The sequence below is a fragment of the Populus alba genome, chromosome 10 (assembly GCF_005239225.2).
Source record: "Populus alba chromosome 10, ASM523922v2, whole genome shotgun sequence".
Lineage (NCBI taxonomy): Eukaryota > Viridiplantae > Streptophyta > Magnoliopsida > Malpighiales > Salicaceae > Populus > Populus alba.
In genome coordinates, this window is record NC_133293.1 from 13,749,939 (window position 1) to 13,822,027 (window position 72,089).

Here is a 72,089-nt window from a genome sequence, read left to right on the forward strand (position 1 = left end):
TATTATATTTTTTTTAAAAATTAATTAAAAATTAAATTTCATAATTTATTTTGGTTTTTTTTGATGGGATCCTAATCTTATAATTTAAATCACAAATTTTACCGGATAACTTTTGGCCGACTATAGCTGAAATTTAATTTTAATATACCATTGAAATTTAGTTCCTTTGTGGAAAAAAGTTATAGAATGGCACCTTTTTTTTCATCAATTATTATCTACATGCACTTGACAAAAATATCAGCATCATTCCAAAGTGATGCCTCGTTAATCTCGTGTAGTATGCTTTAACTAGTCAACAGCTCACCACCCAGCAGTTAAGAATATCACGTGGCAACTCTTCATAAAGACACGTCATGCATAACGTAACACGCTGACGCCACCGATCACATCACCACCATCCTTCGGAGACGGGCAAACTTCTCCTAGCGCTTCTTATAACAAGAACAATACGTGGCCACAGCTAACACGAACCCCAAAAGGTTTTATTTCTTATGGAGGCAGAGAAGAGCAAACGAGAAGTTGACGGCAAAATGAACGGAAAGAGAGGGAAGGAAGAGGGAGGACTAAAGGGAAGTCAGCAGGAGGTGAAGGAGGAGGAGGTGGAAGAGTTTTTTGCTATATTGAGGAGGATACAGGTGGCTGTCAAGTACTTCGAGAAGACTGAAGGAAAGAGATGGAGGCCTTTGCTAGAGAGAGAGGAGTTCAAAAAACTTAAGGGCGATCTTGACACAGAGATGAAAGAGGGTAATTCTTTTTATGGGAATTCGGGTTTTGATCTGAATGTGGATCCAAATCCAAATGAATAAATTTTGTACGTGCGATATCGAGCTTCTTTTTAAAAGCTCGAATTAAGGTCTTAACAACACCCCTTTTTTTTTCATCGCTGGTTTTATATTCTAAAATTGATGTCATGGTTTTAACTATATTTATCTTGTTTCCGTAGGCAAAGTAATGTAGAAAACAAATATCACGTTACGGGATCCGTCTGGATGGATATTCAGGTGAATATAATTCAGCAAACAATGCCTATTTCTTCCTACCTTCCTTTTTTTTTCTCGTGTTTTTTTAGCAGGAGCATGCTGCAAAACATGGTTATTCTTTTTATGTGTTCTGTGTTGAAATCAAGGCCATTCTTTTAGCTGTCTTTCAAGCTTTCAAGCAAGCGCTCCTCTCCTTCTAGCATGCATTTATTTATTGATATATAAAATAATCACTGGTGTTTGAGGAGAGAGTTGTGAAGATCTGAGGAGATCGTTTCCTGGGAAATCCGTAACTGTATATGTGCAAGACATGATTTTTCATCGAAAAAGGCGAACTTAATTTCTTATAATTTAATAATAAAAGAGGACTCTAAATAAAATTCAATTGTTTTTTTTTTTAAAAAATTATTATCATTGAAGTTTTATCTTATTTTCGCGGACTTTTCAGTCGACTGCTTTGATATAATCCACTAGTTATTGCTGGTGGTAGATGTCGAGTTGCCATCTTTACGCGAACCGTGTATTTAACCAATTAAAAATAAATAAACAACAAAATTAGAAGGAAAAAAAAAGGGGTTGGTGTAGAAAAATTTACTGACATCCTATATGGTTATTTTAGTGAATTTATTTAAAAAAGAAAGACACGTGTAGGAGAAAAAAATAATTTTATGATCATCAAATTAAAATGATTATCATGTCCTTACTTATATTCTTTTATCTTTCCATACAAGCCCGTTAAAATTATCAATACATGTTTTAATTTTTTTGAAACTTACCTTTTAAAAACATGATAAATCTTTACATAAAAAAATGCTCCTAGTAGAAAGACATTTGTTTTTCAAGATAAGTAAAAATAAACAAGAAATTTGGGATTTTGACTGAAAAAATATATTTTTTCTCGTGAATATTTATTTTAATTACTTAAAGTTTTTATTGAAGAATTATATTGCTAATGAAAAAGACATGCCTCGTTAAAATATAAAAAAATGCATAAATACAAACTGAGGACTTTGACTAAAGAAATATCTTTTTTTTCCCTACAATTTAAATACTTTGAACTTGTTTCAAAATGATTATTTTAATTTCCATAGGATTAAATAAAAATTAACTTTGAAGATGTTCTCGTTCACCTCATCCTTCCCCCCAATTAGCAAATTTTATGATACTAGAAAATGCATCTATAAAGCCAATGTTTTCTTCTGTTGCATTAAAAATTAACTAGAAACTTTGTCCATGGTATAGCACATTCACGATAACTAATATTTGCTGTATGCACTGCTTTTTTTAAAAAATAATGTGTCTTTACTAGTTTTTCTTCTCTTTACATTTTCCTCTTGTCTTTTTTTTTTTTTTTTAAAAAAAAAAAAAAAGTACTGCGGTTATTATTCTTGGGTGGAGGCGGTGGGCCGTGGGGATGGCGGGCAAGGTGCTGGAGATTTGAAATGGGATCCTTGAAAAACTATTTAACGCCGAATGAGTTCGCAGCCCAGGGAAAAGCTTATAGTCATGGGCCACTTGGAAGGCCCAGTTTCCTTTATTTTCAACGGGTCTCTATTTGGGCCTGGAAGCAATGGAGTTGTAGTTCACGATACCTGCAACGGAACAAAGAGGACCCACAGAAACAGGCCTGTTTAGTTACAGATTCAGAGATCATGTTCCCCTGAATTTACAGTTTTTTCCTTCGTTTACTTCATTTTCCTTTTTAATAGACAATTTTTAGAACTACTCCTCTTTATGTACATGTATATATTTCCAATAAAAAATGAAATGATTATTTGTGATAACTGTTATTCAATAATATAAAACATGTATTAAAGCCTAATTTAATAGCTTGAGCTATTGGGTTTTATTGATTATTTAATATAATATTTGAACCTTGATAACTAGGTGATCATGGATTTAAATATTACCATCCCATTTTATTTGATAAGATTAGACATGAGATAATATGGGTTTGTATAAATTTCAAGTTTAAAGAGTTTTTGCTTGAGTGTACGTATTAAAAAATAATATAAAATATATCATAGAGTATTAACTAGAAGCTGTTTGGGAACACTTTTGGAATAGTATTTCTTGAATATTTGAATTTTTTTGTTTTAAAATTAGTTTTTTTATGTTTTAAAATTATTTTTATGTATTAATGTTAAAAATAATTTTTTTTAAAAAAATATATATTATTTTAATATATTTATGAGTGAAAAGCAATTATTACCACATCCTCAAACATCTTAAACTATTAAGTTGAATTAAACAGTAATCATCTAAATTTTACGATTTCTAACAATTTAGCTAAAATCTATTCATTTTTATAGTTTAATAAATTTTATCAGGTAAAATTATAGAATTTACCTACTTCTAAAATGATTTTTTAAAACTTATAAATATAACAAAAATCATGATATTAAATACATGTGAAAAAGAAAGAACCAAAAAAAGTGTGGCGTATATATGAGTGTAAAAATGAGAGGTTGTATTTTTCATAATTCTAGTTTATTTTTTTCTTGTCATAAGGAAATATTGAAGAACTTATAAAAAAGTTGTGAAAAACACAAAAACCGTTATTTCTAGCTCAGTATCGACTTGAAAAACCGAAAACTTGTTTCATTTCACTGGTCAATGTTGGATTTCAAAGGATATTTTTTTTATATGTTTTTCATAGAAGAAATTTTAGGAGAGAATTTCAAGTCTCCACAACCGAATATGCTTTGGGTGAATTTTAAGTTTCAAACGTGCAGATTCATTTGCTTATTAATAGAACGATGAGAATTAATTTCTCACGAAATTAATTTGAAGAATGATATGTGACCGGACAGACGTTCGGGAATGATCGAGGAGGCGAGGAGAAATTGTTTACATTCGGTTCAATTCATTCATGGAATTTGTATTAGCTTTCGTTTTCTTTGCAGTTTTGAAACAGGGGCTATGAAGTTCAAGTTGATTTTGAAGTTTTGAAAAAATATATATTTTTTTATTTGATTATTTTAATATGTTTAATATTAAAGTGTGGTTACGATTATTTTTTAAAGTGTTTTTTTTTTTATAAATATATTAATAATATTTTTTTATATTTTTAAAAAATTATTTTTGATATCAGCGCATCAAAATGATATAAAATTATCAAAAATATATTAATTTAAAATAAAAAAAAGTATAAAAAACTTTCAATTTTTTTAAAAATATTTTCAATATACAAATACAAACCGGTCATCACAAAAGGATGGAAGGTGTATAAACATAAAAGAAACTTGACAAATAAGAAAAGGTTCAATGACGTCTTGCTAATAATAGTCGACTAATAAACGGGTTCGGCGTGGAATGTTAATTACTGGATGGATCGGCAAGCTAACAATTCTTTTTTTTTTTTTCTTTTTTTATCTCCGAGATGAGTCAGATTAGAAAGCATCTCTTCTGTCAAGTGTTTCCAATATTTCTTGATGCTTGACAAATGACATTGTCGGTCTTCTCAGCGACCTATACCAAAGATTTTAGGGGAAAAGAGCGAGTACTAAACACCAGTTCAGAGAAATACGCAGAGGACAGACGAGTCACTTTTTGATCGCAAAGTACTCTTATGCATCGTTAAATAATAAATATTGCGGAACAACAAAGCAAACTCACCACATTGGTTAGCTATATGTGTTGCGTTGAACTTGTAGGTTAGCGGACTTCGCTAAAATCATCATAATTTTGTCAAGGAATCTGTCTTATCCCTCTTAAAAAAACTTCATTTTGGACTGCATAATAAAAATATCCACTTTGCAATACCATATAATACCATAACTAAGAGAGTTAAATAAATCTATAGGTTAAACCCGCTTATGTAGCTTGCTGGTAATTCTTAAAGATTGTTGACCTACTATTATTATTTTTTAGTTCTTATATAACCATAAAATATCTCGAGTTGTTATTTTAAAACTACATGCACATGAATTTATGCATTTACAAGAAATCATTTTCCTTGCAAAATCTCACTTGCAATGAGATTAAATTTCTAAGATTAGGTTTTAACCCCATAAAAAAAAAAAGGTGAAGCATAGATCTATGGCGAAGAGGATTCCACACCGACAAAATTTGTTAAGCTATACAGCTAAGCTTCTCGCCCTTTTTGTGTTTTCGATGGGAGCTAGCTTCTGCATTCCCGGCTACCCAACAAATTGGAATACGAATTTAAGCAGTCTAATTTTGTCTCACCGTGTGATGTGCCATGTGGTGGGGACTAGCAACTAGCAAGTGGCACTTGATGCTCGTGCCATGGCATGTTTATCTTTTAATATATGGCTTGGGTTTATCCTCCCTTTCTGGCCAGTCGGTGATGTCTATCAGAAACCTTTAATTGGGCTAAGTCTGTATGCTTTTTTAGGTTCCACGTCTATGTGACAAGCTCCTTGATGCCGACTATCAGCCTGTCTTTACAAGTATATGTAAGGGTAAGTAAAAAATTTAAAAAAAATTTAAAAAAATAATTAAAAAAATCAAACCATAAAAAAAAACCGATTAAACTGATTAAAATTTTAAAAAAACTAACTGGTTAGGTATCGGTTTTAAGAGCTTAAAACAAAAAAAAAAAACTAAAACCCGAGCCAAACCGGTTTTTTTGAACCGAAAGTTCGAACCAATCTTGGTTTTTTTTTTTTTAAAGTTTGGTTATTTTTTTTTATAAAAACCAAACCGAACCGAATTTGCTCACCCCTACATATATGTAAAAAAGAAACGGAAAAGTTGTAGAAACGTTTTTCCGTCAGGAAAATCTCAAAGCTACGAACTTGAAATTTACTGCCCGATAGTAAAAAGTTCTTTAAGAAACGGGAAAAGTGTGGAATTTAAATATGCATTTTTTAAAAAAAATCATTGAATTATATTTGCAGGCATGCATATATATATATATATATATATATATATATATATATATATATATATATATATATATATATATATCTCCTCCTACCCGGCTAGTATCAAGTTTCAGCTCCTTTTTTTTTTAAGTGAATATCTTTATTTCGCACACAAAATACCTGTGAGCACGATGCAAGCACTAATTTTAAAAAAAAATAAAAAATGGTGTGGAAACAATTAGATTGGTGAACTTGAAAAGAAAACCGGCCACGTCCAGCACTTATCGGTGGTCCTCGAAAATCAACAGGCTCTGCAACTTGGTCTTTTTTATGATTTTTTTTTTTCAATCCTTTTCAATCATATTTTTAATAGCAAATTAGTACGAAAAATGTGTGGTTGTGTGTGTGGATGTGATTAGGGAGAATATCAAGTTGTGAAATGTCTATTATATGGGTGTGTTTATATGACTAACATGGGTAAATTAATAATTCTTTTCCATTGATTTGGGCAAACTTATCTTTCATTCAGAAAAGCAACGATCGAGAAGAATAGTCATGGTACCATTGTCAAAACAAATAATCGATCTACGTGGACACTTCAATATAGGGACAGGCTCACATATTTTATCAGTGGAAAAATATACAGAAGAAATTTCTTTGATTTATGAATCTTCCCTGGCCGAAAATTTTCAAACCTTAGACAACCGTTGCCCACAAGCCAGTGATGATACCACTACTAAGCGATCGAGCATCTTCAAACTCAGTCGTGAACGGTGGAGGAGACAAGAAAAAGCAGCTGTGAGTTGTAATAAACAGAATTCAAATTTGCTTGGAAATTAAAGGATGCTGTTGGAGAGCTTTCATCTTAAAGAAAGATTAGGAAGCTTAAAGTCAATTCATCTAGAGGGATTAATTATACTAAAGGGAGAGACTAGAAGATGAGTGGGAAGACCGGTAAGAATAGCTTTCAAGGAATTTTCGTGATTCAAAAATGCTGAAAGGGGGCATGTTATGCCCCACCACGCAAACCCTATCCCGGCCACCACGCAAACCCTATCCCGGGCAATGTTTTCCAAGCTAGATGCGATCCTCATTTCTTTGAAAGCTAAGCAACTCATGCATAAAATGTGAATTCATGGACCTTTGGCCAGGTCTTCTCACTTGGAATAGTCAATGTGTATGAGCCAAGGTCGTCATCAAAAAGGAGAAGAGCTAAAACAGATTTTACCATTAATGGGGATTCAAAAATAAGCTTGTTATCTCCTCCCAGTAAAGTTCTTTTCTTTACAACGTAAGAGAGGGGTAGTGCTTGGAATCAAGCTATGCTTCCTTTGCAAAGATGGCAAATAAATCATCTATGATTCGCAACAGTACCGTTGATAATTGACTGGTTTGATTAGCTGTTTCAAACGTTAAATGTTCGTGATATCACAATTGATTTCACACACATACAAACATGAATTAATGACTAGATAAATCTTTTATAATCTTTAAATTTATAAAAATCAAATCAGTAATTTTTAGCAAACAAACTTAAAATTCATACTCCTCAGAATTTCCATGTTATCTTTTAAACACAGTGGATGAGGTGTGAAAGTATAAAGTCCGGTGGCTCATTTCTGCTGTCGCATCCCACTGTGTATGGCTCGGGTTAATTTAACATAAGGAAATGAAAAATGCATGTTTTGCATGCCATGCCCTAACAGCAAATGCTGACAAAACAAAAGAAACCTTCTGGAACGAATAAAATAAAGCTAGAAGACTACAAGATACGCAGCCCCGAGCAGAACATAGCCGGCCGAATCTGATGTCCACTGTGAGGATGGATTCTCCCTTGAACTGCCAACATCGCCGCCCCGAACCTCTCTATCTCTCTTTAATATTAATTTAGGATGTGTTTCATATGTGTACGGCATTTGAGTGCTGGGCCAAATTTGCCACGGTAATCACGAGGTGACTCGTGGTGCCTCACCTCATTAACAAACAAACGTCGATATTCAAAGTGAATTCTAGTTAATAAGTATATATGACTTTTATAAATAAAATATACAAATAAAAATCATCTATATAAAGTTTAGGCATGAAAAAAATTTAAAAATAAATTAAAATATTAAAAAAATGTTATGAAATTATAGGAACAATGCAAATATCATTTAATATTTTTTTAAATAAACTAAACAATTAAAAAATAAAAAAGAATGTTAATTAAAACATCCATTAACTTATGGTTATTATAATTTTATAGTTCTAGTTACAAGTTTAACAGGTTAATTAAAATTGACTTCGATTTATTTTTATTTATCTTTTATAAGATTATTTCATGATACATGTAATGAGTTTGACATATTAACTTGTATTAATAATTTTAATTTTTTTTTTATAATTTTATTGCTAAATTATTTAAATAATATAATTTAATCCTACCCACTACATCACATCTCACTGACAAGTAATATAGGAAAAACTAAATAAATTTCTTATTGACACTACTGTGTCGATGCACGGCACATAACAATAATTTAACTCTTGTTGCTAGAGTTCGGAACCGAACACCAAACCACGAGACGGAAGGAACACTGGCAACAAACTATTGTGCCAATTACTTTTGCAAATTTAATTATCTGTATTATCTACTTGCTTGACCCATTAAAATTGGTTAAAGTGAATACAAGTAATAAATGGTAAAAAAACTAAATAAATAGATATTATTAGTCTCATGAGGCTTTAGATTTTTTAAAAATCGCCTGACCAGTATAACTCATTTAGGTAATGAGTAACCTCAATACTTAGTATAAATATTTTGCTGTCCTTTTCTCTCTTGATTCATATTTTTTATCCCATGTTTCTTTATATCCTTTTTTTTATGTTTAGTACCGACTATTTTTAGAATCATAGATAAACTAGGGAATTTATATGCTAACCCTTTAGATATATGTAATATTCATATAAAAATTAGTTCAACCTGATATATCCAACCCATTTAGATTCAAATTTATTTTGTACGACCATGTTTATGAGCTATATAATATTAAAAGTTGAATTGAAAACAATTATGGGTACCAACTTGACCTGACCAACAATAAACACCCCTATAATCATTCATGAATTTAAAATTATTCTTGATGTTTTTAATTTTAAGCTCCATATATCTTGGTAGATTTAAAATCAAAATTTTCTGTTACTTTTTCAAGATTCTTTCCATAATTTGCAAACAAAATTAATGAAATAATTCAAATACACTTGACTTCAATACTTTCTAATTTAATTGATCGATTTTAAATTCTCTACGTGGAAAAATTTATATACTAAAAATAAGATTTAAGATTATGATTTTTCAATTATTTCTATGTAAATTTTGGTTTTAATTTTTAAAAAATTAAAAAAAAAAATGTCAAGGCTATTAGTGTTTTTTAAAGAGGAGGAAGAAAGTATACTTGGACTATTAGTTTTTTATAATGAAAACTATATTTTTTTATGGAGAGTTAAATTATGATATGAAATTTAAAATTATTTTTTATTTTAAATATAGTCAATTCTATCAATAAAAAAGTAACGATAATTAACTAGATAGAAGGTTATTGTAAAATATTTAAGTTATTTTATTAGTTTTACATGTGAAATATGAATAAAACCTTGGAAAATATTTAAGTTATTTTATTAAATTTACATGCAAACGTTCCTAGGAGATGGTTCATACTTGATCAGAAAACACATCTAGCTCAGAGAAAAATATGCAAGTCTTTTACAAAACAACGAGGCGTGCTTCTCTATTTTTAGTGGGTACTGGGTACTTTAACTTAACAACACCATTTAAAACTATACTGGCTAAATAACACGAGTAAAAAAAAATCAGTGAAGTAATGGAGTTTGATATGATGATTGAAAAACAAAATATTTAAAATTATCAAGATTATAACATATGAATTTTAAAGAAATTATTAAACAAGTTAGCATAAATTATAACAAGAAAATAGAGATATAAAAATAAAATAAAAAATCGTAAAAGCATGTCAAAGTTCTAATTATGATATCATTATAAATATATCAACAAAAAACATCAAGAAATGTCACCAACAATAATAGAGTGGATGACAAATATGACCCACTTTAACTACCATTGAAGACTTTTATAGATGTTGTTGAATTTATTGAATATAATATTTTTTTACGTAAAACAAATTTAATCTATATAAAATTAAAAAAAAAATCATAGATTAATCACACCAACCTCTTTAAAAATCAAACACACCGAATATCATCATATAATAATTAATATCTAAAAAATGCTGGATAGGCGAAAAAAACCACGCAGAAAAGTTTATTAATTAAAGCATAAAAAAAGAATTCTTAAAAAACATAGAAAATAAGACATTGATTAAAAAATTAAAAATAAATATTAGGGTAGGCATCGCCAAGCCCATCAAGCAACAAGTCTTATTTTATATAAGCTAATGAGGAGGATGACATGTTATTTATTGCAGTTATTTAAAAAAAAACACATGTCATATGTATTAATAGATGACTCGTCTTCTAGAAATTCCTAAGATTTGGACGTTGTGGTTGCCAAAAAAACAGGGTGTTGGATTCTTAGAAAAAAACTCACTTTCAACCCTTTTTTAAAATAAAAAATACATAGAAAACACGCCAAAAACTTTGTTAAACTAATCAATGACTTTCAAAACACAAAAGATTGACATAAAATCCAAAATCAACATAAAATAAAAAATATTCTCTAGCTTAAATATGTTTTTTAGACAATTTCAATGTCCTAAAATGCCTCTCAACCTGCTGGATTTGAGTAAAATAATATTTGATATCAAAATTATTTTTTAAAAAAAATTAAAGGGATCAATTACCTAACTAAAACAAGCTTTTATTACACTACCCATCTCACTTGTCTTTTTTATTTTAGTTCATTTCTTTCCATTCAACTCTCACCTCAAAAAAAAAAAAAAGTAATTGAATATTAATTCAGGCTAAAAAAATAAATTGTGTAAAATAAAAATAAAATTAATAAAACAATACCTGCTCTAATCTACAAAAGTTATGCGAGGATGTGAATACTAACACCAAAAACTGATGTCTTTTAATATACTGTATAATTTAATATTAGCGTTGGTGTCAATAACGTAGTATTGGTGTGCTTGGTGATTTTATTTTTATTTTCTTCCTCCTCTTTTTATTTTAATTTGTTCAGTTGTATTTAAATGGTTTTTTTTGGATAGAAATGTGGTTGATTTTTGTTTGTGGACCTATATAAAAATATGTATTTTTTATTTTTACGAAGTATTTGTATTTTAAGAGTATTATACGTTAAAAAAAAAAAAAACACCTCAAATGTTTTTAAAAAAATATTCCATTTCACGGCAACAACAAATGTCGCGTTTCTCAAATTATAACTTGTACTAAACTACGATATTTTTTATAAAACCTTTTCAAACTATGTGTTGTTTGTCATTTTGTATCAGTATTAATTTTTTTAAAAAGAAACCTTTTCAGTGAGTTGGCATATATTTGTGAATTAGTTTTAAAGAAAAAAAAGATATGCAAAGCCTTCACTGGAAAACAGTAGAATCTATTCAAAGCACTAGTGCTCGTGGCAACAGATCGCGTGAAAAAGGCCGACACCGCCCTGCCACTCCCCCATATGAAAAAGCAACAGTAGATAAAATATAAAAATCAATGGCTGACACGAAACAGAAGACAATAAATAAGCAACAAACAGCAACACCTAAAACACTGACAATCTGTAAATAGCGTGCAGAGTGCCTCCCTTGACCAATCCAAAAAGAAAAGGCCCACGGATCAATGTACACGATGCCTTTTCCCGCCAAAAGATAATGCCTCTCCTCTCCTCGGGAACTCCGGCAAGTGGATCTCATATCAATGTAAGGCTATTGGGCACGCAACTGTACTGCGACGGCATTTAAAATCAGTGCCCTCTTTACTTCTCAACCGCCCGATCTTCATAAATCTGGCCTTTTGCAATCCCCACGCTGCACCACTACAAGGACAGGTTAATCAGAGTGGGGACTCTCACTCGTGATCATTTCTCCGCCGTGCGATCTAAGATCTACTCGCATCAACAAAATCCTCGTGGAAAGGGACGCCCACGACAAAGAATGACAGCTTCCCTTGTATCATGTCATGTGATTACTTTTAAAATTACCCGTCCATCCATCCACATCCATGACTATGCATGTGGGTCCACTTTTCAATCTTTCTAGATACCCGTCATTTATTTTTTTAATTTTATAAATAATTAAGATTGGAAAAGAAAATTGAAAAGGAGAGAGTTTATTATTATTATTATTAAATAAAGAAAAGGAAAGTGCCACTTGATCTTTGAAGGGGTAAGTTGACAAAGTTGATTTTCGAGGAGGGGATGTGAGCTGACACGGCAGCTGCCAGACTACACCGTGAAGCAAGCGACACGGCAGCGGTAGACTTGGACGTGTCATTTGAATTGAAAACACCTACTAGTCTCATCCTATTATTCTAAAATTTTGTACACAATTGAATAGATTATATTTCTTTCAAGATCTATCCATCTATTATAACGTTAGTAATCGTGAAGCCATCATGAATCTTGAGGGAGCACATTTAAATATTATACAGAGTGTGATCGCATAATTTTATACATTTCGATCCCGCTTGCCTACGTGGCTGTATCATATTTTTCTTAAAATTTAAACTTTTTAAAATTTGGTAATATTAAAAATATTTTTTAAAAACCATTACCATAACAATACAAAACACTTCATTAATCCCCCATAATTAGTACCATAATAGACCATTGACCTACACTACACCATTGATTATATTATTTTTTTAATACAAAAAAATAGCTAAGCATTATTAATATATTTTTTAAAATAATCATGAATTAAAAATTAAATGCACTTTGGATGTTTTTTAAAATATTAAAATGATAATATATTAAATAATTTTAAAAATATATATTAAAAAACAACAAGTGAATTGACTCGAGTTAATCATCCAAACTCGCCAGTTATGAATTATCATTATTCTACATAAAAATTAAATCAAAATAAATTATAAAACTTAATTAAAGATAATATGAGATTATAAAATTACTATAAAAACAATTAATTAAAAACATAATAAAAAGACTTCCGAGTGAATTTTAGTTAGCTTATCAAATATGTTATTTGAATTATGCACCAAGCATGATTTAATAAATTTATATAAATAAAATTACTTATCATTTAATTATACAACAATTATGCACATGAGATTTTTTGTATCAAATAACAAATTTTTATCAAAAAAGAAAAGAAAAGAAAAATAGAATAGGCACTTGGAAGAGAAATAAAAGAAAGGGCTTATTTTTTGCCAAGTTAAATAATAAAATATTTTTTTTTAAAAAAAAGTTAACTAGGAAAACGAAACATTGAAACTTCAAAGGTTGAATTGTTGTTTTCTTTTTTTCAAGTTCAAGGAACTAAAAACGCATTAAAAAACAAATAGGTCAGGGGCATGGTACTGGAATAACAAAAGTATGCTTTGATTTTTTTTAAGTTGAGTAAAAGACACGTTTTTTAAAAAGGATGAAATTTTTTTCTCTTACTAGATAAGGAAAAAGTGCATTAAAGAAATAGGTACCAGTGAAGAAGACTTGGCTCGTCAAAGCTTAATTTTTCTCTCGGTAAATTGTGGACGACGTGTCGTTCACGATAAAAACTGAACTGTCTTTTTTTTTATGTTTTATGGTTTTTTTTTTTCTTGTTTTCAATTTTTTTTTATCAAAAAAAAATACAAGACCTAAGGGAACCTGTTTATGTCTTTAAATAGCTCAAAAATAAATTTTAAAAAAACTGAAACACAACAACATGTCGAAATATTTACTTTTTTGTGTAATTTCAAAGTAAAAAACATTTTAATAAAACTCCTTTTATTTAATAAAACTTTGATATTAAAATTGATCATATTTTGGTTGTTAGAATTGATGTTCAAATGATATTTTTTTTTTATCTGTCTCTGAAATCTAGCAATTTTCTTATCTTTTTCAAATTAAAAATTAAAAAATAAATAAAATAAACTTTTAGACTGTAGCTTGGTTTGAAGAATTATAGGGACCTGAAAAATTATAAATGAGAAGGTATGATGGTCAAAATTAATCTTTAAAATTATAAATAGGAAGGTATGGTGATCAAAATTAATCTTTTGGAAGTTGACGCAAGTTTTTCTAGGAAATGAGAGGGAAAGTAAAGAAGATGGAAAAAATCTTCACCGCATCCCAACCCAACCTTTTCTATGAGCATGTGCCACATATCTGGAAAGAAGATGGCGTACCACCACCAATGCTGCAATGGAAGTAGGACTGTGGTCATCGCCCCACTTGAATAACACAAAGACCATGATGGCCTAACAAGTGAAACACACGTAAATAATTTTTTTTTAATAATATTTAAAAATTTAAAATTATTAAGTTGCTGCTGATAAAATCTAAAAATAGCAATAAAACCAGTTGAAGAGGTTGTAAATAAGTTGCAAGTGTGATAGACATGGATATTATTGATTTGTGTGGAAGTCGCGTATCTAGTAGCATAATTGTAAACAACCTGGCCACCACAATCATATTGATAGAAAATGGGATGATAGTGAGAATCATGCTTTAAATCTGCACAATATGGTTGTTAGAGCGTCGATACTTTGTCGTAACCACTGAAGACCAAGTGGAGAAAAGATCGCAGAAATTTTGCATTTAAATACGAAGAAATTTAAAAGATTGGTTTAAGAGAGGGTAATGATAATTAGAAAACCAGAATTAATCAAGACTGTTTGTTTTTGTATTTTAAAAGCTCTTAAAAAAAATGATTTTTATTTTTTTTTATTTTGAATTAATATTTTTTAAAAGTTTTTCAAATAATTTTTAAAATAATAATTACACCACTCTAAGACACGCCACTACTTCACCTTTTGATTTAAGTTGTTTGTCTTGATCTGGGTTTTGTGTAATATTTCTACTTTCTCACGAGTCAGGTGTGGAAGATTGTAGAAATATCTGTTAATGAATATCTATCTCCGCCGAGATTAAATTTAGATCCGATTAAGGACATAACCATTCCCGTGAGATGATTGAAGTGCATCGAAAGGAAAAAAGCTTGGAGAGGATTTTGCAAGTTTTATGTACATTGATTTTGGTGTAAAAGAGGCTACAAGAGTTAAAGCGTCACGAACAAAAATATTTGTTTTCATATTTTTTTTTTTAATATTCTCTTTGAAGGTTAATTTTGGTGGCATTTGTTATTGTGGTATTGATTATTTTTAAAAAATATTTTTTAATTTTTTAAAATTTATTTTTAATATTGTCATATAAAATCAATAAAAAATACATAAAAAATAATTTTTTTACAAATACACGGTAAACCGCAATGCCCAAATATTTTTTTTCAATTCCATTATCTGCTTATGGATGGGGCTAGGCTTGGCTTTTTAGATTGTTTTTATTTTATAAAATTTAGTGTTTGTTTAACACTAGTCAGCTTATATTTTTCAAATTATTTTTTTACTTTAAAAATATATTAAATTATTTTTTTTATAGTTATAATATATTAATATTCAAAATAAAAAAGATCTAAAAATAATAATTTTAATATATTTTTAAATAAAAAACACTCAATACCATTTTATCTAACTAGCAACGTTTGATTACTACCCTGAAATAGAATAAATGAAAACAGTAAAGATAAAAAAAAATTATACTTGATGGTGATATAAAAAATAAAATAAATATTCTTATATTATGTCTGGTTATAGTGAATAATATAAAAAAATTATCTTGCTCTTAGTATGTGTTGAACTTATATATTAAAATTTTTATTATTATTTTAGTTCATTTTACACTATAACTCTATTATTTTGAAAAATACATTTTATTTTTTGAAAAAAATATTAGATTATATATGTGTGTGTGTATATATATATATATATACATATATATGTGTGTGTGTATTCAATTTATCGATAAAAAAACACTTGCTGCTTTAATGTAACAAAATTACTACTCCCTCCCGGCATGAAAGTGGTGTTTTAAAAATAATATAATAGTTGTTTTTTTTAAAGTAATTGTTGTTTAGAAATGTAATAAAATAATATTTTATTATTTAAAAAATTATTTTTAATTGTCAGACAAATAAAAAAATGAAAAAAATATAATTTGTTTTTAAAATTTTAATCGGAAAACGTTAGTCAGCAACTTGAATTCAGTCATATCATCTCTGCCCTGTAAGCCTGGCTGATTTTTTCAGCTGACAGGGTGGAGGCTTGATCTTAATGTTGCCCGGGCAAAGAGCAGTGAGCTTCTCACCCACCTCTCTGGGGTCATTGCTCAGGTCTGCTACTCGTGAACCAGCGATTATATTAATACTGATTTAAGCAGTTTACCGAACATCTTTTATGGCATACTGTATACACTCTTCGATCTGAATAAGATCCTCTCTACATCCCTAAGGTACAACAACACAAGGTTATACGAGGAGAATAAATCTTGCTTGTTTATGCTATACAGTATATGAGAATTAATTTGTACTGTTATCTAAATTTAAAAATCGAGTTGACATTGGAAGTAAATTTTGAATTTAAAAACAATGGGGGAAAAATATAAAATATAGTAAAATATAGAATGTTAATGTATAAAGCCTGAATTGGCTCGACATGTTGACCCTGATCCTGACCCACCCGAGGCTTTGATCGGTCTGGATTTAGAAAAAAATAAATGAAGAATTGACTTAACATGACTCAATAAAAACTCAAGTCGATCTAAAGATAAAACACGGATAAAAAACCCGTTGAAATTTTTTGTCATGACAAAATTGCATTGATTCCTTTTTTATTGATTTTTTTTTATCAACTCGAGTTTATCTTCATTGACTATGACCTGAATTTTTGCATCAAGTCAACCCTCAAATCGGTTTTTTAAAAACTATTATAATAATATTTTTTAATTTTATATTGACCCTGGTCAAACCCAGGTTTGGCCCTAACAATTTTTGACTCGGGTGTTGCCCTTACTTGACCTCTAAATCGGGTTTTAAAAACTATACTAACAACAACTTTTATCTTTAAGTTGACTCAAGTCGGCGGTCAATTTACCTCGTGACTTGGGCTTTACTCAAAGTCAGTCCTCTGAATCGGATTTTAAAACTATAATAATAATCACTTTTATTCACTTGTTAATTTGAAACAACCTAATTCATGACCTAGATTTTGGCCCGAATTGAATCCCAAATTGGGTTTTAAAATCATAATAATAACTATTTTTAGCAATTTTAGAATTGAGAGATTTTACAATGATGTTTAAAAAATAAAAAATAAATAAAAAGTATTTGTATTTTAAAAAAATGTTTCTTGTGTATTTCTTGATTTAAAAATACAAAAATATTATTTTAAAATTATTTTAGTGAAAATTTTATTTTTATCCTAGTCTCTTAAACCATGGCGCCATTTGGTAACGTGGTTGCGGGTGAGGTTCACCCGCAACCACACATAATTCTGTTTGGTAAGTAAAATATTCTGCTTTTTATTGGTAGGGCCCACGAAAAGTTGAATTAAAACCGTGGTTCAGGAGAAGCACCATTTTGCTGCTTCTCCTGATTCTAGAAAGCTGGAACAGTAGAGCCATGCTCCTCTGTACAGTGCGAGTGCATCAATTTAGGTTTTTTTTTTTTTTTAATTTTGAAAAACCAGAAAAAGGTCGAGTTTAGGTTTTTTTTTTTTTTGAAAAACCATATAAAATTACATGATTTCACTCGTATTATTCATGTGAACGTGAACAATATTTTTTTTCATTTTTTTTTTAAATCATGAAAACTGTAGTTTTTGTCGAATGAATTTTGTACATAATGAAATTGTAATTTTTTTTAAAAAAATGAGTTTTAGTTGAAAAAATAGTATTTAATAACACTACATAAATTAGAAGGATATAGCATGATGACGTAACAAAAAATTTAGTTTTTGTTGTTGCGTGTTTAAGAAACCATGAAAAATATAGTTATTGTTGGATAGATTTCGTATGCGATGACATTGCATATAGTTTAATAGAATAATAAAAAATATTTGATATCAATATTAGTTATTTCATGATGTAATAATAGTAGTTAAATCTACAATATTTAAATTAAAAGTATTTTTTAATTATTTTATAACCTCAATTTGAAAAACATTTTTTTAACCAAACACATTAAACTACTTTTTGTTTAACCTCAATTTCAACCACAGTTTTAACCAAACATATATTTTTTCAAATTAACCTCAACTAAAAGTACTTTTTATAAAACAACTTTTTTAAAACCACAACCACAACAGCAACCGCAATACCAAACACACCCATATACACTATTGTCGCTGTTGTTTTTTCTCTTTTGTATTGATATTGCAACCAAACAATGCATAAGATGTGCAAAGGACGTGGTTTCGAGTCCTAGTTTGATGCTGTGTTTTCAATAGGCGCATTTTAAAAGAGTGTTTGTATGGGAAAAAATATTAAATTAATTTTTTTAAATTTTTTTTAATTATTTAGATATAATGATATTAAAAATATAAGAACATTAATATATTATTATTTTAAAAGTGAAAAATTACTTGAAAATTATGATGCATCGTAGTACCATGGCACTAAAAACAATGATAATTTTAGTGTTTGAGATTGTAGTTATTTTTTTAAATATTTTTTTATTTAGAAATATACCAATATATATATTTTTTAAAATTTATTTTTGATAACAATACATTAAAATCATAAAAAAAAATTAAAACAATTTTTTTTAAATCACCTCTCAAGCACAACGTGGACCAGTAACATGGTGGGTCCAAACTAACATTCGAATAAAAAAATGTTTTTTAAATTATTTTTTTAGAAATGTTTAAAAATATATTTTTATATTTTTTTTAAAAATATTTTTAATATTGATATATTAAATTTTTTTAAAAAAAAATAATATGTTTTTTTTTTAAAAAAAACCAACACCTCACGAGCAGAACATGAACCGGTAACATGGTGGGCCCAGAGTACCGTCTTGATAGAAAATAAAGTTTTCTCTCGGTTTCCGACAAATTGGAAATCTACGATGGATGGGCAATGAGAAGATTGGATCTGGTTGTCTACCACTTGGGGCAGATATTTTTTTATCGAGAGAAATTATGAAAACCTATAAGTGTTTAAGAAGGACAAGTGGGCTCGTGTGTTTTGTAGTTTCCATAGCTCCTCCCGTACTTGATGATCACTTTGTAATCACGTGATATACATGCCACCGTGGGATACTTCTTCGAAATGCTTTTCACCTTCGACGCCCCTTCTGCGCTCGAATTAATGAGTTGACGTGTCACCATAGATATTTTCTACCTCTTCCTGTTTTTCTCCACACGATGTCCCCATCACTTTACTTCGTTCGGTGGCAAGAAAAAAAATTTGGTGTGAAAAAAAACGTTTCTCGAATGATTTGAAAGAAACCAATAATACATTTGTTGCTGTGTTCATATGAATCTTTTCTTTTTGAGTGGTCAAGATATTCTTTTATCATCCTTTTACGTTAAGATAAAATCTTTTATAGAAAAGTTATAGACAAATTGTCCATTCATAAATAAAAAACCAATTCCTTGCTTAAATTCATATCTAAAACAAAAATACTAGCAACTTCATTTACTATATGAGCCAACAAATTCAATTTTATGTGCATAACATGAAATCCGTGTTGCTCTGGAGTAAATATTTAAAATAGGCTTGTCAATTAATATGAGGATGTTGACTGGGCAATGAACATAAAAAATTCTTTACAGGATCTTTGTTTTTTGTGTGGATAACATATCATTTGATCGAAACTAAAAAATAAACATGTTTTTGATGGTTTGAAAACACGATTGTATTCATGTTTTTATAAAATTTAATTTTTTTATTTTGCTAAAAATTAAATATTTTTATATTTTTTGATCGTTTTGATGTGTTGGTCTAAAAAAAATATATTTTTTTAAAATTATTTTGATGCATTTCAGTACGAAAAACATTTCAAAAAGCAATAACTACATTTTCAAATAAATACCATGTTTTTCTGCCTTTGACCAAATAAAAATATATAGAATAGCTTGCAGATTAAATGTGTTACAATAACCTGCCAAGCAAAAAATGTCTATAAAAAACTAGATTTTATATGTGCCTGGATCTATAAACTTAAGATAAAAATACTTGAATCAATTATTTAAATTAAAACTAGAAGGTGTATCAATTTGTTAAAGAATTTTAAAGTAATTAATATTGTTATTGTTATCTAAGACGAATCATTTATCTCGAGATTTTATTACCCGTTACATGCACAACTAGAATGTGTTCAATATCCTTTTCAAGTTTTCAATAATATTATATTGATTTAGATGCACTTTAAAATTAAGATATTTGAATCATAAAATATAAAACTCAAATATCTCTTAATAATAAACATGAAATAAAAAAAAAAAACTAAAATATAAAGTGAGGAAAAGTGTAAAAATCCAAAAGAACTATGGTTTCAACTCTTCATCTGCCCCACTTTTTATTGCGAATCTTAAAATCTAGAAAATTGAATAATTGATAAAAATGATTTTTTACTATCATTAATCTTTATTTAGCTATTATAAATCAATAATTAAACCTAGGAAAAACAAAACATGTTTAAATAGAAAAACCAAGAATTTTGTGAAATTAATTTCCAACTCACTCGTAATCTGTTTAATTAGAACAAATTTTCAACAAACAATTTTTCTTCAACACTATCAAGAAATCGCGGTGCGAGATTCAAAAGAGAGTTATTATTTTCATTTTCATGTTTCCAATTAAATAAAACTTTTATTTAAAATATAAAATCTAATTTGTAGATTTTTTAACCTTCTTTGTGCTAACAATTCAACAACATTCCTTTCCAAAACATACTTTGTTTTTAATCACAATGTCACGTGTATTTAGAAAAGCACAAACTGGTATTTAATGTTGTGGCTTAGCAAGGAAAGGGATCAGTTCCATTTATTTGCATCTAGGTTCGATCCTCTCAGTATATATTTGTCATCTTTACATTGTTTTACATGTTTATTAGGCTTGTAGGATGTTCAGTGGGTTCAGAGATTAATCATGATGCGTGTAAGCTAACCCGAATACTTTGAGTTATATATAAAAAAAAAACATAAATTGTCAATTATAATCATGGGACTGATGTATATTTTAAAAACCAAGACTAGTCATAAAATCATATTATATACAGTAACTAGTTTGTAATTTAGTCGAATTTTGCAACTTCACACTGGAAAGGAGACTCGACGCAAATCTACTACCAAAATCTAGGTGCCATATCCATTGGCTAAATTGCTGCCTATCTAGGCGGCATCAAAACGCAATTAAGTGACAAAGACCAGATGTCGGGTGAAGCTATTGCTCCAGCCAGAGTTCTAAAAACAAAAAAGAAACGACCTCGTTTCTATAGCCTGAAGGGTTAAAATAATTCGTCGTTTTTTTACCAAACCAGTAAGTTCATCCTTCTAATTTTTTGCCCCCAAGAAATTCATATTTGATCGTATTTTTGTCATTGTCCTCTTTATATGGAATAAATAGTTATCAGTCATTGGCACAATCATATTTTTTTATTTTTAATTTTTTTTGATATAATACATCAAAACAATTTAAAAAATTTTAAAAAATAATTAATTTTAAACAAAAAAACAAAAAAATTTAACAGATCTTTATTTCATCACAATCCCAAACAAGACTAAAGTTACGAGGAGTGTTATATCCAAAAGGAAAATATAACGTCATCAAGAATCCGTGCGCACCAAAACATGAAAAAACAAAGTAACGTGCAACAAAAATGTGCTTTCAAATCTTTCAAGATTACTAGATTTACAAAAGTTTTTAAATGTGTATTCGATAGTCGATACTCTTCTTATGATTCTCCCCTCGTTTTTACATGACAGGTGTTTTTTTTAGTTGTAATGCTGCCCGTCACCATCACCATTCTTATTCCATATATATATATATATATATATATATATATATCCACACAAATGCGCTCTCATTACTATCTTATCCTCCATAAAGTTTACATAGAAAGTCCAAGTCACCACCTAGGCCCAGCTTCACAAAAATCTTATTTAATTCCCAACTATATAAATCCAAATTTGTACATGACCAAAACAACCCTCCTCAAAACTTAACCCTGAAATTTAATTAGCCTATCAAACAACCAAACAGCACCCAATCACAAACCATGCAACCACCACCTCCCTTTCAAAGCAAAGCCGAGCCGAGCCAAAAAAAAACACTTCTAAGAGAGAGAAAAGCCACGCACAGGCCGTGATTGACTAGGCATATGGGTCCCACTCAGACCGGACTTAAGAACAGATTTCAAACCGATTAATAAAATAAAAAAAGCATAGTGGTTAGAAAATAGAAACCCCTGGAGGGCCTGGACCGAATAAAAAAAGAAAAAAAAAAAGAAAAAAGTAAGACGTCCGTGATGGCCTTTGTTCTTGCACCCACCACGCGCCTGCCTTTCACATCATCACTCTCTCTCTCTTGCCCCACTTTCTCTCTCTAAGTTGTCTCCTTATATAAACTTCTCATTTGTTTTCCGCTTCTCGCCACAACCACTCCCAGCAGTATTATACCTTTCTCCTGTTATCTCAAGAAAAGAGCAAAGCCTAACCCTAGTGGGTTACTTCTCATCTTTATTTTAATTTATCGTTGTTTGGTTCTAAATATTTCCCAATGGAAGAGCTGCAAAACAATAAAAAGCGAGTCAGGGATGACGCGTTCGAGTTGGAGTTGGATTTGCCGGAGGTGAAGAAAATCAGGGAGGATTTATTGGGTATCCTCGATGATTCCGACCCTGACTCCCTGGGTCAGGATCTTGACTCCGTCATGAAGAGTTTTGAGCTAGAGATATCCGCGTGTTCCACATCTCCGATGCCTGTCGTCGACCTGACGTCCGAATCCGGCGAGTCCCGGCCTGATCTAGGGTACCTTCTAGAAGCTTCTGATGATGAGCTCGGCTTGCCCCCGTCCATTAATTCCTCGAGCGAGGAGGTCAAGGGTGAAGAAGAGACCGAGTTGGTCCGAGTTGACTCGGCCCAGTCATCCGGAATCGGTGGAGAGATATGGGGGTTTGAGGACCAGATTCCGACTTATGACTCGTTCGGGATGGGAGTAGGGGACGTTGATTATAATAGCAGGTATGTGGCGTTCGATGATGGGTTGTTCGAGTATTCTAATGCTTGCTTTGACTCGTCCGAGTTTGTGGATTTGTCGTGGCGGTTCGGTGGCATGCCGGCCGAGTAATTAAAGAAGGAATGGAGGGTGGCTGTTGTCGTTAATATGAAACGATACCATTACCCTATTATTTTTGTAAATTATCTCACTTTATTAATTTTTAGAAAAAAGGAATTAATTTAAAAGGATATATATGTAGGCGTAGAATCTGAAAATGAGAGATGCCGTGGCTACAAGTGAGGAATTGTTTTTTTTTTTTTTGTTTTTATTGATGGCGGGGACGATGAATTTTTTAGAAGTCTCTTGGATGCTATATTGAAGAATCTTGTCCCTTTTCCTCGGCAAATACAGGGAATTTGAACCACTCTGGCAAAATCTGTTCCATGTTTCAGAATAAACTTTAATCAAGTTAATTCCCTTGGCTGTAAAGGGGTTGATTAATTAGCTGCCTCTCTAACTTCTCTTGAGAAAACAATAGAAGTTCTTATCCAAGAAGATAACATCCTGCTTTGTTTGGCATGGCCTGGCAAATTATTTGAAGTTCTTCATATTGCAAAATGAGACTGGAAAAATTGTTAATGGTGATCCCCGAGCATCAAGCTTCTATGGGGATGGAATGACCAGGGTTCGGTAAGGTAGCCCCATTGGTTGGTTAGTAGCCGTGCCCCATCCTAAGAGAATAGCGCGGTAGCGGTTGCTTTTTGGCAGTTGCTTTTCTGAAATACATGTTAATAATAGTTTTTTATTTTTTTAAAAATTATTTTTAACATCAGCATATTAAAATGATTTAAAAAATATAAAATCATAATTTTTCTTAACATTCAGAGTTAAAAAAAAAATTTATCTAAATTTAATTATTGCCTGTTAAAAAAAAACAATTTAAAGTAAAATAAAATGCAACTCGTATAACCACAACAAATTTTTAACCAGCTTAATGAACCTCTAAATGGATTAAGCCAATATAAGATCATTCTTCTTGCCTTTTGAGTTTTAAATGGTAGCTAAAAAGTTAACTTTCAAGAGATTATTGAAAATACTCCGTAATTAATATATCACCGGAAATTTCTATTCAAACGAGGCATGATATTAGACATGATAAAAAAAGTACCTTTGTATAGCATTTGTTTTTAAACTTTGCTGGACGCGTAGGTCAACTTGTATACACGTATAATTTATAAATTTTTATTTAAAAAATAACTTTTCATATTAAAATTGATATTAATAATTTTTTTTTATTTTTAAAAAATTATTTTTGATATTAGCATATTAAAATAATTTAAAAATACTAAAAATATATTAATTTGAAATTAATAAAAAAATAAAAAATTATTCAAATTTTTTTAAAAAACATTTTTAAAACAAAAAAAAACAAACAGGGACGAGTCACTTCAATAACTTAAAATAAAGTAATGACTAGATTTGTTTTGAATTATTTAGCAATTGAGCGGAGTAAAAAGATTTTATTTATTTTTAAATTAAAACAATAAAAAAAATATTATTTTAATTTTTTTAATTCAAGTTGGATGAAAATTAACCAATTCATAAATCAAGTTTGAGTCGAATAATGTTGACCGTCTCTTAACCTAGTTCGGAACAGATTCAAGGTGAATAAGATCCTAAGTCAATCGACAGGAGACATGTTATTGAGGATCATATTCGAGATGAATAACATCCATCCAAGTCAATTGACACGAGATTTGTTATCGAGGATTAGTTTCGAGGTGAATAACATTCCACATCAATCGGCGGGAACGATTTTCGATAACACTATTGTGGACATGGCCATCTTCAATCTATATTACTTGAAAGCAAAGACCAGTATGAATGAGAGAGGGAAGTAGAGGGATCCAAAGGTAAATTGACGAGAGAGCAATTGATAAGGGTTGTCTGTCAAGTTTCGTGTTGTCCGGTTTATTTAATCGAATCAGCTTACGCTACACATTAATTAGTGGCAAAGGGGTGGATTGGTGTATAATCAAAGAACTTTCTAGGGTTAGAATAAAAGCATGAGAATGGGTCGCGATGACTTCAGAAAAAGACACACATACAATGTGCAAAAGGATTGGCACTCGAGACTTGTGGATGCTTCAACAATTGACCAAGACAAAAGACACCAAGATTCAAAAGCCATCCAATTAATGATATGTTCTTGTAAGCCTCCACTAATGGTCAAGCTTTGAAGCTGATGTTACCCCCCTCTCTCATTCTCCGTTCCCAGAAGTTAATTTAGGGTTTTCTTCAAGCTAGCTAGGTAATAATTCGGACAACATTGCACGAGCACAAAAGAAATACCATTCTAATTAGCAATAGTCCTAAAGCTAAACGGCACTATTGGGATTCCTTTTGCCGATTATTCCGGGTTCCCGTCATATTCGAAAGCTGAAGACGTGGCCGCAACGTTCTTAACTCTTATCTCTAACATCCAAGCTCTAATTTTTTTGTTTTTTTTATATACTTGGCTTGCCGTCTGGGCCATGGCCCAAAAGTCAAGCAATTCTTTCTTTGCTTGCAGTTTGGGCCATGCCCCCAACGGCAGCTCAGGATAGGTTGCTTGCGAGGTGGAAATTCCTCAGAAGTCATGGCCTGAATCTCCAGCCTAACGCCTGGCTGTATGGCCTCACCCTCGCCAATATCCAAAAGTCATTGTTTTTTTTCCAAGTTTCTAGAAGTCAAAGTGGGCGCCACACGGACACGGTATCTACTGTGCCTTCAAAAGCACCACCCACTTCGCACACTTACACACCTTCAAAGTTCAAACCACCCGACGGTGCTCTCCGCATTCTATATGCCAACCACCGACCTCTGCACTAATCAATGACTGCACCAACTTAACTAATTGTGCAACTCAACTCCACACCATTGGATATCTACAACTTTCTTATACTATAAGGTATTTATAATACTATTTTTCATGCTCTACGAGATATATTGCCTTTGCTACTCTTTCTACGTATGTTTCTACTGCTCCTCGCATTAGTTTACTCTCTTTGTATAATTTTCTCCTATTATATTTATCAATTTAGACATCAAAAGATCCTTTTGTTTCAATAACGTACTTGTTTTTTCAGAAATAATTGAGAACAAAGATAAACACTTACGTTCAACCCGTCACATTACAGCCTAAAACGTTGAAAGCTTAATCTTGTATTGAATTTTCACGAACTCGTCAAGCTCTTTTCCTGGATTGTACTCTTATCCCTGCCGACAAAGTATATCGCGTGAGGAAAATCCTAACCCCTATTTCGTCAATTCTCCAACACCTTAAATGATTCGTACCATCCTTATAGTATAAGTAATTAGATAATCAAACATTTGTATCAATTTAAATGTTGATTGAGAAAAGTATTTCATTTATTCTCCAATAATCGTACTTCCCTTATAGTACAAGTAACCAGAAAATCAAACATTTGATTCAATTTAAGATAGTGTTTGGAAACGTGGTTCAACTTGCGTTCCCAAAAAATTTGAAAGTTTTTTTGTTTTGTTAAAATTAAGTGTGGTTTGTACTTTTTGAATCGTTTTGATGTGCTGATATCAAAAATAATTTTTTTAAAATAAAAAAATATTATTGGCATGCATTTCGGCACGAAAAGTTATTTGAAAAGTAACCGCTATCATACTGCCAAACACACTCTAAATATTGATCGAGACGTGATTTTTTACTAAATCGACCTGTATTTAGATTTTGAAAGCAAGAAAATAAAAATATATTCACCACTACCAGTAAAATTCTCCATCTCCTTACCAGAAAAAATTAAATTGAAAAAAAAAATACAAGAAGAAAGAACTAGCCAGCGCCAGTCATTACCCAAAATTAACACCCATCAATGTCCATCTTCAATCCAATCCAGCCACCATCAACATCCACAGTTAATTTGCACCATCTTGTCTCATTTCTTCAAAATCAACAACCCACATCGATTTTATCCTTGAATTCAAATCCCAAAAACTTTCAAGACTTCTCAATGCACGTGTCGATGATTTGTTGGTATTTTTAGTGTGTGATTAAGATTATGATGCGGATTTTTTGATGATATATTAATATTTTTTTATTTTTTTATATTCATACATCAAAATCATTTTTTCAAAATCATTAAAAAATATTTTTTTCAAAGCCAAACATTTTCAAATACAATTTTAAATGCAAAAACAAACTGTGCTAGAAAAGACATGTTTCTTTTATTCTCACTGTTTTTTTTTATTTTAAAATTGTTATATGGTTAAAGGAACACGTGTGAAAAAAAATTAACCTAGTTCTGTCTCTATCCTTTTTCTCTTTTTTTAGAATAACGAGAAATTAGCTAAAAATTGTTCTTGGAATAGAGATAAAAAGCCTTTTTTTTTGTCTCTATCTCCACAGTTAAACAAGTTTATATCGTAGATGTCATCATCTTTTTTATCCCGAGACAATATATCATAATACAGGGTCAGTATGAATAGTTAAGATACTAAACTGTTTTCTTTCCACCCCCCTCCCTCTTTAAATAAGTATAAAGATACGTTTTTGAGGGCAATAAATAACGTGAATTCAGCCACTTGTGTTTATTTATTGAAGTTTAAAAATACTGGGATTTAAGTTTTATATGAGATCATAATCCTCTCCTCGTATATCTCTCATTTTAGGGCAAGCATAATTTGTTATGATCCATATGACATCATGTCAAAAAACTTTCAGTTCAAACTAGCTGGCAAATCTCATTTCAATTTATTGGTTAATTGGAAGCTTAAATAACACTCAGATATAATTCTGAGTTAATTCCAATTTATCCACCGACGTCAAGCCAGTTTAAAGGGAATCCAGTTTTCTTCTCATCTTTAGACTATTAATAGTCCCCAGTTTCCTTCTTAAAGTTTCAGTCACTTATATCAACATCTTTAATCAAGTTCTTCGAAGCAAGAGAAAACAGAGTTTCAAGTTCTGCAATTTTTGAAATTTGATCATTTTTTTTTTGATAAAGTGCCTGTTCTTACATCCAAAACCACTTCTATTTCAGATTGTGCTGGAAAAAAAAACAACTTTTTTTTAAAAAAAAGACACGATTCCAGCTTGAAAATATTAAAAACATCCCGCCACCTGGGTTGACAGCAATTTCCCGTTGCAATATTAAAAATATCATTTAAACCATTCCAGTTTGAAAGGTTGCACGATGCAACAGTGCACGCGACTAAACCTGGGACACGACTAATTTTCCGTCTACACAACAATAGCAGGCACCTTGGAAGATACCTGTTCCTGAAACTCAATTGAAGATCGATATATACAGAAGTTGTAAAGGTGCTATGGAGTTTCTCAGTGCCCTCGCCCCCTTGCATAGACGGGCTCTCTCAACAGCCGGAGTTGTGAACAACGCCTTTTCATCCTTTAGAGCAAGATAGCAGGACGAGTTTCCCAGGTAGGTGTGTGCTCATCATAAAAACAGAAGAAGATTTAAGCACATCAAACTATTTGAGCATGCGTAAGACTACTGGTTAGGACCATAGCCTGGTAAATTCTCATTGAATTTGATAGATGGCGCCAGAGTCCAGACAAAGATCATAAAATTTACATAGAAAAGTCAAATTTACCATTTACCAAGATGACCATTTATATAAAAATATAAGAGACCTAACAAAGGAGAGCGCGGGATAGGGAGTGACACGTCTCCCCTTTCCAGAAACTTCACATCATTTTACTCCAAACCCCAAACTTGGGGGAATATAGAAAACGGGAAAAAATAGCAAGTAAATTTATCAAGGGGACGGAAGGATTGGCTACATTTCCACCAAATTCAATCCTCAAACTCATGTATGTGATCTAAGAGGTAGTTGGCTGCCAGCTCCTCATTCTTGTTGCAGGCAAAATACACCTCCAAAACAAGTGCAGGATCAAAACCCATAGCTCCAAGCTGAAATGGGTGCCAAAGATGACAAAAAATAAAGCAGGTTAAATGATAATCATCCTGGTAGATAAAAGCGCCCCCCAAACCATCCACACAACTTAAAAAACAAGACATGTAATGACATCTAACAACAGTTAAAAGGTACTGTTATCAAAATCTTTCAAATAACTGTTTACAAGACTCCAGTTATTGTAAAAAAGAGGCAGAACTTACACGTTCTATTGCTTCGCGCTCCTCAGGTGTGACTGTTACTGATTGCGGCATTGCTGCAGCAAGCGGCCCCGATACGTTCCTATAGGCACATGAAAACAAATGAGCACAACAATGTAGCATAATTAATAGGAAAAAAACAAAAAAAGAAATTGATCTTACCCCTCTCCACCTTCAACAGGTTCATTGATCAGGCGGAGAAAGTCATCCTGGTGCTCTTGAATGAGCCTCATTAAATGAGGATTTTGTTTTCCCAGTTCTTGGAGCATAGGCTGTCAAACAAAAGGAATTAACACAACCTCTTTGGAGGGAACATTAAATAACAAGAGGTAACAAAAGAACCTGCAGTATCTGTGGGTTAGCCTGCACCATAGCTCGCAAGGCTTGGAACTGGCAATAATCACAGAACAAAGATTCAGAACCATTGGCTATGCATCAGTCAAAAGGAATCAGTTGACAAACAGGCAGAGAGAAAGAGAGAGAAACCTGTTGACTGTTCCTCAAAAAATCAAGAGTTCCTGCTTCAGCAGCCCCTGAACCAATGTTGGGAAGGCCCTTTGAGGGGAAAAAACATAACTTTTAGAGTCAACCACCCAGAAAATCTTACATAATTGATCAATAGTTATATACATGACAACTACCTGGGGGAAGAGATCTAAAGGATTTGCATTTGGTCCACCAGCAGGAGCTGTAGTTGGTTGTGCTGGCTGCTGCCGAGGCTGGGTTGCAGGAGCTTGCTCGCTTACAGGGACTTGAGCCGCAGGTGGGGCTTCTGCTTGTTCTGGGATACCCTGATATTTGCAATTACCAAAGTTGAAACAACAAGATTGAAAACGACACAAATATAAGGGAGTGCTCTAAACATGCAGAACATTTAAAAAGTAACTTGGAAATGAAACTTCTACTTAAGAGACCCTCCTGGGACTTGGATGTTTGAGCAAAAGTAATGAACAGAGGACATGAAAAACTAAAATCAACAGCAACTTCATAAAGAAATTAACGAAAAAAATTGTTCTTATTAAGAACTGCTTCCCAGTCAATTCTTCAAAATTCAAAATCATTCAAAAGAACAATTTGATTCATGCAACTCCACGCAGCTCCTTACTTCTAATAAGATATTGTGAAATGGAATGCATTCACATTCCATGTTAACTAGATATAAAGTACAGCATCAATTATGTAGCACATTAACTTCTTCATTAATTAGAATGCATGCAAGTACTTACGTAACTACATGTAAAGTTCTTCAATCATAATCTTTGGTAAAATAAATATCACATAAACATGCACCAAACAAAACTTCTGGGCAATAGTAGGTCCTCTCCTGAACCTTATTGCAACACAAGCAAAACCCACCCAGCATTTTGATGAATGTCTTTTTTCATAAATGAAATAACAAACAAATAAATCCACTGTCTTTCCCCAGAAAGAAAAAGAATTAAAAGAATGTCATAGACAGACAAAACTTACAGTGTATAAATATTCAACGGCTCTCTCTGGATTATTGTAAGCAGCACGAAGAGCACGAACAACAGTATCTCTATCCCAAGAACCTCCACCCATATCAAGGATTTGCTGGACTGCTCCCTCCAAGTTATTTCCCGCAACAAGATTAGATGCTGCTTGGCCATATACATCAGACTCTGATCTGATTCAACAAATAATACCAAAATTACAATAAAAAAAAAAGGAGCTATGTTGCACAAAAAAAATGGGAGAGGGAGGTATCAAAGGAAAAAAAAAGGATTAAAGGCACATTCCACGGTTCAAACATGCCAGACCACTAAACAAAGATCTAAAGAAGAATAAAATACACACTCAGCAATAACTGAAGAAGCCGGAGCTGGAGCTGGAGCCGGAGCCGGAGCCGGAGCTGGAGCAGGGGAAGGTACAGATGTTGGCCTGTTAAGTAAAAACATATACAAAATGAGCAGATAACAGAATGCAAGATGTTAGAATCTTAGAGAAGTCAACAAATTTGCAGACAGAATTGGCATGGAACCCTTTAGACTCACAATGCAGAAGTCACTGTGGAAGCTGGAGGTGCTGTTGAGACCGGGGCACTTGTTGTGGGTGCCTGCACAAGCGCCAGTTTAATTCAAGACAGTGAATATGAGGGAGAGGGGGGAAACAAATATTTCTAATTGAGACCGATAAAACATTCTGGCCAGTGTGCAGGTAACAAAAACTTTATAAATGAATTGCCAGGGGCTTCCCATAGAAGCAATAGTGCAAATTGAAGCCCTTGTACTTTGAGCTGTTTACTGCAAGTTGCAAAGGCATCAGAAACTACAACTACAGTGTTATTACCTTAGGGGTAGGAGCAGCTGATGTAGTTGAGCCCTCACCAGATGAGCTCTTAGCCTGACAATTTTTAAAGCAAACATTTAGAAAAAAACCAAGTAGAAAACCTGAAAAATATAAATGTCACAACACAACATTGATCAATGATATTTGGAGAAAGTAGCAAAAGGAGAGTGTTGAGATAAATAGTTTCACGCATACAAAGCATAAACATAACTCTAAACCACTTGCTCAAATACAATGTATGTATGCATGGATGAAATTAATAGTTTAACACAGGATGGGTACAACGTGACAAGATACATTGCTATTCTCCGGTCTAAGAAACCAAACAATAAGTAGAAACACAACAAGTATTTTGCTGGTGTCGTGAGTGCATCTCTTGCAAGGTCAAATTAAATGTAGAGGACACAGATTTCAAAAGGAGCACACAAGAGAAGCAAATCTCACCTTCGATAACATGATAACAACAAAACTATTTTCAGCAACTTTATTTTCACCTAACGTGGTGTCATCTTTAAGAACTTTCCCCTGATAGATAAGCATTTGCTGTTCAGCGGGATAAACAGATGCCCCTTGAGCTGTTTCTATGTTCTTTTTTACATCAGCAACCTGTACACAGCATAAAATAAAACCAAATTGCAATAAAAAAACAGAACAAACAAGACAAAATAAAATTAAAAAATCAAATTATAGTGCCAAGCAACTAACACAACCCAGGAGGTATAATTCCGACAAAAACAACGGAAAGAAAACCTCAATTCACACAATAGGAGCATCAGTCCACTCAATTCCCAAAATCACAACCGAAAACACGCAGCAGCTTGAATTAAAACTAAAAACTGCTACAGATAAGAAAAATCGCAACAATTTTGAATCTTAATTCAATTCCACAATTAGGCAATTCAATTACAAGACACGAGAAGAAGAACAAATCGTAATTAAAAAGTAATGGTTAAGAAAAACCCTAGATAATTGAATTAGAATTGCAGACGTAAACAGAAAAATTAAAGAACAGATGCGAACCGTGTCTCCAGGTTTAACTTCGATGTCAAAAGTGCTGCCTTTCAAAGTCTTAACAAAAATCTTCATCCTTCTTCTTCTTCTTCACGATCTCCACTCTCGACCGGATTTTAATTCACTCCCCCGATCCGCAAGGGCTCTTGTTGTATATATACTGCTACTGTACCCAAAAGTGCGATGTTAAAGACTTAAAGGTATGCAGGCACAAACACAAACAAGGAAGGAATATCCGAGGGTAATTCTGTCAATTAATGTCAAGAAGGTTGTAAAAAAAAAACAATTCGCTGAGGTTTGGGAAAGATCTGGTGGAGACACGCGGGGTGTGAGTTGGGTCGGACGGGTGAGGTATTGCCATATGGCGAGGGTGACCCAGGTCGTCCTACATGGCGTGACGTGTGTGCTGTGTGGTTTGCTGTAGAGTAAGGCAAGGAAGTGAGCGGTTTGTGTGCAGGGATAGTAACTGTTAATCGAATGTGATTTTGTGATTCTAACTTGTTTTTTTAAATTATTTTTTATTAAAAAAATTATTAATTTTTTCTATAATTTTAATATATTAATATAAATTTTTTAAAAAAATATATTATTTTCAACTATTTAAAAAAACAATAACCAAATAATACATGAGTTAATAATAACTCTAACTAAGAACTAGATTGAGAAAGTAAGTGATAGATAATTATTAAAATCTCTAATTTATATCACAAGATCCCTCTAATAATTTTTTTATTTTTTTATATGGCTATAAATTATTTTATATAAAAATATCAATAATTAAATTTCACCAAAACAAAACAATTTAATAGTATAATTCCTCATTTTTTTTATTAATATTTATTACCTCTGTTGTTTTTTTATATTTCATTTATTTAATAGAAAATAAAAGCAATTAAAAGAGACATGAAAAAACTAAACAATTTAAAATAAAATAAAAAGATGTCTTTTTAATTAGAACTCTTTTGTTCATTGACAGGATCAATTTTTTTGATAATATTTTACCATACCATCTATTTTTTAAGAAAATATTTAAGAATAGAGTTTAAAAAAAAAAAATATCATGATAATTTTAATGTGAATGCATTAAAAAAAACATGAGGAATATTTATTGTTTACTTGCTGTGATATGAAACTCTTTGTTAATGTTACCAAACCCAACTCAGCTCAACAAGTTAATCTCGAGATCCCCTAACCCGACTACTTGTCTAGCTCAAGTTTTAAAATTAAATCATTTTAAATTTTACACAATATGACAAGGTTGATTTGGTGGGGTCTAGACATTATCTAGTAAACTCGATCAATACTCAATTTAACTTCAAAAAAACTCAAGACTCTATGATTGATTTTTTATTTAAATACTGAGGCGATGCCTTTTTATATCAAACCTAAGTCCATGGGATGTCATCACTTCAATTTTTAAAAAATATTGAGATGATGACTTTTCAAATCGACTTGGGTTTATTCATTAAATCCACGAATCAGATCATTAACTCAATTATATTTAATAATTTTATTTTTTTAAATAATTTTTATTTAATTATATGATAATAAAAAAAAAAACAAGTGCATGAAAGTCACCTAATTAAACTATATATATATATATATAAAACAAAGAGATCATGAAGGGCTCTAAAAAAAATGTTTCTTAGTGTTATAAAAAATGCTATAATTTTATTAAAAAAAGAGTAAAACTTGAATGAAATTAAATACAATAGTATCCTAGATATATATCTAACTAATTTACTTTAATTGTATTTTTAAAAATTGATGGGGAAAAAATAAAGATCGATAAAAGGCCATGTGCTTGGGCCTAGGTAGGCCAATAAACCTAGTCCATGACAAAAAGTCAGGCATGCATATTTGAGCATTTTTATTTGTTTTATTAGAATGCATAAATAACATATTGCTCACTTATTATTTTTTAAAAAAACAAGAATAAATGATGAATCATCTGAAATGACGAGGAAGCATCATTTATTACCACACTACAATCAACAAATAATGCGTCATCTACTGGTTGTATTCTGACCATTTCAGGTGGTGTAAAATGAACTTGAAAATCAAATAATAATTTTATGAACCCGAACAAACTATTTTCAATTTTTTTTTAACGTGAAAACATTTAAGAAACACAAAAAAATCATCAACAAATCCATACGTAATCTCATAACCATCTTTAATTAATAAAAAAAACCAAGAAACTAAGTTAAATTTTTATTTGATTGGAAAATATTTTTTATTGATTGGAAAATGTTTTTTATTTACTAATTTTTTTAATAACAAATAAACATATAAAAATTTTAAAAATTAGTTTTTGAGAAACAAACACAACAAAGCTTTTATGTCATTGATTTTTGTTTTCCGAACGGAGCATCGAGGTATTAAAGGTCTGTTTGAAACAATGTTTGGTAAAAAAAAGTTTCTCTCTTTTATAACGGAGAGAATTTTCGCAGTTTCGATTTCATTTTTTTACAACTGTAAGGTTGAGATTGAATACAACAGTACATCGTGTTATTTTCAAAGTGAAGCACACCTTGCTGCACACAGCACATTAATTCAACAATTTGATTATAGAGAAGCATATTTTCAAAATCACTATTTTCAAAATCACACAGCACATATTTTCAACAATTTGAGATAAAGAGAGTACGGCTCGTTTTTAGGCTCAGGATATGAATGCTATTGAGGATTTTTCAAAATCACTGCACACCATTTTATGAGAGCAAGGACATGTATACCCAGGGACATAATATAAGTAAATTCGAGGGAAATGATTTCACAGCTAATTTGATTATAGAGAAGCATATTTTCAAGAGAGCTCTTGATGATTGATAGATTTTCTATACGTTGGATAAGGTACATAAAAGGAGGGGAAGCTTTAGAAACTGTCTTAGGGAGAATCTTTTCTCACGTAAAATTTGTCTGAGGGAGAAGAGACTGTCTTCAAACTTTCCAGAGCATATCTCAGCTTCTTGAACAACGAGGCTGCTGGATGGGATTTGCTGAGCACTTCGCATAAGGAGGCTCTGGGCTTTGACTAGAGAGATAACTTGGTTTTGGTCTTGGGCTTGAGTTCTAGACTTCTTGATTTTATCTTGAGATTGGGCCATAGCAAGCTAATCCATGGCCTTGTTTGTGCTGCGGTCCCAGTCAGCTGGCTTGAAAAAACCCAGGCCCACTCAAACAAACTGCAAGAGCAAAACACAGGGTTTGTGATCGTCAAAATAGCACGTGAGGGCTCAACATTAATCGGTTTGTATTTAAGATTATGTAATCAAATGATGCTCGAATAGGGTAAAATTAACCCAGATCTGGGAATTTATACAGTAAAAAGAGGTGAGAATGCGAGATACTGTCTCAGAAGGCAATGCAAATGCATTGGAATATTACATTGTGGTGAATATGTAATAACTAATTACCCTGTATATTAGGATCAAGATTGAAAATTATAATTAATAATATTTTTTTTAGTAATTAATAAATTTTACTGAATTAATCAGTAGATTAAAATAATTTATTGTATTTAATTATTTTAAATATATTTAGTAACCATATCTTCAATCACACACACATGTCTAGGATATTTTCGCACTATCAGAAATTCTTAAAAATACTCTCATTTTACTTAATTTCTCACATATCTCTACACGTAATTTAAAACTTTTTTTTTTTATGTATTCCTTTTAAGTTTTATTACACTTCATTTCTTATACTTTATTCACTTAAGTGAAAAAAAAATAATGTTTAAAAATTTTGGAATTTTTTTACAATGTCCAAAAATTATAACAAATTATCGTATCTTGTAGAGAAACATTATTACATATAAAATTACCCTTGTGCAAATAAAGTGTTTTTTCTTTACCCTAGATGTTTTCTAAATCCTTGCTCTTTTACATATTTACTTTTATTTCTAATTATTTCTATTATTGTTTTTAGCTATTGATTTAATATTTAATATTGAAAAAAGAAATAAATTTTTTTTGTTGCATTTATTTTTCTAATTCTTTTAAGTTTTAATTTCCTAACAAATTATCTAGTTATCCACCCTAAATCTTGCCCCATTAACGTACATTCGATTCATGCATGCTCTCGGTCGAGTCCAAAAAAACCCAGAAAGATATATCGTGGTCCAAAGAGCATGCATATATATTTGCAGAGATGGAGACTCATGGCCCCAAATATCCCTGAGTGGTTAAAATCAACATTAACAGGTCCAGCCCAGATGGCAATTTGTTATATTCTTGTTCTCACTTTCTACTTTTGCTGTCAGAGATGGAGACTCAACCAATTTATCTTAATTTAATATTTTAAATTGTTAGGTATGTTTTTAAAATATAATTTATATTATTTTTTAATATATATTCTTAAATAAAAATCATTTGAACTTAAAATTTACACATGCTTACATTACAATATTATACACTCTATTTTAATTTTAAGTTCAAGAATATATAATATTTTCTTTTTCTGAAATATTTTTAATCATATCTTATATCAAACTCATCTTGCATTAAAAAAAACATAACTCTTGTATAAAAACAGAGTTTGTATCACTTATTCTTGTATAAACACTTGTTCTTTTAAAGTTTGATTTATTTTTTAAATTCAAATACTTAAATTTTAAAATAGCTTTCACGAGTTCATTTTAAGAAACTATATAAGATGTGATTAAAAACATAACCCTTAAAGTTTGATTCACTAAATTATATTATTTTTCTAAATGAGTTTTGAACCATGTTATTTTTTTTTACCGTGCTACTTTGGAAAAAAACCTTTAACATATAAATAGACATATATACACCAAGCCAAAATCAATCAAATCTCAAGACAAAATTTGCCTCTGCTATCTTTTTAATAGAATCAAATATAAAATTTGTGGTTTGCTAAACTATCTAATTTTTCTAAATAAGTTTTGAAATATGTTATTATTCTTCTTCTTCTTTTCTTGTATCTTGCAACATTGAAAAAAAACTCCAACATGTAGACAAGCATTTATAGAACACTAAGCCAAAATCAATCAAATCTCAAGACAGTCCACTGATGATCTCAACTCTCAAGTTTCTTTACAGTGTTTTCTAGAACAACCTTTATGCTCTAATTTTCTAAGACCAATTTTCCTTTTCTATTGGATGTGCTTTTGCTAAAAAACTGGACTGTCTCTTCTTTTTAAAAGGCATGTGCGTTAAAATATCGAATCGAATCAGTAAATGCTTCCGTCTCAGCCTCAAACACAGGCCATTTTAAACCCTTTACAAAGTGCATGTGCATTGTGTTCAGCTGCTTTATCTGTTCCGCCTCTGATCATAAAAACGCTCTAGAACTGTTGTCTGGTTTTCTTGTCCTAAACACACACACAACTCAGAACAGGAATATTAGACAGCAAAAAGAGCCTCGGTGAAATGGACTAGTGAGAATCCGTCCCAATGAGAGGACCAGTACTGCTATATCTTTATTATAAAAAGTTACGATCAATTCCTTCCATTACTGTGCTTTTGAAAAGCTTGACATGGCCCATGCTTCACTTACTCCTAGGAAATATTATTCTCACATTTCTATGTGTAAATAAAAAAAAAAATTTATTTGTGAGAATTTTATTTTTTTTATTTTTATATTAATTATTTCAATACCACTTCAATTACCAAGATTAAAATGATAGTTCACAGTATGAATATCTTTATAAATCTTATCAAGTTAATATAGAGAATTAAGATGGAAAAAGAGAAAAAAAAATTATATTCTTTAAATATTAAAAAAATTATTATTTTATATGGATTATGTCTCTTTATATATAATTAGAGAAAACAATTATTAAACCCGATAACCAACACTTAGAAACCAAACACCTTATACATGATGTTATATCATCTAGGCTTGAGTGCTCTTGCAGCTAAAGCAGATGTAGTTCTTCTCTAATAACTCAGACTTCTAGTAATAACAAAAAGAACCAATGTTAACATCATGCAGAATCCAGAAATCCATTGAAGTTGTGCTAGAAATTAAATGAAGCTATGATAGATCGATACAAGGAATTGAAGTCGACATATGATCAGTAGTGCTTGTAAATGAAGTCTGTCTGAATAGGATTTCTGTCCAAATTGGTCTAGGACTTTAGGGTCGGTTAGGTCTTGCGTGTCAAAAAGCAAAAGAAAACAGTGTGTCGAGAGCATTTTGTGGGAGCGCCAGCGCCGTGGTGAGTGATCAGCGATCAAAGATTAAAAAGAAATAGAGACCACTGTTCGTAATTAAAAAAGTTGATCAAGCTGTGGGTTCTGCATGGGTACGGCGTGGTTATAGACTGATTACTACGTGCTGTATGCGGCAACGCGTGTACGCACCGTATTGGGGCACACTAACTAGCGTAAATTGTGCGTGGAATTAATCTATTAATTTATCGTCATTCAGGTCACATTTATCATTCTAGTTCTCTTGTATGTATTAGGTGTTTTCATGCATTCTATTACCTTAAAAGAAGAAGAAGAAGAAGAAGGTCACAGTTTGCATGAACTATCCGTCTGCAATAAATTAGTATAATACGAGTCAAAAATCAAATTATGAAGCCAAGAACGGAGTGGCTATACTGTGACCAGCACTCCATTTTGATACATCTGTTCCTTTCATTCCAAAGTCACTTTTATTTTTTTTTCTGGCTCTTCCAAATTAAGATGGATCGATAGTGGAAAGCACGCGCAGAGTAATAATGCAAGTTGCTCAGTACCGATCTTTCTATCCAAACTGACCTGCGTGCGAACGTGGTTGGCATTATAGTGGCCGGCAACAAACTGTTTCTTTATTACTGTTTGGCTTGCCGTAAAAGATAAGCTCTCGGCCATAGCTGGGATTTTCTAGAAATTGTATTTGTCCTTGGTTTCACATTTTTGGCATGCAGGAGCCATGAATTAAAACATTTTTGTTTTTAGCATTTACGTTATTTTCTAAGTACTCTAATTTCTACGGTAAACCTTAATTAGAGAGATTGTTTCGTCCCGGTTGAGTAGTGCTGTCGTGCTGCACTGTACTTGGAATATTATTGTTTGTTATGCAGCAAAACAAAAGGTTAATTAGTTGGAAATATATTATCATGTCGAGCTAGAAATAAACTTATTATTGAGCTTTTCGAATTATAATTACAGCTATAAAAAACGCAAATTATTTAGCAGCAAAGTTACCAAAGAAAATTACAAAACTCAATTTATATTTTTAAGTTGAAATGTTTTATTATTAGTTTAGATTCTACACTTGTAATTATTTTAGAGTAAAAATTATGTAACATATTTAACCGCACAAAACCTTCAAATAAAAAAAATATATTTAGACATTAAAATAGAAAAAACTAGCCATTAAGAGCGTGTTTGGTAATGTAGTAGCGGTTGCTTTTTAAATAGCTTTTCGTGCCGAAATACATGCCAATGATTTTTTTTTTTTTAAATTATTTTTGACATCAGCACATCAAAACGATTTAAAAAATATAAACCGCACTCAATTTTAACAAAAAAACAAATTCAAAATTTGATGAAACGTAGGTATAAACACAATGCCAAATGATGCCTAAGTACATGAATCTGGGAATTAACCCGTAAGATACCTAAAACTACGAGACCCTTTTCCGTTTAATATGTTTTTAATTTTATATGAAATCTAATATGGTATTCAATTGATCATATTTTGAAAATACATATCCTTTTATAACACACACACACAATTAAAAAAAAACAATCATTACAAAAACCTATTGTTTGATTAATGTAGTCTTCATCAAAAGGAAACAAGCATTATCAAACCTTGCCTAATACTTACAAATCCGGACAGCTGCGAATATTTTGTCTGAGACCAACTCACAGCTCACACGCTTAAACGCGTTTTAATCCTTATTGTTTTCAGTGGGTGGACAATGTACCGTAACTTTTTCAAGATTGGATGAGTAACTTTTTTAACCTTTGACTCTCACGTGCTCATTCTATATATAATGCCAACTTAATTTAAAAGGAAAGTTATGAGAAATAATTGGCTTCAAAATCTAAACAGAAAAAAACTTCATTTCTGTATACAAAATCTCTACACTCGATAATATTTAACAGCTAATTCTAAGTAGAAATAAAAATGAATATTTCAATTGAAAATTAGAACAGTTACTAGAACAGTAAGATATATTTAGGGTAAATTATCGAATCCTCTTTAAAGTTTGGTGCAATCAATAGTTACACACCTGCTTCTCTAAACAAACGCTTAGCTCCCTAGACGGCAAATTAATCAGTTAACATATCGATATGTAAATGGCATGGGCCGCATGGCAAAATATCCTAAAATGTATACTCAAGGTGGATTATAGAGTGAAAGCCTAGCTAGGGTTTTTTCAAGAATTAAGTACAATATCATATTGTTTTGACGTAAAATCTAGCACATCAATCCTTAAATGACGACTGACCAACTGATTGTGAAGGTCAAGGAGAACAGTGTTTTGATTAAGAAACAAGAGGGATGGACGTGTTAATTAGGTCAAACCTCGGGGAGGTTCTGATGATTTTACCCTTAGATTTATTAATCCCACCTCTCTCCAGTCCCTGAGTGCAAACATGACCCCCCAACCCCATTCGTTTTTTATTTTTACTTTTTGAGGATATTATAGTATAATGACAAGCACTCCTTTTTTATTGTTGAGATCGAATACTGAGATTCCTTAAAACTACATGCATCCATCAAAATCTTGTATTTAAAGATCACATTCTTTATTCTTTTTTGTTGGATGTATTCACTTTAATTTAATTTAATTTCATTATCGATCTTATATAAAAATATAAACGAAAATTTTTAAAATATTTTTAAAAATGTATCTTATTTATTTTGAGACATTTTTATTAAATGGAAATAGTTTTATTTTATAAAGTATAATTAATAAATATATCTTATTTATTTTGTAACCTTTTTTTTAATCACAATTGAAATGGGTTTCTTATAAATTAACAAATGGGGGAGATGGAGAGACTGGAAGTGCCACGTGCCCTTCTAGAAGACGCCTAATACCCAAATTACGTCCCCGCGACTTCTGATCCTTTCTCTTTCTCAATTCCCAGGCAATGAAAAACATCCTACACAGCCACATGAACCTAGAAGGAGGAGCTAAAAACAATATAGAGAAGTCGAAAAGATGACTAATGCAAATAAGTCATTGCTGGTCTTGAGTGTTTAGAAGCCTTTAGGAACACAATTGATATCGTGTTCCATAAAATTTAATTTTTTTATTAAAATTTAATATGGTTTATATATTTTGAATCGTTTTGATGTACTGATATTAAAAATAATTTTTAAAAAATAAAAAAAATTATTAACATATATTTTAATATAAAAAATTATTTAATAAGCAATTATTATCACACTATCAAAATACTACACAAAATACTACACAATGAGAGGATCACTAACTCCACCCGTGCCCTTCATTTGCCCCACCTAGCCCACCCCACTTGCTCTGCTCTGCTCTTACTGGTACTACTTTTCTTCATTGTCCAAATCAAGAAACAACCGGATATATAGACCTGATTCAATAATGGAAGAAGAGCTTGAGGACACGTGGTTGGCATAAGATCAACCATCAATTTGAAGGTAGCTCACCGTTTTATAGAAGGTGATTGGTAAATACGCCTACTATCTTTAAATGCGAAAGGAAATCTCGGCGTTGCCATTCAGACATTGCTTGCTTGCATCATCTCTCGCGTCAGGTCAATAAAGCTGGAAGAGAGAAGGAATAATATAACTGCAAGCACTCACCTCCGCGGTATCACCCTGCCATGGAATTGTATTAACTTCCATCATCTTTGGTTTCTGGCATACCATGTGGTTTCGATTTATGGCCACCCTGGTTTCGTGTACCTACCAAACTCTCTCTCTTACCAGTCATCTTTGGGATGATATTTAGTATTGGTAGATGATCATTTAAAAAAAAGAAAAACCAGGTAGGATCATGATCAACATATATATTTCCTTGCGGGTGAGCTACGTAATTGACATGGAACTATTAATATATACCATCTTAAGAAAAGATTAGTAGCGAATTTTATACATAAATTATAAGATACCTCGACTTTTAAATGAATATGTATGTGTGCGTGCGTGTTTATACATATCGTCTGAACCAATTAGCCTGTGGAAGCATATCAACCCAGGGCTATAAAATGGTTGCTCATCGGCATCAGATAATAATATTCACTTGATTCTTAGCTTAAGAAGTCGAAATCAAGCATCAAATCTTGTTAGCAGATTCAAAAAGATGCCAGAACCTGTGTCTATTAAAAATAGTTGCCAAAAACGTGTTCGAAGAATCATCCACGTAATTACTAATGGGGTCAATTCAGAAGAAGAAGAAAAACCCTACCGAATTTATATCGTGGAATTGCCACTAGCTAGGTTTGAACACGTCAACTTACAAATAATTCAAAATAGTTATAGAATTTGATTTAAACTTCGCGTGGTACGTATACGTGGGATGATTTCATGTTCACTCCAAACCGGCTGCGCGAATAGGACCGAGTAGCTTCAATACATCAAATAAAAGATATTAATTATCCACGCAATCACGTGAATAAGACAATAAGTACCTTACAAATATTACAAATTTCAAACCAGTTCGATTAGTACGCAACCCGTGCCTTTTTATTTGTTACATACCAACCCAATCCATATGGCAAAATAAGTTTAATGGAGTTGTTAATTTTATATCTGTGAAAATAATGAGATATGTATAAATTGATTTGGATATCTAAGTTAATTAAAATAAATAAAAAATAAAATAAAAATCTAGGGAAAGAACTTATTAGTATTTCCAAAAAATTAAGATCAAACTATTGATGAAGTTTGTTGAAATTCCAAACAAATCCCAGGCTTTCTATGGCTACACCTGGACTTCAGTTTCATATGCAATTAGAAGACCTTCTGATAACTAGATTAGTAAAATGGTAGCTAGAGAATTGTTTCTGTGTATTTTTTAATCAATGATGTGTGCATGGTAAATACCCTGATTATCAAGGCTACGTAAATTCCATTACAAGAGAGTAGGGCAGCTCACTCGACAAAGAAATAGACCTGCGATCTTTCATAAAAACTATGATGAAAAGCTGGGTTGACTGTTAGAAACGTTTTCCAGCCAATGAAAATAATGATAGGTCGTGTAGATTAACAAAAAATAAGATTTGCATTCACAGGCATGACTGGCTCTGGAAAGAATATTTCTCTAATTATTATGTAAACCAATAATGAGATAACTTCTCAAAAGCTCTTATAAGTATTATTTGTTTTTATATTTTAAAAATATTTTTAAAACAATTAATTTTTTATAAATTAATATTTTTTTTAATTTTCAAATCATTTTAATGTATTAATATAAAAAATAATCTTTAAAAATTAAAAAAATATTATTTTAATATATTTTTAAATAAATAATATTTTTTTAAAAAAACTATAGCCATCCTCCTAACAGCCCAACGTCACCTAATTTCTTGGAGATGGTATCAATATATTGTTTTGTGTGTTAAAGTTGGATAACGATAGGCCTACCGGAAATGAGTTGTATATTTGGGCCTAACCCATACACAGCCATGCCCAAAATGACAGGGGTGTTTTTTTCGGTCGAGTCACCAATTAAACTAATTAAAATTAACTATTTATTAATCGATGTATACGAAAAATAAGTGCTTAAAATAGAAGAATTGTTTAATGGCGGGATCCATGATTTTCGACGTGGATAATCTCATGGTTTTCATCACTTGGAAATTCAAGTCGTTTTTATGTTATTTTAATATTATTTTTCTTTAACTGTAGAATATTTATGATTGACTAAATTTTTTAAGCATAAAAAGATTAACAAATTCTATTAGCTAGTAACACAAAGAGAACTTAAAATTGTTTATATATTTATGTATTAAGTATTAATCCAATTTTTGGGTTCAAAGTTTATTTTTTCCTGCTCATAAAATATGGAAGAAATAATAGTGTATTGGTCTGTGCATCATTCGTATGATTTTGGATAGTGATGTTTATATACCTCCTGTCTTGTCATGCACAATTTGTTTTAATGGAGATATCATGTGGCTGGGATGGTAGCTGCTAACCACCATGTGTATGGTCTTGTTCTCCTTTTCTGGGCTCTATCTCTTTTCCCACAGGTAATAAAAAAGAAAGAAGAAGAAGGTAATTGAGATACAGTAACGTTCTCGGATGTTCAAATGGAAAGGTAATTGATAAGCTGTCGTGTGGAATCTTGTTTCCTTTTCCTTTTCTTTTTCTTTTTTTTTTCAAATTCTTGATAGCAAGAAATAAACAAGGCCAGCTAGCTAGCGAAGCTGTTCACTCGGGGACTGGTAAATTAACCTATACAAGCAACAAAGTTCTTAATATAGCAGTGCCTATACGTGGCATTTTGCTTACCTTAAAAATATCCAGGCCGGTTATGACGACTTTGGGGGGAGTAAAAAAAAAAAACACGAAAGTACTCCTGGATTAGATCAATGGACGTGTGGTGATTTACTGCAATTTCAGATGATTTCATAATTGCAATAAATCCATGGATTTTGATTAAAAAATATCAGGTAATTATAGGCGGAGTTATATCCTGATTGCATGGAGTTGATAAATTATTCGAGAAGAAAAAACCTTACCGCGCTCATTCAAAACGATACATGAATAAATGATCATTCAAGATTTCAAACAAAATTAATAAGTAAGTCAACTGTTCGCTTTATTTTCGTTTTTCTAAAAAAATAATCTAGATGATTTCATATAATGTAAGTAGCTAGCTAGTTGCATGCCGGGGGATCCCTCTTGTCTGGCTTAATTTGTAGAGAAATAGAAGCAAAAGGATGAGCTTTGATTAAGCTAATTATAAAGGGACTGTTTTGGATTTTGGAGCATTTTAGAACCGCTTCGGTAAAAGGACAAGAATATATTCTCTTATTTTCATCAATCATTGATTCATATCAGATATGGTCAGCGTAGCAAGTTTTTCAAAATTCTGACGCGTGATTTTGGATAGGAATGGTGAATTCCTTTTCGCATGGCCTCATTTGTCTCTTTAGAGTATATTTGATAGTAGGAGGTTGTTTTTTAAATAATTTTTTATATTAAAATATATATTAATGATATTTTTTTTATGTTTTAAAAATTATTTTTAACATCAGTACATTAAAAATATCCAAAACATATAAAATATATTAAATTTTAACTAAAAAAGATGAATTTTTTAGGAACCCCAAACGGTTCCTAATCGTTAGCCTAATCTGTTACTAGTATAACGTTTTGTTTGAGATTAGAGTAAAAGTTGTATTTTAAAGTATTTTTTTTAGAAATATATTAAAATAATATTTTTTAAAATTATTTTTGAAATTAATACATTAAAATAATTTAAAAATAAAAAAATTTAAAATTTTAAAAAATATAATTTCAACCACGGACGGACTAGAAAAAGTAAAGAGAAGCACATGGATATCACTCACTTTTTTGGAGAACAGTAATACAGGTCTGAACGCAACTTTTTTGGTCCCCCATTTTAAATTAATATCCAAACTATGAAAAACAATAATAATTATGTATAATCCTAAATTCATTAAACAAAATAAGATAAAGGAGTCGGGACAAATTTGCGCGAAACTATCATTCCGAAGTTGAACCCACGCTTATCAGTAGTCGTGATCCTCCACCTATCGAGATTTAACGCAATCAACCTCAACTGTTAGCTACACTTGATGGATCTGCTATTAAATTTCACATGACTCGCATGCTTCTTTTAGGGCAGAACTCCCTAAGAAGAGCTAAATCTTATTTTCATAATATCATGCACAGAATTTACACTGCATACACGAGGAGAATTTACAAAAATCCGCTCTCAATTCTTTATTTATTTATTTTGTTACCTTAAGCCCTTGATCAATAGAATCCTACTTTTAGAACAGCACCCTGTATTTTTCTGGTATATATTGCGGTGGTGCTAGACACCTTGCAAGTTAATTACAACCCTACCAGTCCATGACGCATTTATGTTGTAATTATATTACATTACTCCTTCCACAGTAATGAAGAGAGGTCCGGTACTCCTGTTATCTCATCCAGCGGTCTTAAAGCAGGATCCCATATATATGAATAAGCACTGCGATATTTTATTTTATTTTATTTTGGCACTGAATCAATAACGCGACAAACCATGAAAAATTAATGATATTACAAGATTTCATTGTCATACCTGTCGCGTATCACTTTATTGATTTTTTATTTTTCACTGCTAAGAAGCCTTCCACGTAAATTAAATTAACTTCTATCGAAGTCAGTGATGTCATCATTTGATGCCTATCACAGGTTTAGGAGTGGGTCGATCGTAGAGAAGTAAAATGGGGGGGACTGGTTACAGTGAAAAAACTTGTGATAGCCTATAAATAGGGCTCCGGGGTGCCACTTAAAGCATCAAACACACTGAGAAAGATGGAGAGCAGAGGTAGCCGCAGGAAAAGGCAGAATGGTGGATTGGTTACAATGCCATTTATATTTGGTAAGGCTGATTTCTATTCTCCTTTGTGTACAGGATATAGAAAGATTATAGTTTGGTTTTATATAATTTGTTCTGGTTCAGCAAATGAGGCTTGTGAGAAGTTGGCGGTGGTGGGGTTCAGTGCCAATATGATCAGCTACTTGACAACACAGCTCCATATGCCATTGACCAAAGCAGCCAACACCCTCACCAACTTCGGAGGAACTTCAAGCTTAACACCGTTGCTCGGTGCCTTCATGGCCGACGCGTATGCTGGCCGGTTCTGGACTATAACAGTTGCTTCCATAATATACCAAATAGTAAACGCCACCCCTCTTAATTTCATGCGTATATATCATGAATTGCTTGTGTTTTGGTTATCATGTGAAAGAAAGTCACGAGAACCTAATAAATTTGAACAGTACCTAAACTACACGAATCCCCTTTATTGATCCTCTAAAAAATGCTAATTATGGATGAGCACCCTATCCTCTAGCAATTAATTTAGATGCAAAATATGCTGGCTGCAGCATTAATTCACACTTTAAAAGTTTGTTGTATCTGTTGAATTCGAGATTCCGGTCCAGGTTTATGTCAAATAAAGCTCAAAAGGTGGAGACCTTTTGAAATTCATATCCTACTAAAAATTGACTAGCATACTCTTCTCCTCTTTTTTTTTTCTTCTTCTTCCTCAGGGCATGACAAGCTTAACAATATCAGCAATTCTTCCACATCTAAGGCCACCGCCATGTAAATTAGGAGAGCAAGTGTGCCAAGAAGCTGATACAGGGCAACTAGCAATCCTATATGCATCTCTCCTGCTAGGAGCCTTAGGATCAGGCGGGATCCGACCGTGTGTCGTCGCATTCGGAGCAGACCAATTCGACGAGTCGGACCCTAAGCAGACAACAAAGACATGGAGATACTTCAATTGGTATTATTTTGTCATGGGAGTATCTATCCTTGTGGCTGTGACAGTGATTGTCTACATTCAGGACAACATTGGTTGGGGTTGGGGTCTTGGAATTCCAACCATAGCAATGTTTTTCTCAATTATTGCTTTTATTGGTGGATACCCACTTTACCGGAACCTGGATCCAGCCGGGAGTCCATTTACCAGATTGTTACAAGTGTCTGTGGCTGCATTTAGGAAGAGGAAGCTGGCCATGGTTTCGGATCCTGAGTTATTATACCAGAACGATGAGCTTGATGCACCCATTTCTATTGGTGGAAAGCTTCTACACACTATACACATGAAGTAAGTGTCTTAACTTTTACTTTTCATTTACAATGTGAGGGGAAAGAACAAAATTTGAGCACACCACAAACACCGTCACCTCTTTGAGATTATGGTGGTGATTGACTGCGAAAAGTCATCTGTCTTTGTGTGCAATAATATGGTAGGACCACAACTTTAAATCTTCTTATGTATGACCCCACGGACACTACAGTAATCACTTTCAACCCCAGCTAAACAACAAATTCTGGTACGTTCTCCAGTGTCTTATCAGTGTCATCACAACCTCACCTATGGCCCAGCAAGTTCATGAGAAGTTTTTGAACAAATCTGCTTATTGCTCAATGCAGGCTTTATCTGCGGTTCCAGCTTCTTCTGTTTGGAAATAAAAGTAAAAAAAAAAAAAAAAAAACGAAGAAGCTGCTTTGTTTCTAAAATGAAAGAGCATATGAATTTTCACATTTAACTTGCTTCCTTTGATTTTACAGTAACACGATGCTATAGTAAATGCTCTAGTATTCAACCGCAAAGATTTTCCTCAATATTGTACATTTGCTATAAATAATTAACAATCTAAGTTAATGTTATTTTTTATTGAAAAGCAGGGAGAATTTATTTTTTCTCCTCCCAAGTTCAGACTTGCTAATAACATGTACCAAATCGCAGATTTCTTGATAAGGCTGCAATTGTGGTTGAAGAAGATAATTTCAAACAAGGCCAGGCACCCAACCTTTGGAGACTAAATACAGTTCACAGAGTTGAGGAACTCAAATCTATCATCAGAATGGGACCAATATGGGCAGCAGGAATTCTCCTGATCACAGCCTATGCCCAGCAAAGCACATTTTCCCTACAACAAGCCAAGTCCATGGACAGGCATCTCACAAAATCCTTTCAAATTCCAGCAGGTTCAATGTCTGTCTTCACCATGACCTCCATGCTCACCACAATAGCCTTTTATGATCGCATTTTGGTTCCTGTTGCACGTAAATTCACAGGGCTTGATCGTGGAATAAGCTTTCTGCATCGGATGGGAATTGGTTTTGTCATATCAATATTTGCCACTCTAGTTGCTGGCTTCGTTGAAATCAAGCGAAAACATGTTGCTTCAGCTCATGGGCTTATCAATTCTCACCAGCCTGTTCCTATCCCGGTCTTTTGGCTTGTGCCACAATATTGTCTTCACGGAATTGCTGAAGCTTTTATGTCAATTGGGCATTTAGAGTTCTTCTATGATCAAGCACCAGAAAGTATGAGAAGCAGTGCTATGGCACTATTTTGGACTGCGATTTCAGTTGGGAATTATGCAAGCACACTTTTGGTCACCTTAGTGCATAAGTTTAGTGCTGGTTCTGATGGATCAAATTGGCTTCCAGATGATAATCTGAACAAAGGAAAATTGGAGTACTTTTACTGGTTGATCACGTTATTGCAGGTTGCTAATCTTATTTACTACCTTTTTTGTGCAAAGATGTATACTTTTAAGCCAATTCAAGTCCACAACAAAGAAATCAGTGACTCTAAAGAAAGTGGAGTAGAGCTCGCAAACAAGGTTTAGTTGCCTTTCCTCGTTATTTGTAATAATTAGGTTACACAATTTAGCTGGTAAAGAATCTGTGTTCCTTAGAATAAGAAGCATGTCAGATAGTATAGAAGAATTACCAAGGCCCTTTTTGTATGATCTTTCTAGAGAAAGGAAAAGGGATTCCCGTTGGCTTTTACATTAATTCAGTATCCTTGAATTCCATATATTAGTATCTCAAGTGGGGGGCATGTTATGTAGATCTTGCAAAACAAGAATGATACATCGTATGCGCTCTCCCTCCAACACCATTTCAAACCCCACCTTTCTACAATTCTACTTGTATCCAGCAGTACCGTAAAACTCATCTTCAACACCGGAACTCAAAAATCAAAGCAATTCCCACCTCAAAAAATCATCGTCATCTGCCTATCCATTTTATACATGTAATACTAATACTTTATGTCATATAAAGCACTCGTCTGTTAAGCCCTGATCTGATGGTTTGATCGGAGAACCGGCGACCTGTCACCTCTGCTGGGTTAAGGTCCGTTCCAGTTATGACAATTTTGCTCCTACTAGTAGCAGGACGGATCCGACCTTCTTTCGTCACATTTGGGGCAGACCAATCCGATGAATCAGATCTTAAGCGATCGGCAAAGAAATATAAATACTTCCACAGGTACTTTTTCTCCGTGTGAACATCTACCCCAATGGCTGTGAGCCTGTGACCCTGATTTTTTATATTCAGTACGACATTGGATGGGCTTGGGGGCTTGGAATTCCAACCATAGCAATGTTTCTCTCTCTCAGTCACTGCGTTTGGTTGTGGATACCCACTTCACCGGAACCTGGGTCCAGCTGGGAGTCCATTTACTAGATGGTTACAAGTATTTGTGGCTGGCTGCATTTAGGAAGAGGAAGCTATGGTTTTGTATTACTTGTCCAGTGATATTTGTCTTAGTTGCGATAAGATATCACAAACTACAACTCATGATCGAACCAAATTAGAATGGATTGAGTCATGGCATATATACATTTACCTAGCCTTTTCGATCCCTTTTCCTTACAGTGAAAATCGATAGATTTAGATCACCTTGTTGGGCACACCAGAGTCCCATCATCTCTTTCAAATTATAGTGGTGAATGACTTCAAAACGTATACAGATGAGTACCATCACAACACCTAAATTTAACCATCAAAACCATGAAGTAAATAGTGCAGAGATACAAGCTTGCCATCAAGAGTTTGTTCTTGATATCATATTCAAGTCTTATTATTACTAATATTAATATTAATGATTATTAAAGGCTTATCTAATTATTAAATTTATCATTTATAAAGATTAGTCGAGACACATTAAAGTTCACCGAAACATCACACATAAATATAATAAAATAAAAAAACAATTGAACTATCAAGCCAGTGACATCATGTTTTTGAATCACAATATGGCTCAATATAAGATTTACACGCGTGGTTCCAACTTCATCCTGCTTCTTCTGTTTGGAAAATAGAAGTCAAAACAAAAGGAAGAAGCGTTGATTATGACATGAAAGTATCAAGTTGCAATCAACAACTAGCAGCCTTAATACTGTGCAGATAAATTTTTTTATCCTCTTAACAAGTTCGTACTTGCTGATAATATGTACCAATTCCCAGATTTCTTGATAAGGCTGCAATCGTGGCTGAAGATGACAACCTCCAACCACGCCAAGCATCTAAACTATGGAAACTACAGTGCACACAGTCAAAGACCTTAAATCTGTCATCGGAGTGGGACCGTTATGGACAGCAGGAATTTTCCTGCCACAGCACAGAACTTGCAAAGCTCATTTTCCTTCCAACAAGCCCAGTCATGGATAAGCATCTCACAAAGTCTTTTCAGATTCCTTCAAGTCCGATGCGAATCTTCGCCACCACGTCCAGGTTCACCACGATCGCATTATACTATCGAGTTTTAGTTCTTGTTGCCCGTAAATTCTCAGGGCTCGAACATGGCATCAATTTCGTAAAGTGTACGGGAATCGGTTTTGTGATATCAGCATTATTCATTTTAGTTTTTATTAAAAACTAATATAAATTATATTTTTGATTTCATTTAACCATTTAAATTTTTTAATTGAATTGATATTTTAATATAATATTAAAATTTTAATAATCAACCTGTTATAAATTTGAATCTCACAATCTTTATTTATTTGATAAAAAATAAAATATAAAGTAATATAAATTTATACGAGTTTCAAACTCAAATTTGTTTAAAAAAATATATATTAAAAAATAATATAAATTATATATTGAATCACATCTAAATATTTTTTATTAAATTGATTTGTTTTACAGCTGTCAACACTTTTCTGTCTGATGGGAATTGCTGATGCTTTCATGTCCATTGGCCAGTTGGAGTTTTTCTATGATCAAGCACCAGAAAGCATAAGAAGCATTTCAATGGCGTGATATTATTCTTTAATTTCGGTTGGGAGCTATTTGAGCTACATTTTGGTCACCGTAATGCACCGATTTAGTGCTCGCCGCAAGGGATCAAATTGGCTTCCCGATGATCATCTGAATACAGTGGAGCTGGGGTATTTTTAATGGTTGATCACATCTCTGCAGATTGTAAATCTATTTCACTACTTTTTTCAGTACACGGATGCATAATTAGAAGCAAATTCAAGCCCCCAGGGAAGAAATCAATGACCCTGGGGAAATTGTAGAATAGGATACCTGTGTATGATTTGACAAATAGGCTGTCTACATGATGTCCTCTTACGTTATTTGCTGCTCAATTGACACCTTTTTACCAACGATAGCAGGCTATCCGAGATTTTAGGAAGTAGCAGTAGGGATTCGTTCTTTGAATGAAATACATGGCATTTCTTAAAGAATCAAATTCGAAACCAAAACACAAAATGATAAAGAAAAACATTGAAATTGAAAACGAAAAGAACTTGAATAAAATCCTAGACGTTCGTAGATAGTCTCACGCAAAGGGAAAGAGAGTTTGAGTTATTACTCAATTGCTGAATTAGTCCATAACTCGGGCCTAAATAGCTAGGGTCCTTAAGATTATCAAAAGTAATAAATTTTTATTATTCGATAAAATTAAAATACAATCTAAAATAAGTCAATCAGGAAAATAAAGCAGAAATAAAAATCATAACAAAATTAAGCCTCCAAAAATTACCGAAATGACAAAAAAAAAACACACGAATATAGAGAAACAGAGACCTAAACGATGGAATTTTAGTCTCAAAACAACCCCAGCAAGCATAGCTAGTCTGTTATATCAAAGTATTCCAGCGTTATCAACTCCGAGTCTGAGCGTTCAGCTCTTCTAGAATCTTCTATATCGAATCCTCGCCATTTTCGTGAAAAAAAATTCATTAAAAAAAAAAAGAGCTTCGCCATTTAACTCAAGCAAGCGTGTCAAGAGAGGGATGAATACAAACTTGATATGACGTAGCGATTTTTGAATGGATATAGCCAGAAAAAACATATCCTGAGGCAAAAAAAAGTCATTATGAGCTCCTGTATTATTGAATTTCAGTTCTATCAACACATTTACTCAGTTTTGGTTCTATCTACCCTTTTACTTCAACTTTAATGCACTCACCCTTCTGAAAAACTCCATTGGTTTGATGCATTCTATTGGTTAACTTATTATTGACCAACAAGACGATGATAAGTGTGGCATGCAAATAATTGAAAGTTTGAAAAAAGAAAAATCAATTAGAAAAATTTTTAGAAAAAAATGGCCTTGATCGCATAAATTCAGGCACAATAAGAACACCAGGCATTCATTCACGTTATTTTCCTTTCTCTTTTTTTTCTTCCATGTCCATGGCATATTTGATTAGTTAATTTGTGTTTATGCCATAGTTTTTAGGCCCGACCCGGTTCAAGGCTCGGGTTCCGGGTCACCGGGTTGAATCATAGTAGTTTAATGTTTCCTAAGGTTATGTTCTTGTGCAATCTGACATTTAGGTTGTTACTTCTATTGTGATTACTCGAAGCCGCTACAACAGCTTATTCATTCACAAGTTTGTGCACAATGCCATACGCGGGCTGTTAAGACAACTGTTTATGCTGGGATGCATGCTCTTCCAACAAGGGACCTACTTCTACTGAATCCCAATGAAACTGGTGAGCTTGTGTCCATTGTTATAACATGTCTTGCACTTGTATACGCAGTTTGATGCATACGCAGTGTCCTTTCATGCTAAATGATGTTGTTCCATTTTCTTCAGAGATGCTTTATCATTATAGCTTCGACTGAACACATGTCACCATTGAGATCAGTTGAAATTCAAATTTAGTTTCCTCGTCCTGAGGACATCTGATTTACGTTGTAATTGTAGTTGCGGATCAGTCAGCAGAGAAGAACATGAGAAGGTATATCCATGACTCGCTTCCAGTCATCGAGTATATTGATAGGCTTTGAATTTCCGGGAACATCGGCTTGGACCTCTAATTCAGATTTTATGGCCATGGCTAGGGCAACGAATTCATATAGTTGACAGGATGTGTTTTGGTTATTGATCACCACCAAACAAATCATGTAATATCATAATTAGCCATAGTCCAAACATCTACCTGAATCCTTCAGCAACATGTTAGATTGTATTTTGGTTATTTATCCCACGTTTCAGTGTTAAGGACCTGGTCCTGGGGAAGGCTTTATCTTCGTTTACGTTGTTTCACTTGAGCATATGCCCTTCCTTTCTAGACTTCAATGCCTGCTGTTAGTGAATGTCATGTTGAGTTTCTGTCCACGAGATGTTCTGATGCCTGGTAGTGAATCTCTTTTCTGAAGGGAAGAAATCTGGTGGTTTTGAAAGTGGTATATCATGAAATTTATGATCCAAATTGGACGCATGACATGAGCTCCTTCTGGTACCATCCACTGAATCACATTCCAGTTTTACCACCTTTATCAGTTCGCAGTTGTGGGGGGAATTCTTGAATGTTTTACGCTTCAAAACCAATCTAACAGCACAGAATAAATCCTGATACCCACTGTTATCCAAATTTATCATCAAAAGATTTATCCAAATGCTATGTTTGTGGCAAAACATTACCCTGGCTTCTGTCAAAAACATTCAAGAACTAGCTCGTTATTCTCATCTTTAAAATTATAATCAACAGTATCTGTCCTGGTACTGAAACTCTCACAAAATCAAGATAGGAGGAAATACAACAAGCACGGTATCACTTAGGCAGTGCAAAACCAGCTCCATATGCCCAGTGCTCTTTCACTAGACATGCCATCATCTCGCCAAAGACCAAAGAATAGGGGCCAGAGTCAACTGCATTCTTTCTATAAAAATCTGGAACATTTATAATGTCAGGCTTTCTGGGTTCTCAACAATCTTAGCAAAGGTCTGGAGGAAGGCAGCCAAGTCAGCACCATAGACGATTCGGTGATCAGCTGTCACATTCACCTGAAAAGAATCAAACTCCAATTTAATTAGAGTATCCTATAGAACCATTTGCTTGGAAGGAAAGCTGAGCATCAAATGACCAAATAGCAACATACTTTGATTTTCAAGAATATCAGATAACATATAATAACCCACAAAGGGCAAGCAAAGGGACCTAATGCATGACAAACCCATTAGCAATAAGAGATATTATTCTATCTCAGAGGATAGGTGCCAGGGACCATAAATAATCAGAACAGCACCAAAGCAGGGCTTTTGTTCCCCTCCAGGGAGCATACAGCGCTTGGGGTTCGCTCATATGACTTTTCCATTGATGTTTCCTCTCAAACTTTGGTCGCCTTTCAAGTTAACATCTAGTTGACATATCGTTTTCCAGTGACAGTATTTCAACTAGCAACCAGTGAATTTTTTCAAGGACAAAATTCCAAGAAAAAGACACAAAATGAGTTCCTATACCTGTAGTTTCAAAATTAATTCTAGTTTGCATACTCTGATGATTTAGTCACAAAATATTTCAAGGAGAAAAAGGCCAATCACTAGAGCATGAGACAACCATAGAGGTTTTGCATAATCCCTCCTGAAGTATGAAACCAAATAATTGTGACCCAAAGGTCACTTAACATCGCTTAGTGATCCTGTGTATTTAACTAACCCAGTGCCCCTGCTCCTCTGAGAACAAACACAGACAGACCCAAAAGGAAAATAGATAAATTGATTACAAAAAAGAAGATTAAGAAGCTTGCCAAGGCACTTTTAAGTAGAAATAGTCGATTTTCTTCTGGTAAAATAATCCAAAGAGGTAAGAAGAAATGGCAGCATTTTTAGGCACCTTGAGTTGAAGTTCATACACCAAAACAATGATATTGTTTTTCAAAATGGTGACAAGGAGGTTCATGATCAAACTGCTGATGAGAAAGTGTTTGTGTCTAAATATGTACACAAGTTATCTGATACAATTGTACTTCTTGGACTATGCTTCATCCAGGAAAGTGAATTGCATTTCAGACTAATCATCAGTAGATTAAAGCTTATCAATGTTAGCTTTTAGCACCAGGAATAATTGATGCTTACTGTGAAATGTAAATCACTTTCTCAGATGAACAACAAACCATATGCTAAGGTCAATGGCTATGCACTAGTAAATCTTTTGTTCTTACAGCCCCACTCCACCCAAGGACCTCTGATCCACATTAAACAAACTAGATTATGGATCTAACAAAATATTTTACCTCTTTGACTACTATAACAGTATCTTTAAGTTGAATTGAACCAAAAAGAACTCACTTCTAACAGTCTGTCAAATTAAAATCACATTATGCCACAATAATCTCATGAAATTTACACTTCCCATCGTCCCTATCCATTCCAGTCTTCCATGTTTCAGAAACTAGTATGAACCACATCACTTCTAACCCATGAAACCAGCAGATTTGTCGAGCATAACCACTAATGACAGTTTATTGGAGTCACTAAGCTAGACAACTTAACCACTGGAAAGCTATGCAGTGTAGAAACCAACATCCAGAGCCATCTATAAGCCTCGTGGATATGTACAAGTAATTCCTAACTTGAAGGCTGCTGATCATGAAACTGAGAGAGAGAGAGAGAGAGAGAGAGAGAATTATAATTCAAGGCAATGAGCTGAAAGATTTATTTAGGCCAGGGGTGTTGATCTATTGTTATTTTACTAATAATAAGTGAACTTGGGAGAAGCTTTAGCTGAAATAAAATAAGCACAGGTCAGTGTCAAAAGAAGATTTGAAGAGAATTTCACTTGATCTTTCAAGAATTTCCTAATTAGTCTTATGCAATGCCTGACATTGGCTCAGCTCATGTGCTGATGAAGGAAAATTGTAGTGATAGTTCAGAGTAATTATGCTATTTATTCCACCACAGAAGGCTTCAAGTTTCCCAAAATTTAATCAATTGGTAAAAGGATGCCATAAGTATGAATTACAGGAGGACAGTTACTGATAATTTCAAAACATGAAAACTGACATCACAGTTGATTTAAAAGAGAAATGTTCTATCATGGTCTATAATTTTTTCAAACCTTTGTTTTTTTCAGACAGAAAATGATAAAAGAATAGAAATCTCACTCACCAGCATTTTACTTTTAACACTGAAGAATCCATCTTTATCAGCCACCACGGTTGGTTTTGATGCTCCAACAGCCATGATAGCCCCCTGAACATTGTTTCCAACTTTTTAGTAAATGTCTAAAAAGTCATGACAAAAAAAAGGACCTGTCTATCACTACTCACCTGGCCTGGAGGAAGAATGGCATCAAATCTGTCCACTCCAAACATTCCCAAATTGGATAGAGTGAAAGTCCCTGCGTACAAATAGAGTTAGAATTATCACTCCAAAAAGATTTTTAACACGAATCCAAGCCCCTAAGCGGATACAGAGAGAGAGAGAGAAAATAAAATAAAAAACTCATATAGTAAAAACCTGAATTATACTCCTGGGGCTGAAGCTGCTTTGCTCGGGCCTTCTCCACCAACTCTTTCCATTTTTTAGATAATAAGTATAGATCCAACTACAACAAAGCAATTTACTAATTTAAATTCAACATGGTCATGATCCTGACACCAATAAAAAATCGATCATCCATCAATAAAACGAGAATCATATAGATTAAATAACAAGATTACCTTATCTGCATCCTGCAGAACAGGGGTTATCAACCCACCATTGATTGCCACAGCTACTGCAATGTTAATCTTACTGTTATAAGTAAAGCTTTTCCCATCTTTACAGCTTGCATTCACAACTGGGTGCTGAACAAGTGCCATCGCCGCAGCTTTTGCCAACAATGCAGTCATTGTCACACCCTTCGGTTTAACCTGAAAATAACCATAATGATATCATCAAACATGTTGAACTCATACATCTCGTACCCTCAATAACCAAGTCAATAAAATTACCATTACGAACAAAATGAACGGATTCATTCTAATAGTTAACACAATGTACCTTCTCGTACAACGCATCAAGAGCATCAGTTGTGAGGGGATACCCAACCCTAAAAGTTGGAACGGAAAGGCTCTCCACCATATTCTTTGAAACAGCCGCTTGCATTGAAGTAAATGGCACAACATTAGACCCCGGTAGCGGAGGAGGAGCCGAGGAACTCGCTGCAGCCATAACTGGCGCAGCAGCGGCGGCAGGGGAAGCTGGACTCACACTCGGCTTTGAAACAGCAATTCCCGCAGCTGCCTCCACGTCAGCAGGAGTTATCCTTCCATACGGCCCCGTTCCAACCACTTTATTAATATCCACCTTATGCTGCCTAGCCAATTTCTTCGCAAATGGCGTGGCAGTCGTTTTCCTCGGTCCCTCAGGTGCAGCCGGAGCAGGAGGTGGTTGCGGAATTGCAGGAGCGGGAGTGGAAGTATCAGGAGAAGAAACGGGAGTGGCAGGTGAACTCGAACCACCAGCTTTGGAGGCAGCTTTCGCCTTGGCTTCCGCAATTTCCTCTTCAGTTTCTGCTAAAAGTCCAATTGGAGCGCCAACTGGAGCGGTTTCACCCTCGGGAACTACAATTGCGGCGAGAATGCCATCGTAGAAGGTCTCGACATCCATGTCGGCTTTATCGGATTCAACCACGACAACGCTTTCGCCTTTAGAGAGAACATCTCCTTCGGATTTAATCCAGGAGACGATCTTGCCCTCGGTCATGGTAGAGCTGAGAGCAGGCATGAAGATCTCGCGGATCTTGGCTTGGACTCTCAAGGCATTTGGATTTCTTTTACGGTGGGAGAGTGTGGAGGGAGAGAAAGGGAAGGAAGGGGAGAGGGAGGAGGAGAAGGAAATGGTTTTGTTGTTGATGGGGATTCTGGAGAGGAAGGGAGATGAAGCCATTTGATTGAAGAGAGATTAGAGATTGGAACGGAGAATGTGCTAGTGAGAAAGAGAGGGCGGGTGAAATGAGGGGAAATAGTGACTGGAAGAGCTAAAAAGTGGAAGACAAGGGGAGGGGGCGGAGATGACGAGGTGATGAAGTTGGTTGGGAGAAAGAGCTACCCCCGCTGTGTTTTCATCGCCCGCTACCGTGGCTTTTCCCTTTAATTTTATTATTAGTCGTCAAGTTTGTTAGCACACATTGTTTTTCATCTTTTTTCTCACGCTTCTTTTGAGCCTAGCTTTCTAAGCTTCCTACTGTCAATTCATTGGAAGCTCCAGCTCCCCAGAGTGTTATTTTCTTCCCTGGTGTTGTTATGTTGTAAATTGAGATTTATTTTATTTGGGCACCGCTAGGCTGTGGAGGTGATGGTTCGTGCAGTAAAGTGAAAAATTCATCGGGCAAGGTCTCGATGTATAATGCTTGGATTAAAATTATTAATTAATAAAAGACTTGAAGGTATGATTAAATTCACTTCATTAAAATAGTATTGTATTTTTTTTATTTTTCTTTTAATTCTTTTTTTAATTTCATCCTTATTTAATATTATATTGTGTTTAGTAATTATGATTTGTGATTTTTTTATTAATCTTAACCTTAAAAATTAGATCCCTTATGAGCAAGAGCTTCGAAATTTTTTTTATTTATTTTCTATAAATTTATCTCAATTTTATGGTCCAATTTGTGGATTTAATAGGTTAATCTATGTTGACTCGAGTTATTTTTTTGTTGCTTTTTCTAATTATTATTTTTTCAATTTCATCATTCAACATTGAATTAATTAGAAATTAAACTTTGTAATTTTTTATTTGTTTTATGTTGAGTTATTTCAATCTCATAACCTTTGTCGCGTATTTCACATGTGGAACCAAGCTTACTTTGTTTAGTTTTTTGTTATTTTTTAATTTGACCCTGTATTTTTATTTTTATTCTGGCTTTATATTGGGTTATCTCGAACTCGTGATCCAAGTTGGTGGTTAGTGGATTAGCCCAGGATGACTCAGTTTATTTTTTTATTCTTTTTTAAATTTTATTTTTAATTTTACCCTCCAACAATTTTATTTTTTTTCAATATTGGATTGTAAAGCCCAAAGTTTTGGCCAAAACTCAAGCTCAAGTCATCTCAAACCTAACCTAAGTTAACCTAGGTATATAAGAAAAAACTGCAAGAGAATTATTTTTCTCTCTTGTAATTCTTATGGTTGTCATGACCCTCTTCTCATAAAACCAGATATTTTAGTTTATGATCTTGAGATTTTAGGTTCAATAGATGTGAAAGTAGCAAGCAAGTGATTTCTTCTTATGTTACTTTTGATTATGGTTTGTTTATGGAATAATTAAAAAACATATCAAGGTTTATAAAGATTTAAAGTTTATGTTGTTAAAATTGATTCATGATTATTATGGTTTTAAAGTTAGGTAGTTGATTTTTGGTGTATTGTTGGAAAAGAAATTGTTAATTGATTTATTTAATTGGTTTGTTATTTATTTAATTGAGTTTTAAAATTTATTTGTGTGATTTTCAACTTAGTCCCTCAATTTTAGAGATTTGCAGTTCAATCCCTGGAATTTAGTTAAAAAATTGTTTAAACTTTGCTAAAAAACCTGGAAAAAATGGTCTCGAGGTTGAAGATTATGAAATTTTATTTTGATAATTGATTTGTAAAAATTACAGTTTAGTCCCTGAACTCTAGAAAATTATAATTTGACCCCTAAAATGTATTTTGGAATTATATGCATTATTCTTATAATATTAAGGATGATGAATATTGGTTTTAAAATTTATTTGTGTAATTTTTAGCTTAGTCCCTCAATTTTGGAGATTTGCAGTTTAGTCCCTTGAGTTTAGAAAAAATTACAATTTGATCCTTGTAATGTAAATTGATATTATGGACATAATTGATGATGTATTTATGGGTGAAATTTCAATGTGGTTATGTATTTCTAACATTTACAGTTTGATCATCCAATTCTTGTAAAATTATGTTTTTGCCCCTACTTTCTAAATATTTTTTTGTTTAAGTCCATAAACTCATGAGACTAAATCTGGTTTTATTTTATACACTAGAGTATTTTATTTGTGTTGTTTTAAGTTTTTTTTTAATATATTTTGTATATTCGTTATAGGTATTTCCAACGATCCTCGATTGAATTTTCGGGTCTTCCATCTGATATTCATTTTACTTTTATATTTTTCTCAGGTGAGTGGAATAATATTTAATATGTATGTAATATAAATAAATATGTATGTTTATTATATGACGAGTACAACTAGTTAATTTTTTAAATATTTATACATGTTGTTTTATTTTTTGAATACTCGTCTATTATTTAATTTGTTATATTCAATATGATATACATTGCTTTGATAATAATATGAATATCTATTATGCCTTGATACAGGACTTGTCAGTAACTTCGTGCTAACGAAGAGTGGTTAGTCCACGTGCACATAATATTTTATATACCTGGTTGGTGAGAAAGACACCTGTTTGTGGCGACCAATCCTTCCACGGCGGTCACATTCGGGTGTCATGTGATCTATAACATGTATTTCACTATCATATGTTAATATGCTTAACATGTATATTTATACCAATATATTTACAACTTACATATTGACAATATCTAAGATATATATTAAATGTTATCTCATCGCTGAGTTGGTTGAACTCATCTCTCATTTTATATTATGTTCATGTCATTAGTTTTTGTTATTGGGCTGACTTTGTTGAGTGTTCATGCTTCTTTATTTTTTTGCGGCATGCCTTGTTTGTTTCACGAGAATTTCTTTTTAGTTTTGATTCAATGTTTTAGATGCTTCGCTATTACCGTGTTTTAATTAAGCTTGGAATTTGACAGTGTAATGAGTATTGTGAATTATTATTTTTGTTTTAATTATTGATGAGAAGTTTTAAACTATCATTTGGTTTTATGAGTTTTGAATAATATAATATTTTGAAAGATTATGAAATGTTGTGTATTTTTAAATAAATTGTTCTTTTGATATTTATGTCCCGAGACTTAGCGTAGGTGACGTGTCCTTACGACACCACTCCAAAGTTTCCGGTCATAGACTCAAGATTTAGGTCGTGACAGTGTTAACATTGGTTGACCTGCACTGATTTTATCAATTTTCAATTGATTTTTTTTTTGTTTCATCATTGAATGCTGACTTGGTTGAGAATTGAGTTTGTATATTTTTTTGATTTGTGTTGCATGAGGTCATTTTGATCTCATGACCAGGATTGCAAGTTTGACAAGTTAGCTTGAGTAGTATTTTTGTCTTTTTTTTTAATGAAATATTTTTTTATCATGTCATTTAACATTGGGGTGGTTAGAAAATCAATCTTCATAACTTATTATGGATTGACTTTCAAGTCGAGTTTTAAAACTATGATGATGGTTATTTTTATCCTTACATGTCTTACTTGGACAAGTTTATAATTAACTTTTTTTATAATAATAAAAATTAAAAAATATTATACTTGAAAACATGCCTCTACTATATTATATTTTACAGTTTTAAAAGTGTAAAAATTTACTAAAAAAATATTATATGAATATATTTATTTCTATATATAGATAGTTATCTATTTAATAAAATATATTAAAATTATTGATGTTTTTATCTCTTTTGTCGTGTGAATACAACACAACACAACACAACACAGCATGGCACCCATCACTGATTGTGGGTCGTAATTATTTTGAAGGCAAGAAAATAATTAAGCATTGATAACATGTTTTTTAGTAAAAAAAAATATATAAATTCAAACTATTATATATGTGATATGATATATATTTTTTTTTAAATATTGATATGAAAATATATTTGATGTTATATTTTCTTAAATATTGAGATGACGATACATTAGATTGACTGTGAATTAACTTGTCAGACATGTAACCCTGGTCATGAAACCGTAATAGACTATAGAAAGCAGATTGAGTTGGAGATTGTGAGGCTCAACCCTGTTTTTTAAAATTAAAGATAAAATAACATTGTTTTAATTATTATTTTTTTAAAAAAAACAAACAAGATTTTACTCGGGCTTTACCCCGGATTGATAGGGTCACGGGTCAATTTAGGTTTTTTTATTAGAAGGGCTTGATTAATCATTCCTTTATTTTTAAAAAAATCTGGACTAGTTCATGCTTTGGGGTGCCCGAGTCTTATGGCAACTTTTCGAGCCGATTCAGGTTTTGTAACCAAAGTTATTATATTATTATCAATCTCAACGCTTAGTTTAAAATAAAGCAAGTAAAAAACATTACCTAATTGTTCTCTTAAATATGCAAGCTTGACAATAATATTTATTAATAGAAAAATATTTTTTTATATTTTATATATTATTAACCAAACATAGTATAAAAAAATAATTATATTTTACATATCTCTACTAAACACAACATAGTTTTCATCATTCACACACCCACATACACGTGCGAGTGTCTAATTTGTTTTTTCAAACTCGTAAAAGAGATATGGGATCAAATCAGTATCTGGTCACACTTCAAAGTAGCACGTGGGGTAAAAATAATATCTGGTAATCGGTCAAAGAAATAAACGGAGACACGTGGACGTATATCATTTTTCGAGAAAAATGCCGCCCCCCACCCCCCCCCCAAAAAAAAAAAAAAAATCCCCGCCAGAGACTTTGGTACAGGGATCATATTCAGAAAAGCCTTCTGAAAATATACCCAAGAAAGAAAGATTCGAACCTGGACACAAGTTTCTTGCATGTGGAGAATAAACCATTTTTTTCGGAAAAAATGCTCGATGTACTAGCTTGTCAAGCGTGTATTACGGATTAAAATTTGTTTATTTTTGTGTTATAAAAATATTTTTTAAAAAAAATTAATATTATTTTAATTTTTTTAGATTATTTTGATGTGCTAATATCAAAAATAGTTTTTTTTTTTAAAAAAAAATATTTTGATATATTTTTAAGTAAAAAACACTTTAAAAAACCATTATAACCACATTTTTTAATACACTTTACGTATTTAGTATTGTGATATTAGTGAATATTTCTTTTCCAGTGGGAAATATATTTTTAAAATTTTTTAATTTTTTTGTTTAAATTTTTTTTTTTATTTTTGTTATTGTTTTAATGTGCTGATATCAAAAATAAATTTTAAAAAATAAAAAATATATATTATTTTAATATATTTTCAATCATAAATTATTTTGAAAATAAATCATTATTATAATATTAAACATAAACATAAAATAATTTTTTATTTTATTTATGATATCATTACATCAAAATAATAAAAAAAATCAATAAAAAAAATTAACAAACACGTACTATATTTTGTAGAATATAAAATTATTCGAAATTACTCTAGCTTTGGAAAAGAGAGATATCTCGGCCTCGTTAAGAGCGTGTCTGGCAGTGTGATAACGGTTGCTTTTTAAATAGTTTTTCGTGCCAAAATACATGCAAATGATATTTTTTTTATTTTTTAAAAATTATTTTTAATATCAGCACATCAAAACGATCCAAAATATAAAAAAATAATAATTAAATTTTAACCAAATACAGGATCAACTGCAGAGCGCTCTTAGAATATTCAAAGATCTTAAGGCAAGAAATGAAGAACGTGCACTGAGATGCCAGCCTTTTCCACGCACGCTGCCTAACAAGCCGGAATAAAAAGACTAGACTAGAGGCTTCTCCGAAATAGGTCCCCAGGACAAATAAAAAATGCAAGATTAGGAGAGTAAAAGTGAACATAAATATGTATTTGTTTCTCTCTCTTTTTTTTCTTTTATAATATTAAAATATGAGAACACACACAAAAAGAAAAAAAAAGGCAATAAGAGATATTTGTTTCTCTTTTTTTCTTTTTATATTTTTAGATATATTATAAATAAATTTTAAAATATAAAAAAATATTATTTTAGTTGTTTTTAAAAAACATTACGTATGATACTCGCATACATGCAGTGGATAATGCCAAAATGCTAAATCTGAGGCCGGCTTAGCTGTCATTTGGAGCCATTTCCCAGAACTACGTCACCTGTTTCGCCTTTATTCACCACTGTTCTATTTGTGCAACGAGCAATTATCATCTCCTTTGACTTTTTTTTTTTGTCATAATAATCGAACAATTGTTTATTAAATTTGTTTCAAACAATTATTGACTGTTTTAATTGATTTTTTATTAAAAGGAAGGCATAACGTGTAGTCACGGTGCCTTCATGCGACACTGGCGTGCTGCAAAATATTAAAAAATAATTGTCATTACACAACCACACCAGCCGGGGGCAGACGGGCAGTTGATCTGATTACAAGGCAGGAAAGTGGGGTCTCTTAATTCTGTAATGTCAGACACTTCGCTCGTGGCAACCATTTTGTCGTCTTAGCTTTGGATGGCATTGTTGAGTATTGTTTTTAATTTGTTTTTTAGAGTTATATTAAAATAATATTTTTTTTAAAAAATATTATTAATGTTAATATATCAAAAAATTTAAACAAAAAAATCAATTTTTTAAAAAACATATGTGCATTCCAAACAGCCCAGAAGGAAGTTTCCGCACTAAACTAAAATTTTTATCGTTATCAAATATCAATTAAAATATTATTTTATAACGGATTATTTTATGTTTCAAGGCTGAAACATATCCAAACTTTTTTATTTTAGATATTTAACTTTTATTGTAACGTGCAATTTTAATATTTTTTTTTGGTTTAGATATCTGATAATGATAAAAAAATTTAGAATGTGTTCCTAGATGCTTGACATGCTGTTTTTGTTGAAATATATATAGGAGTTTCATTTATTTATTTTAATTTAAAAAGGTCTACTTTTAACATACATACATATATACGCGCGCACTCTCGAAACGGTCTCTGAGATGTTTCAGTGTAGAAAATTCTGTACCGATTATAAAACTGGAAGGGTGTGAACAACTTTGATATTGATGGACATTGGATTATCAATCTTGTGGATTATTGAATTGAATAAAACGGTAAAAACAATCATTAAATTCAAATTCATAGCGTTATGAATATATTGCCAATAACGGTCCCTTGCTTTTGAACAGGAAAGTAAGGAAACATTCAGGGCCAGACTGATTCGGCAATTTCTACAACGTTATCTCCACCAACGGCTACAAACAGTGACTAAAATTGGAGGAGACCAGGAATGGGAAATTCTATTACAGCAAAGGAGTGTTTCTTGCATATATATATATATACACGTGTGTGTGTGTATTTCATTACATGTATGTAACATAACATAATTTTTTAAAATTGCAACCATTGTTTCAGATAAATATTTTTTTAATTATAGATATACATGGCCTTCATGGCATGATTGTTCGAAGGAAAATGAAATTCATGGTATCGTGTACTTTGTTCTATAAAATGTGTTTATATACATATATATTGTAAACATAATATTATAGATGTGTAATCATGTAAAAATATTTTTTATATGTAAAGCTGTAGAATAATTTTCTTCACACGAAAAAACCCAAATGAGACAGTAGTATTAAGTTGGAGTTAGATAGTTTTTTTTTTTTTTGGCATGGGGATTTTATTTTGAAGTTAGGTGTATATAAAAATATTTTGACATTTCTTTTAAATAAAATATTTATCTGCAATCGTTATTCCTATATCGTTTCTTGTTTCTTCTAGCTCACCTAGACTTGACTTGTTAATGTACGTGGTTTAATTTCTCTATTTTTTTTTGGTTAAAGGTGATGTTTGTGGGGGGATTTGAATCAATTGTAGGTGCAAGGAAGTTCAAGAAGGAATTACTGTTACCCTCTTAAAAAACAAAGTAGAAAGTGGTTCACAAACTCCAGCGATTATTTTTTCAATTGACATTCCCGCCGCCGGTTAAATCATTCAGAAGCCTGGCACAGAAATCTCGTTTGAAGGGATTTAAGTTGTGTTTGAAAATGTATTGGTTGTTTTTTAAAATATTTTTTATTTTTAAAAATTATTTTTGTTATTAGTATATAAAAAAATACTAATTTAAAATAAAAAATAAAAAAATTATTTATTTTTAAAAATATTTCCAAAACACAATGTCAAACAACTTAAAAGAAAGGCCATGTTTGTTTATATGATGCGTTGTGTATTTTAAAATATTTGATTTTTTTTATTTTTTAAAATTATTTTAAATATATTAGTGTTCAAAATAAATTTTAAAAATAAAATATATATATATATTTTAATATATTTTTAAGTAAAAATTAATTTTAAAAAATTCTTGGAACAATTATTGTACAATAACTAATCATTTCCTCCTAAACTTGAGGGCACCATTTCTTTCTTAAGGTTAGCGGCACCAATCGACGGTCGTCTATGAATTGGAAAATCAATTGGATTTGCAAACTGCCTGATATTTTTTTTTTAAAAAAAAAGTGGATTATCAACTCTCTTCACGTGTTACTTTCTTTTTCTTTCTTACATTCCCTTTTTCTGCACTCCTCCCTCTTTTTTTACTTTTTTTTTATTTTTAATTTTATCATTCAAAATTTACTTTATATTAAATTTATAAACATAAGTTATTTTGGTTTGTTTATGATAAAATTATCACAAGTTTCAAATAAACATTTTAATATTTTATTTATGTTTGGTTTATACTTGATTTTATAAACAATTATCTCTGTTATCATGCAATTAAATAAACATAGTTTTTTTTTTTAATCCTAAACCTAATGAAGTCCATCATTGAATTGTGATTTTTAAGTGTTAAGCTGCAAAGCCAGATTGATTTAATATATAGACGTTTTAATATTAAAAAAAAAGTTATTTTGATTTTTATTTTAAAAAAATTCAAGCCATGTTTTTTTATTAATCATTCAGTTATTTTTTAAACTCGTCAAATTAATTGAGTTGTGTCATGCTAATTTTTACATTATTTAATTTTATATTTATACTATACAATAAGCCAGAGTCAAAATTTTTCAAAATTAATATATTAAATCTAATCCAATGATGATATCAAATAATTCATTATAATATGAATATTTTTTTAAGTTGATGTTTTTTTTTTTTTTAGTCGGGCATACCAAAACCCAGTAAACTAATTACAGCTAAGCGATCTCTAATCACATGTTCATGTATATGTGATGCAACTATATTGGCAACATTGTTTTGTTTTTGACAATGGATACCCGTGTTTAGTGGCAATGCTATAATATCTGTCCAAATAAGCAAATACCTGGTAGATAATAGTAATAATAAAAAATCATGAAGCAATTCATGTATTTTTATTTTAAAACATATAAAATTTTGCACGAGTTGCCCCCTCTTTGAATATAGTTCAGAAGTTGTTTGTTTTTATTATATTTCATGATTTTTTTTTATATGCTGACATGAAAAAAAAATATTTTTATATATTTTTAAATAAAAAATACTTTAAAAAATAACTACCACTAAAACATCAAATATTATTTTTTATCTTTGTATATCCAATACACATGTATATTTCTGTGCGTGAATCCTTAAAGTATTCATTAATATTTTTTGAAAACGTATTTTAAAGATGTTGCACGTACGTGAATATAATTTGATCATGATATAAATAATAAGTTATTGCATTGTTATTCTTGTTAACAAAACCTAACCAGCCTTGGAAAAACACTACAGAAATAAACTTATATTTACTGTTCATTGTAATAATGTAATGTTATATTTACTTGTGAATAAAAAAAATATTAAACTATCTTTTAAGAATGTTGAAATCTTTTTATGTAATGCATTGATGATTGTCAAATTAAATGACGATAACCAAAGTTTTTTTTTCTTAACTTTAAAAATATAATAAAATGATCAAAATATCTTTTAAATATATATATATTTTTTAAACTGACATCTAAAAGGTTTTTTTGTATCTTTACTGGTTTTTTTGGTACTGTCGGATCAACCTAGGAGTAATTAAAAAAACAAAAAAAAAATGAAATTACCAAAATGCTCTCAAAGCAAAAAAAAAAAAAAAAAAAAAAAACACAAAAGGCCTTTTCAATTTTTCCATAAAGGTTTTTCTTCTATTACCAAGTCAGCTTAAGAAAAAATTGGTATTGCATGAGTATAGATAACAATAATTAAAAACAAATATAGTTGGCGCCAACACCCTTTTAGCAGCACCTGTGGCATTTCTTAGTGACTGGAATACTTCTTTTATCGTGTTGTTAAAAGTGTCACCATGTTCTATTTTTTAATTGTCCTATGTGTGGCCATTGGTGGTGTATTTTTTTTTCTCCTCTGTTTTATATCTTTTTCTTAAAATTCATGCTGGCCATGTAAAAAAAAACAGAGTTGTTTTTTGATCTGCGAGGATTTCTACTCCGGTTCTTGTTTGTTTGGTTTTTAGTTTTAATTTTTTTCATTTACAAAATTTTGATTTTTTTTAATTTTATCATTTAATCTCAATTTGTGATTTTTTTTAATTTGATGCTTGTTCTCTTGATTGTTTTTTTTTTTTATCTTTTATTAAATTGATTTTTCTTTTCAATGTCACTATTCAATAAAAAATTTAGTTCTTGTTGTTTGTTTTGATTTTCTGGGTCATCTTGTTAATTTTATTTTCTTTTTAGTTTCACCGTCCGGTGAAAGATAAAAATTATTTTGTATTTTAATTTTATTATTTAGCATTTAATTGATCGAGAATTAAATTTCATGATTTTTTTAAATAGTACGCTTATGGTCTAACGACCCGTGTATCTGGTTTGAAAAATAAACATAAATTGATATTGTTTTAAAAAAAATTTGAATCTGTGATTTTTTCTATTTTTTTATTGTATTACTCTGATCTCGTGATCTAATCCACGGGTTTTGTTAGATGACTTATGTTGGTTCATTCATAATTATAGGAGTTACAAGTTTATTATGCCAATTTGAATTGACTGTGACTAATCTTTTTAAGTTATTTTTTTACTCAACTTTATCCCATCATTTATTTCATACTGGAAAAATTCTTTTTTTTTCAAGTTATGATTAACCTTTCTTTTTAATTTGATCTAAATGTTATTATTGTTTATTTTTTTTTTCTAATTAAAATAAAATGAATTATTTAACCTAGACGGATTCACAAAGGAGAAACAAAAAATCAGTCCCAGCTTGCGAACACCTGGATTTTACTTGTCTTCTTTTCATCAAGCTATAGTTAACAACGAATCGATAAAATAGAATTCCCACCCCCTCTCTAGAATGGTTTTAATGTGTGTTGATTAAGATGGTGTATGGAATTCTAAAAAATATATATTTTTAATTAAAAATATATATAAATATATTTTTTAATATCAGCATATTAAAATAATTAAAAATATATAAATTTAATTTTTTTTAAAATAAATATATTTTTTTAAAACACACCAATATATAATTAAAAACTCAATCTCCAACATGCACTTACAAGATAATCTTAAAATAAAAAATCAAAACTTTAATCATCAAAATCACCCCTTTAAAACTCATAATCAATTCACGAAAAATCCATGACTACACATCTATTTACATGACATACGCATTTCAATCTTAATATGGTATTCGTAGACAATCTCCCTCTCTCTTCTTCCATAACAGGAGGGAAAAACAAACTTGATATTCAAAATAGCATGGATCTATTTATTTACATGGCTAATGGACAGGCAGCTGGTGGAATTAAAGTTTCTAACATATTTTCCAAACCCAAATCCGAAATAACACCATTTTTTGAAAAATAAAGCTGTTATCATAATTTTTCGAATCCAGTAATTAATTTATAATTATTTTTGTAGTGGTAGTAATTTCAAAACAATTAATTTCTTCTGACAACTGGCAAATAGACCGAGCGAGTCTCCCATTTAAAAACCCGGCAATTGCGGGCACCACTTCCTTATCTCGCTCTCTTTCAACTTGTTCCTTGTCTGTTGCCTGGATCCCGTACAGGATACGTGTCGTGTAACCAAAAATACAAAACCCAAAGGTAATTCCCGAACATTAATAAGGGTATTTACGGAAAATCGTTTTCCCACCATAGCAATCCACGCAGTTCCAAACTCCTCACCTTCGTGGCACCCTCGTGGACGCAATCGTAACCGCCCATCTCTCCTTAAAATCCCCACATCACGAAACCCTAGCAACCCCTCCTTTTTTAAATCCCAGTTCAAATAAACAAGCAGAGATAAGATACAAACGATGAAATGATAAAAGAGAGAGGCTAGAGAGAGAAACCCTAATCCTCCTCTTCCTTTATACTTATCCTCTTCGTTTTTCGTTTTTTAATAGCAATTGATGGAGAGGTCGGCGACTCGGTCGCCGCCGGAGAAGGCGACGTCGCTGGGGTACGTGAGCTGGGAGGAGGTATCCGTTTCCAGCGACAGAGGGAGGAGAGAGGTGCAGTATTATCTGAAGAGAAACGACGGTGGAAAAGACCTGGCAATTACAGGGAAAGAGAAGAGCTCACGGCACATGTCTTATTATTTTGAAATTAGGAACCGGTCGAATTTGTTTCCTATGGCACCCTCTCTGAAGCCGAAGTCAAGAAGAGAGGTTATTGACTGGCTCGATTCAATTGTTTCAGGTACATAAGCAAAAACCTATTTGAAACTTTTTTTTATTATTAATTTCCCTCTAAATTCTGAAAATCTCGAAGCTTTTGGGATTTCTTTTCAAGGGTTTGTGTTCTTTGCGGTATTATGTTGGATCCCAGTTCTTTTTTCTTGGCATAGTTGGGAATACGATCTTGGATTTTGTAATTCAGTCCAAAATTCAAACTCTTCCGATATTTGCATCGGGGGATATAAATCTTCGCGGAGCTGTGTTGTGTTGTTCTTAATTCGTTTAAATACTAGCCTGGTTTTTCAGTTTATTGCTGCTTCCCTTGCTGCACGGGCTTTTTCAGGCCTTTGAATTTTATTTTTGAAGATGTCTCCACCCTCGCCTAGTTTTGCGATTTCGTATTTTGCGGTATAATTCTGTCCGTTACCTCTCCTGATCTGAATAGGAAACATAGATATTTTTCTCTAATTTTTCATTTATATTGAAATATATG

At 31.9% G+C, this 72,089-nt stretch overlaps 5 protein-coding genes and 1 non-coding gene across 7 annotated transcripts in view; 4 read left to right on the forward strand and 2 right to left on the reverse strand.

The window, feature by feature from the left end:
* The first annotated feature begins 446 nt into the window (after positions 1-446).
* LOC118048021 (uncharacterized) lies at positions 447-2,756 on the forward strand. The gene is made up of 3 exons (XR_004687419.2): positions 447-853; positions 944-1,001; positions 2,352-2,756. It is a non-coding gene; the product is annotated as an uncharacterized protein (transcript).
* A 19,661-nt stretch (positions 2,757-22,417) lies between these two features.
* On the forward strand, positions 22,418-23,501 carry LOC118048011 (uncharacterized). The gene has a single exon (XM_035057515.2). The coding sequence runs from the start codon at positions 22,560-22,562 to the stop codon at positions 23,127-23,129; it is 570 nt and encodes a 189-aa protein (XP_034913406.1). The 5' UTR covers positions 22,418-22,559; the 3' UTR covers positions 23,130-23,501.
* Positions 23,502-28,513: 5,012 nt separating this feature from the next.
* LOC118048000 (ubiquitin receptor RAD23d) lies at positions 28,514-32,645 on the reverse strand. Its single transcript, XM_035057504.2, has 12 exons — positions 32,480-32,645; positions 31,904-32,065; positions 31,460-31,513; positions 31,165-31,226; positions 30,968-31,051; positions 30,620-30,797; positions 29,791-29,940; positions 29,636-29,704; positions 29,492-29,539; positions 29,312-29,421; positions 29,153-29,231; positions 28,514-28,945 (listed from the first exon to the last, which is right to left on the reverse strand). Exons 1-12 carry the CDS (start codon positions 32,543-32,545, stop codon positions 28,829-28,831), a joined length of 1,179 nt encoding a protein of 392 aa, XP_034913395.1. The 5' UTR covers positions 32,546-32,645; the 3' UTR covers positions 28,514-28,828.
* Positions 32,646-46,836: 14,191 nt separating this feature from the next.
* LOC118047993 (protein NRT1/ PTR FAMILY 3.1) lies at positions 46,837-49,937 on the forward strand. Its single transcript, XM_035057500.2, has 4 exons — positions 46,837-46,994; positions 47,076-47,293; positions 47,669-48,231; positions 48,877-49,937. The coding sequence occupies exons 1-4, from the start codon at positions 46,928-46,930 to the stop codon at positions 49,766-49,768; spliced, it is 1,740 nt and encodes a 579-aa protein (XP_034913391.1). The 5' UTR covers positions 46,837-46,927; the 3' UTR covers positions 49,769-49,937.
* A 4,789-nt stretch (positions 49,938-54,726) lies between these two features.
* Positions 54,727-59,372, reverse strand: LOC118047987 (dihydrolipoyllysine-residue acetyltransferase component 4 of pyruvate dehydrogenase complex, chloroplastic). Its single transcript, XM_035057486.2, has 6 exons — positions 58,160-59,372; positions 57,838-58,029; positions 57,635-57,722; positions 57,445-57,515; positions 57,284-57,367; positions 54,727-55,180 (listed from the first exon to the last, which is right to left on the reverse strand). The coding sequence occupies exons 1-6, from the start codon at positions 59,045-59,047 to the stop codon at positions 55,076-55,078; spliced, it is 1,428 nt and encodes a 475-aa protein (XP_034913377.1). The 5' UTR covers positions 59,048-59,372; the 3' UTR covers positions 54,727-55,075.
* An 11,802-nt stretch (positions 59,373-71,174) lies between these two features.
* Positions 71,175-72,089, forward strand: part of LOC118047962 (uncharacterized) — a 4,805-nt gene continuing 3,890 nt past the window's right edge. The window contains exon 1 of one of the 2 annotated variants that reach the window (XM_035057447.2): positions 71,175-71,618. In XM_035057447.2, the coding sequence (XP_034913338.1) occupies positions 71,330-71,618 (289 nt within the window). In that variant the 5' untranslated portion in view covers positions 71,175-71,329. The remainder of the gene's footprint in view (positions 71,619-72,089) is intronic. The other variant, XM_035057440.2, reaches the window with a different exon arrangement.

Excerpts from the sequence above, each read along its gene's own strand:
- LOC118047993 (XM_035057500.2), top strand. The coding sequence starts at position 46,928 with ATGGAGAGCAGAGGTAGCCGCAGGAAAAGGCAGAATGGTGGATTGGTT. Across the intron at positions 46,995-47,075 it reads TACAATGCCATTTATATTTG|CAAATGAGGCTTGTGAGAAG; the intron begins GTAAGGCTGATT and ends GTTCTGGTTCAG. Across the intron at positions 48,232-48,876 it reads CTACACACTATACACATGAA|ATTTCTTGATAAGGCTGCAA; the intron begins GTAAGTGTCTTA and ends ACCAAATCGCAG.
- LOC118048000 (XM_035057504.2), bottom strand. The coding sequence starts at position 32,545 with ATGAAGATTTTTGTTAAGACTTTGAAAGGCAGCACTTTTGACATCGAA. Across the intron at positions 29,705-29,790 it reads CTTTAGATCTCTTCCCCCAG|GGCCTTCCCAACATTGGTTC; the intron begins GTAGTTGTCATG and ends TTCCCCTCAAAG. Across the intron at positions 28,946-29,152 it reads AGCGCGAAGCAATAGAACGT|CTTGGAGCTATGGGTTTTGA; the intron begins GTAAGTTCTGCC and ends CACCCATTTCAG.
- LOC118047987 (XM_035057486.2), bottom strand. The coding sequence starts at position 59,047 with ATGGCTTCATCTCCCTTCCTCTCCAGAATCCCCATCAACAACAAAACC. Across the intron at positions 58,030-58,159 it reads TTGATGCGTTGTACGAGAAG|GTTAAACCGAAGGGTGTGAC; the intron begins GTACATTGTGTT and ends GGTTATTTTCAG. Across the intron at positions 57,368-57,444 it reads CCATTCTTCCTCCAGGCCAG|GGGGCTATCATGGCTGTTGG; the intron begins GTGAGTAGTGAT and ends AACAATGTTCAG.
- LOC118048011 (XM_035057515.2), top strand. The coding sequence starts at position 22,560 with ATGGAAGAGCTGCAAAACAATAAAAAGCGAGTCAGGGATGACGCGTTC.